A 60,948-nucleotide genomic window follows, 5' to 3' on the forward strand; every position below is an offset into this window, starting at 1 on the left:
CGTGTATTGGGCCTTGTTCAATAACCTTTTTTTTCAATGCCGTAATGTTTGTAAATAATCCTTCCCAATATGCAGTTAAAAGAATAGCAAATCAACAACATGTTTCATTTAAAGTGAAACTGGATGAGATTCTGTTCCGGAACAAATTTAGATTTTCATTCCAAATCCATTGACATTTGTAAAATTCCCGGCATGGAGTCAAACTTTTCACAATATTTTGTGTAGTAAAATCTATATATCTTGTTAGAGATTGCTACAAACTATTTAATGGTTTTGGAATAAATATATTTGTTTAGAGGCCTTGAATCAACCCCACTTCTCAAGACCATTAGCTTAAATCAATACGTTAACCCAGATTACTGTATATTTTATTAGGATATTGTCACTTATATTTGTTTTTGACGAGGTATAAATTACATTTTTTGCAAACTCTGGCATCTTCAAGTCTTATATTTTCACACTGATATTCTTTATTGTACTCTATCCCTATCAAATAAACAAATAAATAAATGTATGGTGGTTATTACGTTAACTGTTAAACGGTTCTCAGTCACAGTTCACAACTATTATAGTCCAGCAGTGGCTCAGTCAGGAGGGGCTTGGACCGGGAATAGTAGGTTCGCCGGTTCAAGTCCCCAAACAGACTTGAAATATGGAAAGTGGACTGCTACTTGGAGAGGTCCCAGTTCACCTCCTAGGCCCTGCTGTGGTGCCCTTGAGCAAGGCACTGGACACCTCCAATACCCACTCCCCGGGCACTGCACAATAGCTGCCCACTGCTCCTAGTACTAGGATGGGTTAAATGCAGAGGACAAATATCCCTGTGTGTGCTCTGCTGTGTGCATGTATGTGACAATAAAGAGGGTTACATCCTCCGATTCGAATTATTTGGGAAAAGTTACAATGGCGCAAGTTAGCTATGATTTGTAAGTAATTCTGATAAAGTTGATAATAAGTTATAGAATTTGGTGGAACAGAGGCTAGCACGAAGGAATGAAAGTAAAAAACGATTTTCCAATCCTGTGTGACAGCTTTATTCAGGACGAGCCATAAATAAGACAAAGAGAAGTAATTAGAATTATTCAGAAGGATCAACAGACATAGATTTAATGTGGGTTGCTATAGAACCTCCAGCAGGCTCTCGCTCCAGAGGGACAGCACCAAACTGCGCTTTTCCTCTGCTGTGGGCAGCTGCAGCTGATCCACAGCCAGCTGCTCCGCCCGCTGCAGCTGCAGCAGCGCCTGCAGGTGGGACAGAGGGAACTGCAGGCCCTGCACACACACAGACAACACATCACATACTCATCAAGGACCATGCATTGCCAGTAGAGTACCATAGGTTCAAGACAGGGTGAGCACAGAATGAGACAGTGTAACCCCCCCATTCCGAACCACTTTGCAAAGGCCCAATCACACTACCAGAGGCCTGTACTGTGAAACCAGTTCAACAGACAAAATGTCTTCTGGTTGCTAGTTAAGGGCAGGGTTAATGGTTGAACGTTCACACTCAAAATTAATCAGACAAAATAGGCACCTCATGGGAGAGAATTGTCTGGAAACTTGAGAAAGAAAAATAATTTCACATCATTTTCATTTTCTGCATAAAAGAGGACAAGGGTACAGTAGGATCAGCAAATCACTGTCAATCAGTCAGAACATAGTAGCAAAAAAAAAAATGATACAGAAATGTAAAAAGAATGGAGTTTGTGTTAAACTCCCTGCAATGTTCAGTTATCCTTTAAAGGACTGAGCTTACCCTGGAGATGTCCTCCTCCTCCTCTTCGTCAGCACTTTCACCCATCATGTGATTCTCCCTCTGGTTCTTCAAAGAATGTAAGACAAAGACTACCATCTCTGTGGCCTCATCCTGAAACACGCACGCACGCACACACACACACACACACACACACACACACACACACACACACACACACACACACACACACACACACACACACACACACACACACACACACACACACACACACACACACACACACACACACACACACACACACACACACACACACACACACACACACACACACACACACACACACACACACACACACACACACACACACACACACACACACACACACACACACACACACACACACACACACACACACACACACAGCTGAGCATGTCACTGGGTTCAATCTGTTCCGTTATCAGAATGTCAGACTGCTGATGGATCTACCGTTCTTTCCTGGCTGGGCTCCACTGTTATAACCATGTGGTCTTTATGCTTCAGACATACTGTGTCCTCCAGGGCAGGAATCCTTCCAGCTGTGACACACACACATTCACAAAACAGTAATTCTATAAAAGCGCAGTATATAGTCCACTGTTTATTACAGTTGTCAAATGAATTACTTCATTGCAATTCATAAATTATTTACAAAGTAACACTTTAAAATGTAATGCAGATTAACGTTGTGTTTGTGTGATTAAATACCTTTACCTATGACTCTGTTCCCTGGCATACTCCTTAAAATCCACCAGTGCCAGATTAAAGGAGCCATATTATGCAAGTTTTCAGGTTCATATTTGTATTTATTGTCTCTGATGTGACATGTCTCCATGCTTTAATGTTCAAAAAGCTATTTCTTTCTCTCATACTGCCTGTGCTGCCCGTCTTTTTACCCTCTGTCTGAAACCAGAGCCCAGTGTCCTCTTATTGGTTACCTGTCCGGCTCTGTTGTTATTGATCAACCGCATAGAGATGACCCGCCCTTTAGCTTATCACGTTAAGTGTGTTGGAGCACTAGCTAATAGGAGGGCGAGTGCTACGACACTATGTTAAGGAAGTAAACGAGTCATTTCATGCCTTTGCAGACCATTTTCATGCACAAAAACCTATATAAACACACTACAGGTAAGGGAAAAACCTGAAAAGCATAATGTCCAAGAACACTGCTTAAAGTGTGTTATAAAGTCGTCTTTTAAATTGTCAATGTGAAGTGTCTTGTACTTATTGTGATTATAAATATTGTAATAACTGCATGTTGCTGTGTGTTAAGCCATTAGACATTAACTTGATTTATTTAATCATTTCTTTGAATCAGTGTATGAATCAGTGTATGATGTTATTCATCTTATACATTTCTAGATTGAAGACATGAGCTCACATGGTGTCAGCAGGTGCTGCTGGCTGTGAGGGGGCAGTCTGTTCATGATGAAGTCTCTCTTCATGTGGGTGGAGCGGACTTCCTGCTTCCCTGTTTCTATTTCATCAGCCAGAGATCTGAGCAGAGAGGCCATCTGCCTGCTGGTGTCCAGACCGTCACCGTCACCCTGCAGACAGAACACAGTCAGCTGCTGGAGAAATGAATACATTTTCATATCAAGTGTGAAGCAGAAACTTGCAGTGCTTACAAATATTTCGTAGTTTTTGACAGGTCTATATCTGTGACCACCATCAAAAGCCATCAAAATGGCTGTATGTACAAATGTTTGCCAAAACAGCACTATTTCATGACAACACGACTCCCAAATCACAACATGTTGCCCTGATTTGCACACCAAGCTGCTCCGGTCCCACAGCTACAAACTCCACGAGAGAGAGAGCTTGTTTGGAGACTTGATATCAACACACAGGGGCAAGCCCGATACATGGGCAGGCTTCCCACTATAAAAGCACTGCGACTTTTATTTACGACTGTATCATTGTATTTGATATGATAACACAGATAGTAAAAATACAATCACCCGCCTACCAGAACATGACTCTGCAGTGCCAGCAGTTGTCAACACTGCCGCTGAATATAGACCACAGTAATTACCAGGGATTTGACTTTATTGCTGTATTTCACAAAACATCATAATGTATAAAAATAAGGCTTTCAACTTTAATGCTCACATTTAATCTGGAAAGTAATTTAATGACAATACTAAGTTTGTCCCTAAATTGCTCCTGTAATTCCAGCAAGGTCGTTTACCAAAATTTGCAAAAAAGATGTAGATCTACATGTACTGCAATGACTGGACACCACTGCACATCAGTAATAACCATCACTACCTCAGTGTAACGGCACACCTGATCCATGACAAATGTTGTGCACAGGTTCTTTAGGTGTGGAGAAAGGAGTGTGAGATAGCAGACAGAGTCTCCACTGCAGGAACAGATAGAGGTCGTAGTAGGACAACAGTACAAATAATATGCACTGTGTAGCACACATCATACAGAGGGGAATACCAGCAGGGAGAGCCACAGACTGTCCATGCTTTAGCTAACTGTGGGAAATTGTTGGACTGCATGCCAATAATCATAATAAAACATTTTATTTATCAAGCGCTTTAGCCGGTGCTCAAAGACACTTCAATTCAGAAATGATGTTATAATAAAGTAAAAAACCCTCTCACTTCTCTTACCAGCTTATCAGGCATTTATTTATCACACGTGTAGTTGTTTTATCTGCCCCCTAAAATAAGTACTTGAATAATCATAATTAATCACAGATTAATATTGTGATTAACACGATAACATTTTGCTTTGTTCTCCAGTGATAAAAATATATATGTCAATCAATCTGAGAGGGAAAGAATATATGAATCTTACTTTTGAGTCTGTAAATCTTTGGCTAACTGGGGTTTATGGCAGACGATAGGTCGTACCAACCTTGTCAGCCAAACAAAGTCTACTTTGTAGTTGTGTCACACTAATCCAAACAAGCAGTTTTACCAGTATGAATCTTCTGGGCATGCCTTCTCTCATGCTGACTTCCCTCTTGCTGTGGTCAGACAACACGCTGGGAAATACATCCAGCAGCAGATCTCCCCATGACCTGAGGAAAGGACAGCGAGAAGGGAGAAGAAAGGTATTTTCAGCTGCATCAAAGAGGGAGAAATACACAAGTTTTTCTTAACCGAGATGGCAAAGCTGTTTTATTTTTGTCTTTATAAAAACGTGCGTAGGCTTGACTATTTGCATATTTTTAGGCTTTTTCTACTGTTTTACTTATATAATTACAGTGATGTGTGTTGGCTTCTGATCACTGACAAACACAGGTCACCTACATCAACACTGTGCCGACACCAGTGGTGGAATGTAACCAAGTACAGCAACTCAAGTACTGTACTTAAGTCAAATTTGAGGTATTTGTACTTGAGTATTTTCACATTATGCTACTAAATACTTTGCTTCCCTTCATTTTGTAGGAATCTTTTTTAGTTTTAACATTTGTTTTGCAGCATTATTCACTAACTTCTTTTTTTATTGAATTAAAACAAAATATAAATCAATGTATGTTAAGTTATGAGATAGTATTTAACAAAAAACCCAGCTATATATACAATTATTCAAATGGGCTGCAACTTTACAAGCTGTATTAAATCATCATTAGATACAATAATTTAATAGATAGAATTCTCAAATCAGCCAATTAAATAATGAGTACTCTAACTTTTGTAAATATTTTGATGATAATCATTTTGTACTTTTACTGGATTATGATTCTGAATGTTGGACGTTTACTAGTAACACAGTATTTTAAAGTAAATACTAGTTTTAGTGCTACTTCCACCTCTGATTGACACGATGTTAGAAAAGGAGCGCTCATACATTCTCTGGTAGGTGCTGAGGGTTAGGTGGGTGGAGTGCTCCACCCCCGCTGGTGTGCTGGCCTGATGGATGGTTCCTCTGGGGAAGTACAGAAGATCTCCTGCCTGGGGAGGGAGAACACGACATTGAGTCACATGTGACTCTGTTTATACAGCAAAACACATACTGTAAGGGAAGGAACATTTCTCCCAAACAGTCTGTGCCTAGCTTTTATCTATGCTTATGTGCTTTTGAGTCTTTTTTGTGTTGTATTAATTTGCTTCTAACTGTGCATATATGCTTTAATATGTGCTCTAATTGCGCTGTTGTTTTTGTGCTTATGGGATCCTGTATGTTTTCTTTTAATGTCATCAAGGGAACCAAGGGACTGCAGATTCAAATTAAAATCCGGCACCTTTACATAATGGACTCGTGCTAATAAATGTGCATTGTGCCTTTTCAAATAAGAAAACATAGATGTATATAACTTTACCTTCATTGTAATTTCATGTGTGGGGCTGCCGATCCTCTCTTCTGACTCCACGCTGTACTCTGCTGCCAGAGGAACAGTGGGATTGTAGAGGAGCCAGCGTTTCTGTCCTTCCAGCTGCAGAATAAAAACCTGGACAAAGAAGAGCCCATCAGTTTATGTTCAGGGAAAATGCATGATAGCCAGACGTTGCATGCTGTTCCTATTCACACATTTAATGTCATGATCTGACATTTAACCAATTCATTGCTTATGTTAGTGTGAGTAGAACTAGCACAATAATTGTAAACATTACATTAATGCAAACAATATCTTATTTTTATTTATTTCATTACCAAACATTGATATCTGACAAATTCTTTTTTGATTAGATAAAAATCTGTGATACTTTAGCTCTTGGAAGCTGTGATTAAGGGGTTTAGTAAAAAAATATTTTGAGGAATAAGGATTGCTTTTTGTTTTTACAAGCTGGCTTTTTGCTGCTGAATTCAATGTTTGTACCTCAACGTCATCATAGTGAGATGGAAGGCCCTGGGACTCCTGGGGTGTGATGTAGACGTTAGAGCCCACCAGGCCTCCGAAAAAACACTCCAGCTTCTCCTGAATCCTCCACAACTCGTCCTGAAAACACACAGGAAGAATAAATGAGGGCCGCTGCTGACAGGCAATCACTCCACTGTCTGATCTGACACTTCAGATCCACATCTATATCTGACATAAACTCCAAACACATCTCATCTAATATTCCACAAGAAGGTGCTGCTGTGGTGGTTTCAATCCATCTGAAATGATTACAGTTGGTTGCTTCATGCAGCGTTAAGAAATTAGTTCCTTATTGATGGACTAACAAGTAGCATCTTTAAGGGCTGCACAAGACATAAAGCCATGACTTCCTCTCTGCTAGAAGCCGCTCACCTTGAACCTCTGCGGCTGGTGAAACTGGATTGTGGCCTTATTCTGAACAAAGCTCTTGTGGAGAACGCTGCTCTTAACCTGCCCCTGCTTGTTGAGATCTTTTTTCTTGCCGTTGATGCAGCGAACCACGTTGACGTCCGTGTAGTATTCCAGGTTGTGGGAACAGAGGCTCTTCAGGTCAGAGAGCTGGAACAGAGACTGGTAGTAGGAGGCTGTGGCAGGGTCAGTCCTCTGCAAGTGGAGGGGCTTCTTCTCCCAGTAATCCCTGAAGAACTGCTCTGTCCCCATGGGCTGGATGAGGCTCTCAAAAAGGCAGCTGGGGCTGTCGAAGCTCAGAGGGGACGGGGTGATGCTGTGCTCCACCCTGCTCTGTTTAGGGAGCAGCTCATCCTCACTGCTCCGTCTCTTCACCGTCTTCTCTTTGCTCCTCTTTGGCATTTTACTCTGAAACAAGATTCAAAGAATATCATGAATGAGATGACCTCACTGCCTTCACACTTTTAATTACATTTTAACATTTTAGATAACTGCAACGTGCACACTGTTCAAAATGTATATTGCATCTTGTGTTTATATTCACCAGTAGCAGAGTATTAAACACTTTTTTTGTGCATTTTACATATACTCTATAGATATATATCGTTCTGCTGTTGAGATGTATGTATTACTGTTTACTTTTTTCTTTTACCGTTTCAATTTTTTAATTTCATTTTTAACTCATGTTCAATGACTTGTTAACATGCTGCTGTGACAAAACTATTTTCCAATTTTGGATTCATAAAACATAATGTAATCTAACTAAATGAATAGTGACCATAAAACGTGTGATCGGGAGCAGGAAAAGGCAAAAAAACAAGCCTCTGGTCATAAATACTTTAAAGTGCATGAAACAAGTTAAACAACATTGATGTTATATGGAGGACTACTGGAGCACATAACCACAATTCACAACCTCACATATTGTGGTATGTCTCACTTCAACGGTAACAACATTATGGCTAATCATGGATTCAGAATATGAATGGCTATAGGTATTATGTTTCAGATTTTATTTAGGGCTGATTTGGCCTGACACTGTGAATGTGATGCGATGCTTGTTACACATTTGCAGAGGTGGAAGTACTCACATCTTGTTCTTGAGTTAAAGTACCAGAGTGTAGGGATATTATGTAACAAGTTAAAGCATCAAAATATACTTAAAGTACCAAAGTACTCAGTATGCAGATTGGTCCATTTTAGAATAATATATAAAGTATGATACGTTTCGATTATAATTATTGATGCATTAAAGTGTTATCAAAGCTGGTAAAGGTTTTAATGGCTTTGTATACTGCAGGGTGGACTGTTATTTTAGTCCCGGTGTAAACAAAGTCTTATTTAAGTGATGATTGTATTTCAGATCATTAATCTAAGTCTGTAAAGTAACTAAAGCTACAAAATAAATGTTGTGGAGTAGAAGTACACGTATCTCAAAATTGTACTTAAGTATAGAACTTTAATAGAGTGCAGCACGATCAAGCAGCAATTCTTAATAAAGGATATTAATTTCTTACGACACTCATCAAAGTAGGTGCATAACCAGCCTACAGACATTAATAATACATGTGAACATCATGTAAACTTTAGCTCGTCTGTCAGCATGAATGAAGCCGACATTGAAGGTGTTGTTGGTAATATAAGTTCGCCCTATAAACCAACAAACATGTACATCAATGTTACTTCTTAAGCAGAAACTGACCGTTTGTTTGTGAGGTTAGACTTTAACAACGCTCACCTCTTCTGCAGCACAGGGCCCACGTGAACCGAGCTGTGTTTCATTAAATATGTCCGACTGGAAACTCCTTCCAGCATAGGCTCAGTGGGTCAGTGTGGGTAGTGTGACGGTAGGGGACGCCGCTGAGAGGGTGGTACTACGCATAAGTGGTAATGTGATTTATATACAGACTGACGTGGTTACTGTATGTGTTCAGCTTGTGTTATTCAAACAGACCTGAATGGCTTGAATTTCAGATCATGTTCTATCAAATAAAAATCAGTAGTTATGAAAAACATTCATTTGCAATTGTGTTGCGTTTTTTTCACTTGTATCTTGATTATAATTGATTTTATTTTTCATTACATTTGATAGAATAAAAAAAGAATACCAGTAGCACTTTAATTCATTAATATGATCCAACGAAAGTAAAGGGCACATATTAACCATATATGCTTTTTATATTGCTTTTAATTGGGATGAAGTAAACATCTGTTGAGCATTTTAACATAAAATAGTTTGATTCTGTTTAATTAGAAACCCAAAAATGCAGCTGGTCCACCAGACCCACGAACACTGGATGAATAACAAAAATATGAACACCACACAAGGGTTAAACTCCGGGAGAATAGGCCCCTCTTTTTGAATATGTAATGATTTCACTTGCCCGCTAGACAGAGGTGTTTAGCTGAGTATAGTCTGGGCACCAAAAGTGTATAGTACTATGGAGAAAAGTATCTTCTATAATGGCAGAGGACCAGGATCATTTTACTAATAATTCAGACAGCCTACATCTCTAACCCTCTTTATTTACCATCACTCAAAGATTGTTTTACATTGTAATAAAATAAAGGGCAGTGTGTGGGGAGTACTGACATTGAGGGCCACACAATCCTAGGCAATAAAGATTTATATGAAGCACTTCCAACTAGCTGACAAACACACATCAATAATTATTATCCAGTAATCAAAAATATACAATACTGAAATGGGCCATTATGCAAAAGAAATACTTTTACTTTTGCTACCTCAATTATATTTTGATGCCAATAATTTCGTACTTCTACTTTAGTAATGAATGAATGCAGTACTTTTACTTGTGACAGAATATTAATAATTTAGTATCGCTACTTAAATCTGAGTACTTCTTCCATCACTGCTTTTACCCAATAGCTATGTAAGGTCCATAGGTAAAACTACAGAAGAAGTCCTGTGATTTGTGTAACCGTACTATAGCCTGTATGAAATGGTATTTGCTTTCACAAGTGGTTGAATATATTACCTTCTATTGTATTAGAGCTGTGAAATGGGTTTTTTACCATAAATGCTGTAAAACAAATGAGCCAGCACCCAAACATACACGGTTAACCTGTAATCATGTGTGCAATGATGACATTACAGCACTTGTACACCACAAACATATACTTATATTAACCTTTTCAACAGAAAGACAGACATATGCAGGTTCTCCACCAGAGGGCACCATGACAACACAAATAAATGGTAATATTATGAGAACCTTTGTTTTTGTCTCACCATTGAGCCACTTGGCATCAAATTTGACACACTGATCCTGGACAAAAAGTAGAAATACATAGCAAATGGGGTGATTTTTGAAATATGTATGGGTGAGTTTATATGAAAGAAAAGACAGTAATTTTACTTTTCCCTGAGACAAGCTGCACAAAACAAAACAAAAACACGATCCCAGTTAAGCGTCCCTCCAAATTCTGTCTGTCTGTCTGTCTGTCTGTCTGTCTGTCTGTCTGTCTGTCTGTCTGTCTGTCTGTCTGTCTGTCTGTCTGTCTGTCTGTCTGTCTGTCTGCCTGTCTGTCTGTTCTGTTAACAGGGAATTTAACAAAAACATTTTCTCCAGCTGTATGCTGAATAATGTACTGTAATCAGAAAAAAAGGACAATAATATCTAACTTTTATCCTCCCAATACATATAGATATCTAACTTTTGGCCACATACTTTAGGCTTTGTACACCATGGGAAAAAAAGACAACTTTGGTGAACATGCTGGTGGGGCGTTAAGTCTGGAGATGGTAGAGAATATCTCTTTAAGCAGTTGCTATACTGTTAGGATTATATGACCTTTTTCTTTGTGTCAGAGTCCTTAATTCATTGTCCTAGATGTATTTGTTCATCAGTCACTATATTTAAAACAAGAAGAAAGCACTAAACATTCCACTTATCACTAAGAGGACCTCTCTTACATACACTGAAAAACTGAAACGTTGCCGTTAATTAAGTATATTATGTCAAAAAAAAGAACATAAACATAACTGTGGGAAATTTGTTGACATAATACACTTAATTAAAGTCAACGTGTGGTGCAGAGATACCCATGTTGTGCCAGGAGGTTAGCAGTTACAATGAACATCAGGTGTTTTTTGTACTTTTATTGTAAATAAGGTATCAAAGTGCATAAAATAACGGTTGATAAAAACATAAAGATGCAAGGGGAAGAACACCGAAAGATCCCCGACAAACATCCAAATGTCTTCCTTTCATTTTGCAAGTGTCCCAAGCAAGTGAGTGTCCCTGCTGTAGTGTGTGGTCCATTGAATTGAAAGAAATTGAGAGGTGTTTTGATTGGTTTACCCACTAAACTGCTCCCTCCAAATATATAGCAGGAATGTAGAGTTGTGACATCCAAAACAACAAGAAACAAACAGTGCTGCTTCTCCTTATTGAGAGAAGGTGTAAAAGTGCACAGTGTGTCCTGGGGAGAGATTTTCCCTCCACAGCTGGAGCAATGTTCATCCATCAACACTGACAGCCATGCAGAAAGTGATAGCCAGACTATTACAGCCAATGCAAATAAATGGACTGATTACTCTCTTATGAAAGCTGCCTTCAGGAGCGAGAGGAACATTTTTCCTCCGCTCTATAGGCGTGATTAACGAAACTGTAAAGTGTAAGTTAAACGTAAAGACAGACAGTGACTGATTGCAGAATATAATTATTAAATAAACGTTTTCATCGTAATGGGCGACAACAAATATTTTATTCTTGATATACAGAATTGTGGGGCATTGAATAGTAAGTTCTGGGTTCTATAAAAACTATTGTTAAAATGTATAGATTAAATAGGATGTATAAAATACATTTTATGTGCTGTTTGAATGTATATAAGCACTGATATTTAGTTGAGAAATGTGTTATGTGAACACTGAACTTTATATGTAAGAAACATAAAAACCGTTCACATGGTGCACTGCAAATTTCAAAACATGATGTTTTTCAAGGAAATGTACATAGAGAAGCAGAAAAAAACATTACAAATTGAACTCAAAACCTGAATGGAGCAATCCATTGTGTTCTGACAGAGAATCATGTCCTCAGACTTAGCAAAGGCATAGAGCTGATACTGTACACCCAACTAGATTTGATATCAATAATTATTCAAGCATAAAAAATGTATTTACTCAGAGTGGTGCACTTTCTGAAAAAACACCCAAAATTCCAGCCAGTCCGAGATAAATGCTTTCCAAAATGTTAAAGTTAAAATCCTGAATTTGAAAAACAGGAAGTAAAAACATTTCAATCCTGTTAGGAGACCACAGAGAGCTGCACTACAGCAGAGTCTTTACATGCAATCTCTCACACAAACATGTGAACATAGCCTTTATCGCCACTCCTCAGAGCCAACCTCCTGGTTACAAGCACCCGACCTGGGACAGAGCCTTTTCCATCGCTGCCCCCTCCCTCCCCAACACATCTGTCACTGCACCTTCATTCAAATCATAATTCAAAACTCATCTTTTCAGAACTGCTTTTAATCTGTGATAATGTTGTGTTTTATATATTTTGAGTGTGTTGTTTATACCTTAAAAAGTGCTTTATATATAAAATGTATTATTATTATTTCTATTTGGATAATATCCATCAGATATTTTATTTCCTTGATTTTACTTTAGATAATAATGCTAAATGTTGAATGTGTACTGTACCACCTATTTCAATGTGCTTTGGTAATACAGTTTGTGTGTGTGTGTGTGTGTGTGTGTGTGTGTGTGTGTGTGTGTGTGTGTATGTGTGTGTGTGTGTGTACGTGTGCATGCGTGCGTGCGCGCGTGCGTGTGAGAGAGAGAGAAAGAGAGAGTGAGTGAGACACAGAGAGAGAGAGAGAGAGAGAGAGAGAGACAGAGAGAGGGAGAGAGAGAGAGAGAGGGAGAGCGAGAGAGAGAGAGAGAGTATCTGAGGGTGTTTCAGTATAACCCATCTAACATCTAGTGTCAGTGCATGAGTCTCTGCGCAATGTCCGGAGAGCAACGGATTCATCTGGTGGATGAATACATGATGGAGAAGTGACGGCACAGTGGACGTGGCGTTCAGCTTTCTGCACATTGGTGTGTTATGAACAGGTGAAGCTGGGAACCGATCTTTAAGAATGGTTCTAACCCATGCTCTTAATTCTCTGTCCAGAGTGCGCTGAGCGGCGACGCGCATATAGTCCGGTCTGCTCTCTGGATTCTGCTAAAATTTTGTATCTTGAGGAGCACTTTTCCATCCGTCAGTATGAACTGTGGCTTGTTTGTTACATGAGTCTTAACAGCTCCGTGGAGACTTACTTGTATGCAAGAATATTTTATCTGAAACTTCCGGAGATGAAGGAAAAGTGCAAGAACGCGGCGAAGACGCGCAGAGAGAAGGAGAACGGAGAGTTCTATGAGCTGGCAAAGCTGCTGCCTCTGCCCGCCGCCATCACCTCCCAGCTGGACAAGGCCTCCATCATCCGGCTGACCAGCAGCTACCTCAAGATGCGGGCCGTGTTCCCCGACGGTAGGAACAACCGGAGAGATAGGGTTATTATTATACTGATTATTATTATCACTGTATCAACAGGGGTCTTTGACATTTCAGATAACGGAAAGAATCACAAACAATACAGCAAATTAGATACAACATGTTTTCCCTATAATAAACACTCAATAGTCAACTGAAAGTATCAAAAAAAATTACCGACCTTCGCCATTTGTGAGGGTATTATGAAAAACAAACAGAATGATTATTTAATTATTTCCATTTTAATTGCGTACATTGTATACACAACTCTAAACTTCAAATACATAACTAAATGTATTTATTTTCATTAAAAATATAGCTGTTCGTTATGGTTTACATCTGGAATTCCGTGTGTCTTTTAACTTCTAATATCAAAGAGTTTTTACACTGTGTCTCTTAAGTGCTTAACATCAAAATGGGGATGAAAACATACTCCCTTGCTTTATCAATAAATAATTGACTAATGCGTTACATATAGCTTATTAACAAAATACCATGTTAAAGTTAACCAAATACCCGCAATAATAAGAAAGAAACATCAGGATATCCACGCTGTCCTTGTTAGTAGATTCCAAAGTAAGTAATTTATTAACAATTTATATTGTCGCCAATGATATCCAACAAGCGTTTTTGTGACAGGTGCCTATTGCCTACTTAATAAATAAAGTTAAATCAAGTTTTAAATACAAAGTTAGTAGGCTACGTAAAAAAATAAAAAAGCTGAAATCATTTGCTTATCGTTTTCACAAAGATAACTTGCTAAAAAAATTGGAAACCTTTTAACCACATCTTTCTGAGGGATATAATACTCAATTAAACGTTTTAGTTGCTGCCTTTTGCTTATTATGAGTGTACTCTACGCCGCAGAATCAGACTGAGTCCTCCTCGCAGGGAAAGTGAAAGTTTGCTCCTTCACTCAATCATAATCTCGGGCTGTTACACCAATTCTGTTAATGAAGGTGCCTTCGAAGTGTTGGTTTTATTTCCCCTCTGATTAAAAGCTGATGTCTACTTTAGCCGCCTCACTCATTCATCAAGGTGAATTATTTCATTAGGCCGCATAGAGCCGCAGTGGGGCAGGTTAGAGGGCAGGAAAACATAGTCCTTCCTCTCTGTCATCACTCATAAAGTCAGAGTGAACACACGGGCCCCTGTGGCCGGGCCACCTCAGAGAGGAGCCGTCAGCAGGACCTGCTCCCCGGGCCAGCTCGGAGACACCGGCCTGCACTCCTCCGTGAGCCGGGAAATATAACGATCATAGAGCCAGGGATCCCGGAAGGCATGGATCCATTTGTGGTGAATTATTTTGTAGCCGTATAATCCCCATAAAACCCCATAATGCAGAGCGGAGGGACACGGGATAGGCTGTAAAACAAACCAAGACGCACTTCATTTACTGCGTTATGACTTAACCATCTGCAGCAAATATGCAGCATAATATCCTACTGCTATTTGACAATGAAGTACTTAAACCAGGGGACAGCAGTATCCTACAGGCATAAAGCAGGTGATCATACGAAGTATCTTTCATTATTTGGTTTATTTTTGAATGCAGCAAGCGAAAATCGGATCCACCGGAGCACAGAAGGCTACTTGTTGAGCTTTAACTCCGCTGCAGAGACATTTCGTTGCTATTTGATAAACATGCTTCCACAAAGAAATACAACAATAAATCCCCCCACCCGCTTTAAACGACGCGCTTAATAAAAACATATTAAATAAGAAATATGGACTGAACGGCGACAAAGTAAAGGGCCTTCAGTTTCTCAGTCTTTGCATATTTAGTATATTATTTGATATTGTTCACTCTGACTTTATGAGTGATTTCATTCCTTTGGTATTAGTGTTGGTATTTTTTTATTTTATTTTTTATTTTATTAATTTTGTAAAGAGTTATTATGGGAAGAAGAACATCAGTCATAGCCTACAGCAAACGATGTGTGCCTACCAATTTGAAGTAGCTCAAGAAATATTATCAAGATACGATTATTTTAAAGACTAAAATATTAATTTGGGTTAACTAATTTAATTATTTTTCAAACTTACACAGCAATGAACATTTGTTAAGGACAGAATAGTGCAATTGTGGGTGATTCTTTTGGGGGCAAACGTATATTAACATAAATCAAAGTTTCAAACAAGAACATTTGATAATACTTTACTAATGATAATGTAATTCTCAGAGAGGAAAATATAAGTATTTACTTAAACACTTTGTTATATCAAAGTACAGTTGCTATGAATATTACTACCTCTCCATTTTTTACTTTTGCAGACAAAGATTTTACATAATAGAATATTTTTGGGGTTATATGGATTTATGTTAACTATTTATATTATGTTATATGTAATACATGCAAATTATATTTCATGCAGTATAAATTAAACATCCATTCAATGAATAAGTCAGACCTGAACCTGCCACAATTTAACAAAATGCACAGTAAAGAATGAGCAAGAAATAGCTGGGCCGTCATCTGTCTCAATACTGACGTTGGTAACTAAAGAGTTTGGATTAGCAGTGTCACTGACTGGAAAGAGGCAGAAAGGTTGGCTGGTTTGCATTTTAGACAGTTGTATCCATGGCCAACTAAGCCTGACAAGCAAGCTAACAAGCATACCTGACCAAGAAAATATTGGTGTGGTCAATAAGCAGGTCAAATCAACCAAATTATGAAAATACATGAATTACTTCTAGTGGTATCGCTGAATGCACATAGTTTTGTGCTCAGTCAAATACATTGGAGGTGAATGGGTCATTTGTGGAACTTTCATTTAAAAAGTCTCTGCAGAGGCCATCACAACAGAAACAGGCAAGATGCTTGTTGGCCTGAATCTCTACAATTGAGTTAGCATGATTCAAGTCACAATTGCAAAAATTTGTGGGAAATATAGCAGGTTAGAATATGCAAGAATGTTCCTGTTCCTGTTTCAGTATTTTCCTGAGTTAAATTTGACTTCTGAGAATAGCCTGCAGGCGGATTACTTTACTTTCTGGCTTATTGTTCTCATATCGTCCTTTTTTCATACAATCTTCTGACTTGGATTATACATCATGCATCAATGTGAAATGGCTGGGAACTGGGATTGATTGATTTTTATTCTGATAATATCTTACTATGCGACTGCGATCTCTACCAATCAGAGGGTCAGTGGTTTGATCAACATGTCCAAATATCCTTGGGCCAGATACTTAACCCCAAAATGCTCCTGTAGGCATGTCGACATTACTGAATGTCAGTCGCTTTGGATAAAAGCATCTGCAGATTAACGTGTAATTATATAAATGTAAAATCTTATAATTTAAAATGTGCAACCTGGTACCACACGCTCTTAAAGGATACGTGTCGTTTATACTTAAATATTTCAGTGGGACTGTGGAAATCTTATTGAGTTAGCACAGTGGAAGTTGGAATAATAAGGGTCAAAGTAAAAAAAAATATATATATATTTTAAACCTTGTGAAAATGATAGCAGTGCTCACAGGGCCGCCCTCTTTGCCCTAAATGTGCACAATGTCAAACTTGCATGTTCATTGTGAATCCAAGTGAGTGTGTCTTTATCTCCACACTCGTGCATGATACATGGAGTGTGAGTGTTTGTCTCCCTGACTGTCTCTCGTGTGTGTCTCTCTCCGTAGGTCTGGGCGATGGATGGGGTCAGACCTCAAGGTTCAGTCCTCTGGACAGCATGGCTAAAGAGCTGGGCTCTCACCTTTTACAAGTCAGTACAGGAAAAACCACACTGCACTGCTCTGACACACACCGCTATAGTTACTCTTCTGTGGGATGCTATGATGTGCTGCATGAAGCTGCCGCTAAATACTGAGAGATATTGCTGTATGCGTGTAAGCTGTGCTGTTTAAATGTTGCTTTGCTGCTCTATGTAATGCTACGTTAGAGTGGGGTTCAGCAAGCAGTGCTCAGAGTGCACTCTTTGTTCTGTGTTCTTTAAGATTTTGGTCACTTCAGTTACTAAAGATTCAAGTTCATTTAAAAATCACATTCACTTTCATTTTATTCATGGCCTTGAGGTGTTATTTAACTGCAGATAGTTATTCTGACCATAGATAGTTTCAGCATGTTCAGAAAGGCTTTAAAAGAGACATCACCTACATTTTTCAAGACACATGAGCTCTCTAATTTTGACCTATCAAGTGCAGGACAAAATTCTCCTCTATATTTTTGAAAAGGCTACAGACAGGCTTTACTTTTGCAAAGTTTCTGCTCATACTTGATTCTTATCCAACCATCTATTTGAACTGCATTATTTATGAATATATAATTACATGGATAATTACAGTTACTTATTGAAATACAAATATATATATATATATATATATATATACATACCTTATAACTTGTAGGTACTTTATGTGTAATTATAAGTGTCAAGCACAATGGGCCTGCTATAATATGTGCGGCTTTTGAGCTACAGTATGTGCGGTAGTGAAGGCGGAAAGTGCTCAAGAGTTCAATTTACACTCAAAAATCAGGGCAAGTATCGACCAAATTGTTGATCATTTGTGCACATTAAATAATATTACAGTGTTGTTTGTATGCTGGATGTACAAAGTTAAAGATTTGCAAAAAAAAGATTTGTCTTCAAATTTAGAAATGTTGTTCGGGTTTGAATACATTAGATTGGACACCATGAAAAACTGGTTCACAGGGACACTTCTTATCTGAAGGCAAGTGCTTTGATGGGAAGTCTCAAATAATACATTCTTGCACACATTTTGTGCCCTTAAATGCTGTATTTTTTACAATAATAATTGTTTAACACTTCATTTTTAAAGCGAATTTCCAACAAGTTGCTAGGTGTTTTCCTATAAACACAGATCATATTTAAAAACGGTTCAATTAAAATGTTAATTGCCTGTATTTCTGGTTTAAAATAGTTGAATTAATCTGACTCGTCATTTTTGTGTTTGTACCAATTTTCAATTTGTTATTGAGAAGATCTTTTAGCAAATTTAGACAGAATTTTTGTTGTTATGTCACTATGCATTACAAACAGAAAGCATGTTTCCTGCAGTTTGAGTTAACAGCGTGCAGGACAGATGGGAGGGAAGGCAAATGAGCAGCTATTCTAACGAGTAAAATTGCTACCGCAGAATGGCTACATGAGACCAAATATGTATAAGGCTTGGCTTACATCATACAGAATATTATTTTTTGGCACAGAAGTGTAACAATTAAAATTGTTACCATTACTCATTTGTGATTGACAGTAGTTACCTTGTTTCCGCTTCCTCAGACTCTGGATGGCTTTGTGTTTGTTGTTGCCTCTGACGGCAAAATCATGTACATCTCTGAAACAGCATCGGTCCACCTTGGCTTGTCCCAGGTAAGACCCTCTGACCTGAATTTCATAAGACAAAAAAGAATGTGAATGTAACATATAACAAGCAACGGTCAAACACATTTTTCATGAAGCAGAAATTGAATTTAATATTATTTGTTCATGGATTCAATACATTTCTATTTTATGTTTTGATTTTGGAAAGTTAGTTATATAGTTGCTCACTACACAACATTTCCGAACACCAGCTGGAAATATGTGTGTTGCAGGTGGAGCTAACAGGAAACAGTATATTTGAGTACATCCACCCATCAGACCATGATGAGATGACAGCAGTGCTGGGTCTCTGCCAGCCCCCCCATCATCACTTCTCTCCAGGTACTAAAACATCCTCATGCTCCAGGCTCTTGTGCACATGGTGTGGTATATCCTGTCCGTTTGTCTGAAACTCGGACAAGACTCGCTGACCTACCCTAACCCTAACCCTATCTCTGACTATTCAAAGTCAATGTCTTAATTCTGACCAATTTTTTGCAAATCCCGGGTTACCTTTGAGACGAAACCACATCAACAACAGATAAAGAGGGAAAGCCTGGAGATCTACAGGACGTATTTATTAGTAATTTTCTTAGCAACCATTCATGTGATCACACTTGGTGGTGATATTGCTCAGGACCCGAGGGATGCAGTGAAGGGTATTGGATAAGCGGTTCTTGGAATAGCAGAACCAGAGGCGGAGCAATCGGCCTGTTTAGAACAGGAACTGCACCTGCACTGTATATTTTCATATGTATCTCAACAGCACAGAGAACCATTATTTGAAACATGCATATATTAGAGACAGACCAACACTTTAAAGTACCTTGAAGTGATCCCTGTCAGGTTTTTTCCATGGTGCTGGAGAATTTTTGGAAATGATTATTTTGCTAAGGAGAGGCGATACAGACTTTATCCATGTGTCATTTAAGTGAAGTAGTTTTCAAAAGCATCACATTTGTGCTTATAGCTTCCATTGTACCTCAATCAACAGTTTTTTTAGACTAATGGGCCTGCAAAATAAATACTTTTCCATGTGTTAGCATCACAAATGTTTCAGAACGTGTCTCCCGGTATTACAGATGACATTCTGAGCTGGAGGTATTTATAGCTTTTCATTTGGGTTAGGCTTGGGTTTGCAACTTACTGCACTGGTAGAGCTTACTGCGGTTAGGGGCACACTTGATATACATCGGTAAAAACTTATAGGCAAAGATTTAGATGATTTTAGGAAAAAATAAATGTAACTGGTGAAGAAAATCCCTGGGATATTGTATTGTGAAAATACAATATACTTCAACATGTGAGTAATGCCTCTGTTTTGTGTGTTTGTGTGACAGAGTATGAACTAGAGCGCTCCTTCTTCTTGAGGATGAAGTGTGTTCTTGCTAAACGGAATGCAGGACTGACATGTGGAGGATATAAGGTAGGTGCAGCCCCTGCATTGTTGCAGTCACTTTTGGTTATTTGAGGGTCTGTAAGGGATTCCATTTAAAATGAGTGCATTAACAATTCATTGGTCAGAAGGTGGCTACGTTGAGGAATATTCATTAAATAAAACTAGAGCTGCGGTCGGATGTTTATCCAAGCACTGCAATAAATAGAGACCCTTGTAATCCTTAGAAACACATCTGTGTGATTTATCATGCAACAGGTGAAAGAGCAGGCAGAGGCTAAAAAGACAGATACAGCATTGAAGGGAAATAGAGAAATGTTGGCTTGTTTAAATTACATATTCATGTCAAACTGGTAGAAAAGTGGATGCATGGTTGTGTGTGCTCATTATTTGTTATATGCTGGTGTTTTGTAAAGCTGTTAAACTAATGTTATCTTTCAATATGGGTTACGTTAACACTATATTATAAAATGTGGCTGTAGCGGAGCTGCCCTGGCTGGTATCAGAAACTAAATAAAACTAAATAAATGTACAAATCTGTGGCTGTATTTAAATGTGTATTCGATATATTAGAAGTTCTCCTCTAACATGACCACTGTTTCTTCATGAAGAACATGTCTATCATGTTCTATCATAAAACTAAGTATTCTTTGCTGACAAAATGCTACTATCGTCTCAAGCATCAGAACAGTCCTGTTTTTACTGCAATATTTAGAAAATAGAGACAGATCAATGCATTCACTACCAATTGGGTGTTAGCACATCCTCTAAAGGAGTGCCGTTACAGAAAGAAAACAATGGAACAAAAAGAGCCAGCTGGGTTAGCAGTTAGTGGCTGCAAAAATGGCCTGATATGTGACTTTTTGAGTTGGAAAGTCCGGTTAAGAGGGCTGTGCTGCTGCCAGCAATAAGTTGTATTTTGGCATCTGAGTAACACATGTTTAAATAAACAAAGAATATTTTCCATTTGTTCACTTAAATTGTGAACATTGTTAGATTACATGGCAGTAGCTGCAATCGAGTTCAGGGTCAACTGGCAGCTGAAGTTGCATAAGTAATATGGCCACAAACAAAAAACGGTTTGCTCTTGAACATTGGTTTAGAAAGTAAAAGGATACACTCTTTCTGACCCTCTGAATTCCTTTAATGACACTGATGTCATGTTGTGGTTTCCCAGGTCATCCACTGCAGCGGCTACCTGAAAGTGCGTCAGTACATGATGGACATGGCGCTGTATGAATCCAGTTATCAGACTGTGGGTCTGGTGGCAGTCGGTCACTCCCTGCCCCCCAGTGGTATCACAGAGATCAAACTGCACAGCAACATGTTCATGTTCCGGGCCAGCCTAGACCTTAAACTCATTTTCTTGGACACAAGGTAGGAGAGACGCTTTACTGAGCAGTTGTAAAGAAAGATGAAAGCCATGATATTGTGATTTCCTGCTGGTCCCTGTATCGATCATAAGAACCGTCACATATAATCAGTATCAAAAACAAACAACAACCTTTACCCTAACCCTAACCCCCTACATCACATGCATAATATAACATGTTCTAAAAATATAAAATATCTACACAATATGAAATAGTTATCTGTTTTAAACAATTTGGACTGCTAGATTGTTTAATTGAACTCATTGTGATTATGTCCTCTCCCCTATGTGCTGGAGCCAGGGTGGCAGAGCTGACAGGATATGAGCCCCAGGACCTGATAGAGAAGACGCTCTACCACCACATCCATGCCTGTGACGTTTTCCATCTGCGCTATGCTCACCATATATGTGAGTCATCCAAAATGCTTAGTCCGACTTGGGAGGGAGGGTAAGGCTTAGTTTAGTTACAAATCAACAATGAATGAATACATAGTGTAATGTATCAGAAAAACAGCCAGCAAACCCATATGACTCCTAGGCAAAAGATACAATTCCACATGGGGATGTGGCTCAGGAGATAGAGCAAGTCATCCATTAAAAGGGCATAAAGGATAGTGTGGGAGATTTAGGGCTTGCAGACAGGGCTTTTTAAGATGGCTGAAGGTAAATTAATCACATTTACCTTCAGCCCCTACAATTTGGGACCCAATGGAATGGTGACTGACCCTTCTCCGTCTTTGAACCAGGTTAAACAGGCCTTGAGCTGCCTCTCTTCCTGGATTAGAATGATTAAATCTCTCTTGAGTTTGGTGGTTAACAGCTTCTCCGAGGCCCAGACCGGAGATTCTCTCTCTCATCCACCAGTGGCCTAGTCCCTGCCTCTACCAGTAAGCTGGGAGATGATGTAGGCAACCTTGGATCACTTAGATTGGCAGACGAGTTCCTATAGCTACAGGACTGCTTTGATCAAAACAGAGAGATGTGGTTAGGCTGCAGTGTGTAAAAAGCTGTAATTTTTTGTTCTGTAACAGTTGGCCTGCATAATCTTTTAGGTCTTCCAGGTCTTTAGTGACCAGTTTGAATGAGGGCTTTTGCTCTACTCAGATAGCCATAACATAAAATTCAGTTCTCTGATGTCTCGCATATATTGTAGAAAAAACAGGAAGGTTTTTGCAATGATGAAACATGCCTGGAATAAAAAATAGAGCTTCAGGGGTTTGTAGACATTTCTGTTGCACAATTGGTATACATAAACAGACCAGTCTATAGTATAGTATATTCGCTGATCTGTTTTTGTGATGTGTGCACCTACAGTTAATTTACAAAAACAAATAATCAGATTTTGCAGGTCAGACTTTAGTTTTAAATTGAAATGGTTGCATCTCTAAAGTTCCCCATGTAAACTGATGTCAAAGTTATCTCACAGCTTGTTTCTGCTGCCCACAGGTGTCTAAAGTTACTCAATGACTGTTGCACAATGCTAGTTTATAAAAAGAGGCCCTTCCTGTGTGATTCTAAGGCACCGATGTCAGATTTGACAATGTTTCTATTTAATTCTGATCTCTGTGTTTCCTGTAGTGCTGGTTAAGGGTCAGGTCACCACCAAGTACTACCGCATGTTATCAAAGCATGGAGGCTGGGTGTGGGTGCAGAGCTACGCCACCATCGTCCACAACAGCCGCTCCTCCAGACCTCACTGTATAGTCAGTGTCAACTACGTCCTCACGTGAGTAGATGCCTTCCACCTCTTATTTTCTTATATAAAGTACAAAAGTATAGGCATCAAAAAATACTTCAAGTACAAATAGTAGAAGTACTAATTTCCTGGTATGGCCAATATCAGATTTAAAGCATTTTTTGTGTACATTTTTTTACTAGTATTAATATCAATGTTGCATTTGGTGAAAGTTGGGATTATTCAAAGGACTTGATATACTGCTGGGTAGCTGAACCTATAATAATATAATAATAATGATTTTTTCAGTTAATTAAATGTCTGGATTTTAACTGCAAAGCAGCTGGTAACAAAATATCTTTTTTTAATTTAGTGGTAAAAAGTAAAAACTTGCCTCAAAATTCTACTTATACAGTACTTGAGTAAACATACATAGTTACATTCCACCACTGAAAGACTATCTGTTTCCACACAGTGAAATTGAAGGCAAGGAGCTGCAGTTATCTGAAGACCAGAGCCGAGCCACTAAGCCTTGTGTCAGCCTATCCTCCCCTCAGGACCCCCGCAAACACCTCCGAACCAAAGCAGTCAAGATGAAGCCCAAAGTAAGAGCAGCTCCCTATCCTGAGGCGGGACTTCCTGTCGGCCTACTGAGTAAACAAAAGGTGAAGGAAAATGATTTGAGCCTCCTCTTAAAGAAAAATCATCCGTGCATGTAATTCAGATGTTGAGTGTGTAACCATGTTTATGGGTAGCAGGAGGCTGCTAGCCTCTTCCAGCCAGAGCGCTCCAACTGCTCCTTACAGAGGGGGGTGTGGAAGGAGAGATCCCAGTACCCACTGAACCCCTGCAGGGAGAAGAGCTCCAGCTTGAGCCCTGAAGCCGGCCAGGTGCCCTGCGGTCCCCCTTACAACCTGTCCCTGCACTACCCCTACAGTCCCCAGAGCCCGCTGCCTCGCTCCGGCCACCCCTCTCAGCACATCATCGGCTCGCTGCACAGCAGAGGCTCTGTGGGGTGGAACATCAGCAGCCCCCCCGCACCCAATAGATACACAGGTACATGTTTCATCCAACTAAGTTTAAGTTATAACAATGAACTTTTGATGGATTTTGACTATTCTGCCTACATCTGGAGCAGATGATCAATATTACTTGAGTTGAGATTCTTTTGGAGATGCATTCAGACCTAGACATCCCTTCTATTTTATTATTGTTTAACATGTGTGTTATGCACATAGAAGATCCAAGTATTGCGAGGCAGTGCTTGATTTTCTAACTGAATGCTGGCTCTGTATCGATGTAAGGCCCCAACAAAGAGAATAATACTGTATGTATTGCCAGTTTGAACATATTTTGGACATTTATACGAGTATCGGTTCCAGTGGTATGAAGTGACTAAGTACATTTACTCAACTACTGTACTTTTGAGCTATTTGCACTTTATTTTATGTTACTTTTCACTTCTACTCCACTACAATTTATAGATAAATAATGTACTTTTACTCAACAACATATGTGAAGTTCCTTGAGATACTTTTCAGATATAAGATATAGATCAGATAAACACTTTAGTTACACCTGGATTAAACTCACATGCTAGCCAGCAGTAAAAAAAAAAGTAAAGTTCAACCTTTACAACCTTGATAAACACATTAATGCATCAATAATTATAATCAAAACATATTACATATATTATTCTGAAATGTGCCAATCTGCATAATGATCACTTTTACTTTTGGTACTTAAATTATATTTTGATGCTAATACTTTTGTACTTTTACTTGAGTAACATTCTGAATGCAGGACTTTTACTTGTAACTGAGTATTCCTACACTCTGGTCCTTCTACTTTTACTTAGGTACAAGATCTAAGTACTTCTCCCACCTTTGATTGTTTCCTTCCCTAGGCCCCGGGATGGCAGCTGACCGCAGGTTCCCTGATGACATCTATCCGGATTGTTCCACAAACTCACATTCTACCAGCAGGTTGAAGGAAGAGCCCTACGAACATTACACACTCATCCACAGCGAGGTGTCTGACGTTTGTTCCCACCCCCGTCATCATGGCACCAAAGACAGTAAAGCTTCAAACCAGGCGCTCCAACATGAGGGAGCTTCAGGTGACCGGGGCCACGCCTGTCCCCTGCTCAGTGGCGTGGTGCTGGGTAAAGGTGAGCAGGGTTTGCAGATGGTGCTGGAGCAGAGGAGGAGGCTGTGTATGATGGAAGCTCCCTACGGCCCCCCAGCTGCAGGATACCCATACCCTTCTGACGGAGCTGCTCCTCTGCAGCACAGGTCTGCAGAAGAGGACAGGAGGACATTGGTGGGAGGGGCCCAGGCTCCATACATGTCTCTGAACTTCCATAAAGTGTTGGGTAAACACGGCTCTCTTACAACACTGAGTCATCTAGCAGACGCTCACAGCTCCGGCTCATCCCCGGAGAGCCACAGAGAGATCCCACATTACATCGGCACATCCGTGATCATCACCAACGAGAGGTGACCCAGGACAGATATCAGGACTGTAAAGCTGTAGCTCTGACTCAAATACCCAGGGTCCATTACCTTTCACACACTGGAAAAACTGAAACGTTGACTTTAATTAAATGTATTATGTCAAAAGATTTCACATGACTCTATGAGGTTAGTTAAAAGCAATCATATTAAGTTTGAATAAAAAAAATAATTGGGTTCAATTTAACATTTTTGCTTTCAAATGACCTAATAGTTATGTGAAATTATTGACATAAATTATTAAAGTAGTTTTTCAGTGTAAGCATGTTGCACATCTGCAGGATAGTTCTACACACCTAAGGACATTGCAGCTTTTTTTCCTTCATTTGTGTCTGTCATATATGAGATGAACTTGAACATTTTCTATACACTGAGAAACTGTAACGTCGACTTTAATTAAATGTATTATTTCAACAGATATCACATAACTGTATTAGTATAGGTTAGTTTAAAGCAAACATATTAAGTTGAACCAAATCATTTGTGTTTAAACTTAATATTATTGCTTTCAACCAACCTAAAACACTTATGTGTAATCTGTTGACACAATACACTTAATTAAAGTCAGCGTTTCAGTTTTTTCAGTGCAGAATATACAGTATATGCAATACAGTGTTTTCAGGACTTTTTAAATTTTATTATTAGTCAACTCAACCCAAACCTAGGATCCAAACATTGTAAACGCTTGAACCTAATTTTTTTCTCAAAGAAATGTTTGGTTTAAATATTCATAAATGGAAATGGCTCTTCTCACTTGGTAGTGAACATCTAGAAAGTGTTAGTGATGAGTCAGCGTGAATAAGAAGACCTTTCACAGAATGTGACTATCAGCAATGTTGTAAGTAAAAAAATATGTTTTAATAAAAAATGTTTCAAAGTGATGCTAAGCATACATCAATGAACTAAAACGCTAATAAAAATTAAATTAATCTTTTTTGGCAAACAGAAACAGATTAGCATATTTGATGCCGCCACAGCAGAGCAGCAACAAGCCTTCTACAGCTTTTATTTAAGAGTGAAATAATTAAGGCTCTATTTATTCAACATTATATATTTATTGCATAACTTAAATTACCTATCAAGCATAAACACACTCTTAATACAGTGCAATATATGGGCAGCCTAGTCTGTTTAGTATAATGTGAGCCTGAAGGCATTACACATTGATGTCTGTCATCAATAAAACATGTTTATTTTAAGCAAAAACTATGGTTTACTATAACTCTGTTTGGTAGGTTATGATCACACGCATTAAGCATTGGAAATTCTTTAGCTGACTCAAGGAGTTCATGCTTATTAATAATAAAGTGCCAATACAGATACATTTTTTTATCTTTTCAGAAAGGAAGGACCAATACGTACTAAATATTGGTATTATTGTATTGTGTGATAAAAAAAAGACCAACTTGACATTTCTTTTGAAAGTGATGTGGTAAAGAATAATGTTCCAAGAGATTGGTCCACAGGCTGTGTCCTCTGCCTAATGTGCTTCTATCAAATAGTGACCTAAACACATAATTATACATTAGATATATTGTTTTTGTCATAATTGTCAATTAATTTGTATTTTTGTTATGACTGGGGTCAAGTTGCTCAGATTTTAATAAAACCTTTTTCATTAACCAACAGACTTTCCGGTTGTTCCCAATCAACAGACTGGGTCTTAATTAGACGATTGATTGAAAAATGACGATGTCAATCTGTGTCCTAATGAAAGAATGAATCATCTAAAATCCTCACTAATTACAGCTTTGTGTTTTATCGCTAAATCTGGAATCACATGAACTGACATGCTTACTGTACATTATGCTGACTCAGTCACTTTGAGGTCAATTTAATAAAGTGAATAATCCAGAGTAAATGGACTTTCTTTTGGTATTTCATTCATGGCATGAAAACACTTACTGCAGAACATCCTATGACCGTGATGACTTCCACATCGGAGTGCCGTTTCTGAGATACAGGGGGAGGAAGAGCAGGAAGACGAGGAGAAGGACGGATGTTTCCATGAAGCACGGCTACATCCAGCTCCAGCAACTTGCATGCTTCCTTTGACGTTTTCACTTCATCTGGGGAGGATGGTGCTGAGGACAAATGATGTGTCCTTAAGTGGCTGTGAGACACACGCAAGCACGCACACACATTTCCTCCTCTGCAGTTGTTTTGCCTGTAACAGAGGCCTCTACAGTCTAGTGGTGAAGTTGCCTACTTGGTGACTCAACCCCACACAACATTTTACCGTTGAGATGATAAATGGGATGTGCTTTTCCAGTCTTTACAGACACTAAAAGCTGTTTTACATATACAGGTAATTCACACACTCATGCAGAAGCTGCCACATGGTGCCATCAGCTTAGCCTAACAGTCACACACACCACACAACATGCCTATCTGGAGCATTTTGGGGTCAGGTATCTTCCCCAAGGATTCATTGTCATGTTTTCTGCAGGAGTCAGGGATCCAACAATAGGTGGACAACCGCTCAACCTCCTTAGCCTCTCCCAGTACACGCCAACACTTTTGTCAACACAAAATAAACAAATTGCAATGAATTTTTTATTGAAAGCCATCAACGGACTTTTATTTTGCAGGTACACCTGTAAAATCTATTGTAATCCAATTGAATAACTCGGCCACAAAGGGTACCTTTACAAGGATGATACCGTTTATTCATTTTTCAAATCAGTGAAACTTATCGGAATGTTACATCTTTGCTAACATCTTATATCAGCTGTTTGTATTTTCATGGAAGATTTAGCCAGAATTTTGATTTAACTTTGTATTACAGGTCAAAGTAGCTCTTTCTCTACAGAACCATGAGGATATAGACAGGAATTGCTTTTTTATGCCTTTTAATCTGGATTTTGCAGAGCGCTTTGACCAGGTAAGTGAAGTGAAGCTGCTTAGTATAAAAACAAGAACAACATATTTCTGTGGAAATATTTATTTTTCTGCAGCAAAAGCTGAAACGATCACTGTTCTTTTGCAAGTGTGAAACCAGGTTAGTTTTTCAGACGAGGGGTGCAAGTTGTAAAACAATGGTTTGAACTGGTGGTCCCAAAACAGAATAAAATCTTAACGAAACTGATGTTTGTGCTAGTGAACAATCACTGATGCAGATATTACTTGTGTCATTCATGTAGCTGCCATTAACCCTCTCACATCACCGTGTGTCTTCCAACAACTTAACCATCGGCTAACCGATAGCCGCACTGTAAACCAGGAACATATTAAGTGATTAACCAATTAGAAAACATGGATACATTAATATAGTTACATGAGCTTTTCTGTCAGATCGGTTCAGCATGTTGACAGAAACCATGGTTCTGTACTCTGTTGAATTTGGTCCTAATGCTGCTTGATGACCACCAGGTTCTTCAGCATGTCGAAAGAGTTCCCATCAGGCTCTACTGACACCACACCCTGCTCCTTGTTGTGCACCTGGAGGAAGCCGTTGTGGTCGAGACCCACCACCTCCGCCTCCACCCCGTCCTCGTTCCACAGGCGCACCCGAGTCCCGCTGAGGGCGGAGCACAGAGACATTCAGTGTTCTGCTTCAGGGTGTTTTCACAAGGGAAACAAAGATCTCACAACTCTAGAGCTGTTTTGTTCTCTTCATAGGCCAAGAGTGAGATAAGGCTGGGACTCTCCCCATAGACTCATAACTTTCTACACACTGATTCTGATTTCTTTGCATTTAAAGTGAAATACAATACAAAATGTATGTGGTCCTTTTTGATTCATGCTTTAACTGTCATAATAACATTAAAATGTTACAAGAGAAATAATTACACTTTTTGTTTCAAGTTAAATGGAAGAATCAATGAAGATGAATGAATTTTCCATGCCAGATTAAATGACAACATCAAAATCTAAGTGAGAAAGTGTCATGCATGTCATTTCATTTCTAAAGGCAAAGCATTGTCATTAGTTTCCATAAGGAGTTGAGGGGCTTTTTATTTTTTGCCTCGATGGAGTCATACTGTCCATACAACAATGAAACACCATCCACTGTCCAGTTAATGTAATTGAGGTAGCTATAGCAGCTGCAGAGGGCAATATATACAGTGAGAGGGTGAGAAATTGAAAACACTTCAAGGAGCGACAGACACATTTTTTTAGCTTTTTAATTAACATTGAAGAAAATCATAACTGCACAATGTAATGTGTAAAGAACAATGATAGTCAGTTTAGGAGAGCTGATCAGCCTTGGACTGCACCTGCTAAACACTTTTTGTATCTTGGTTACGTTAAAAATGCTAAATGAACCAGTCATGATTCTTCCTTAACGACTTGTGGTATACAGTGCTTTAACATAATCTTTTATCGGCTCGGCTTTCTAAGAACCTTGACTGAGGTCGAACCAAAAAATGACATGGGGCTATTCCACAACTTTTCCTAAACAAGGCAGAAATTAAATGTAAAAACACAGTGGGGGTGTGTGCAGTACTCACCTATGCAGCCATCTCTTGTAGTAGGTGGGCAGGACGGCGTCGGGGCCACCCTGTTGAAAGCTGCAGATGAGGGCCTCTAGGAAGCTGACGCTGCGAGCGATGAGCTGAGCGCAGCAGAGGGTAGGCAGGCTGCAGCCGTGCTGAGTGTTGTACTGCTGGATCAGGTCGTTGATGCACACTGTGGGGTTACTATTGGTCACGTTGAACCCACAACCTGTAGGGCACATCAGGTTCAAAAATACATTACTATGAAATTCGGTACTAATAAGACACTGTTACAAAATACAATATTTTTACTTTTGGTGACTTTTTGTCCCGGCCCTTGGTTTCATAGAAAAAGTAGGTTTTAGGTGACGGAACACTGAATGTGAAAAAGAGCTGCTGAGTTAGTTGAATCTTTAAAAGGAAGGGTTGATGTAGATAAGAGTGAAAAAGTAAAATGTCAGTTAAAGCCTGCACACTCATTAGCTTTGATTAAGTGTTATTACCTATGAGCAGATGAAACGTTGATCCTATTACTGTGGAGGTCACCAGAACCCCCCCAAGCTTCATGAGGTTACCGTAGTAGATGTCATTTGGCCACTTCACCCTCAGGTCTATGTCCTGATGAAGATTAAAACATGTTCAACATCATCAATTATCAACAGAACACATTTTCCTGTAACACTCAATGCACTACTACTTACTTTTACTGCTCTTCCAATACAATTGTATACCTTTCAACAACATACTTTTTTAATGTCTGGGATGTATTTAGATTCAAATGACAGATGTGCTGTCAGATAATATGTTACTGTTGATGAAGCGGTGTTAGTGAAAGGCAAATGTTGATACCTGGTATCCAGGAAGTGTGCGAACAGCTTCTACCACCGCCAGAGCGACCAGATGCTGCAGGAAGGGAATCCTCTGCCCGAGCCTCGAGCTCATCTCCACCTGCATAGACAGGGTGAACATGGCGCACCCTGGAGGGCTGAGCCAGGCGTTCCTGCCCCGACCTGCAGCAGCAAACACAGGACAGAGGACACTAAGGTACCAAACACCAAAACACAATTCTGACAAACAACATTAAATTTAAGTAAAAGTTGTGTGAGGATGTCTGCAGCACTGACCTCTGCCCTGGCTCTGTCGACCAGCTACCGCTATCAAACCCACATCCTTTGGTATGTGCAGAGTCAAACTGAAGGAAGACAAGAATGAACAACACAGAAATGTTAACATTTCCTTTAAAGTGACTGAAATGGACTCCTACTTTAGCCTTGTTTGTTACTGTAGATCTATTGAAAACATTCAAATATTGACAGTTACTGACCTTCACCAAATAGGTTTTTCTCCATTTCTTGGAGAAGTGTGTGAAACATTTTAGAACATTTACAAAGCAGGTCTCGCCATCGAATTGACAAGTACTGTATACACTTGTCACAGCTAAAACTCAAACCATGATTATGTCATTAGGAGCAGTGTCAACCCCAGGTTCAGATAGGACCAGCATCGAATGTTCCAGCCAGGCAAAGGAGGAAGCCAAGGAAGACATACACCAAGTACTAAACACTAATCCTGTGTGACACTGTGCTCAATATCAGCTAAGCCTCAAACCATTGGCCCGGTGAAGGGTACCTGAAACTGCCATCTGACAAACACATGGGAATAGAAAATCAAAAAACCTAAATTCAATTCAGGTTGAAAAATCAGTTGTCTCAAATTGTCATTAAACATGTACTGGAATGGTTATTCTATTACTCCATTAGTTGATGGATAGAGCTTTTTTTCCCCAGCTTTTCTGATATTGGAAAGATGTTAGTTGTACAAAAAAAAATCGTTTGAGGATATTTCCATTGTGCTTAGTAGCATTTTAAAGACCAGTCGAAGCATAAAGAAATCTGCAGATCAATCGATAATAAAATAGGAATAAGTTGCAGCCATAAAAGGTTTAACACTCTTTTCAAACCACAAAAAGAAACATTTAATCCCATTATTTTTCAAACATCAACATTTGGAAACCACTCTAAACTTCTCATGTTTCTTAATAACTATCATGCGAGTTACAGTTTTAAGTTCAGTTGTATTGCCATGACCACCTTGCAATGTTATCAATCAGCATTTCATTAACGCTCATTGGAGACTTGGAGACCAGAAACTGAAGAAAACATGTTTGCACATTCTCTCATCTCCAAATGCAATTAAAGCTGATCCAGTGACCCCATGCAACTGCCCTCTATTGGCCAGTGAACAAAGACTGTGGAGCTGCTAAAGCAAGCGAGCAGGGCCTTTCTGCTATTGTCATGCAAAGTTGGTCAGTGGTAAATCAGCTTAAGCACACACAGAGACCCAACTCTGGCCAGATAGAGCTTTGTAACGGACTTCTCTAAGAACTGTTTATCAAAGGGATGGATGGATAGCTCAATCTAGACTCTGAGCTCAGGGAATTCTGGTGAGACAGGCTTGTTACTACGGACTAAATTAGCCACGAGCCCTCGTAAGCCTCTGTACAGATGATAAGTATTGCTGGTTATGAAAAGCATGACAGGACAGGTCTTCTATACATACTTTGATGCCTTTCCTTGTTGAAGATATAACATTGAACGAGATAGGAGTCAAAAATCCAGCTCTGAAGCTCGTAGGCTTCGGCCATCTGAGTAACACAAAGTTAATATCTTCCAAAGTTGCAGCCTTTTTATTACAAAGATTTACTGTCCTTTTTGCAGCTCAACAGGGAAATATTCCAAGTAAGGCATGACGGAATTTTATACAAAAGATATTTAGCTCAAAGTAACCAATAGCCCTACTATGCAAGCAGGGTTATTAATGGATCCAAGAGTCTCCAAAAGTCCAACAGGAGCCAGAGCCTTCAGCTACCAAGCTCCACTTCTTCCAACTTGTAGTTTGTGTTCAGGAGGCAGACATCCTCTCATCATTTAAGAGCAGGCTTAACTCTTCTTTTTTTAATAAAGCATATAGTTAGGGCTGGCTCAGGCTTCCTTGGACCATCCAGAGGCAATTCTAGACTGTCTCATAGAATAGACCTTGAACTCTCTTCCCCTACCATTTTCTGTGTGTACTCCTTTCCCATAAATGCATGTTACTAACTCAGCATCTAGGACATCATCCCAGGGGTTTTTATGTCTCTCACTCAGAACAGTATTAAAAGTTACCTCTAGGTCATGTCATGGCTCTGCCTGTTGCCGTGGTGCCGCCTGACTGATGTTATCATTCTTTTGGAGTCACCTGGAAGATTGTCAACAACCTCCTGGATCCTTCTTTTTATATACTTTCTCATTATAGTTTGTAATTTGGATTATGTATGTTTTTCATTTATTATGTATTTGTTTTGTAACATGACAGCTATTGTAACACTGTACGATCTCTCCTTTGTTACTCTCCCCGAGGTTTCTAACATCATTTCCATGTAAATTGAGTAATTTCTTTCGGAGTTTTTCCTTGTGTGATGGGTTTCCACAGACAAACGTGTAATTTCCCCAAAATTGGGCTCTATAAATAAAATTTGATTGAATGTTTTTAAAGTAAGCCTCTTTGTTGTATTAACTCAGATTGCTTTAAAGAAAGGGATCTTTTAATAGCCAATGGGAACAGAAGGGATGACTCTAAGCACAATTTGTTCGTATGTTCATGTGCACCTGACTATGTTTTCAATCAGCCTTGATAAATGTGAACCTATCCTTTAAGTTCACCTGTGGAGTGTTATTTTGTAACAACTCTATTTGCAAATCCTTTAATCTATGCAAATATGTCAGCCAGACGTGTATGGCTGCTAGCAAAGGAAAACATGTGGGGGGGAAGTAAAAGAAAAAAGCCCATAGCTTGAGGAATTTGTTAGCTTTACTGAAGCTGATTACAGTGGACGTTTTGTATAGCGCTTCTGCAGCCAAGTAACTGCCAACATGTGCTCACTAATGAAAGAAAAAAAGATTTTAAAAACAAAACCCCGGGTCTCTGCTGTCAAAAACACATCTTTAGTCTCAGATGGAGGAAGTCGTTGTGAAAAAAAGTCTATTACATATGCAAGACAAGAAAAAAGGGGGAAATGTATTTGAATGAATTATGTTGAAGTAGAAATCTTTTTATCATAATATCAAATATTTCAATATGATTTAATAAACACACACTATAGGCGAACTAGGCCCAGCGCTTACTGTGAGATCTTAATATACAGCAGATTAGCTGGAGCATGACCCTGGTGAGGGTGAGGCTGGTTAGGAGGTTGCCATTCCCTGCTGAGGTTGTAACTGGGGGATGCTGCTGTTTGGCAGGACCACCGAGAATCAGCCTGATCCGTGACTGACAGCTCTCTGCCATCAATCAACCCCCGTGGAGACCAAGACCAGGGGCCCAGCTGGCTCTACGGAGTCCTCAAGCTTCAGAAATGAGCTTTAAATAGGAATAGCCAGGCCTACCAAGAACAGTGAGTCCACCTCTGAAGACCTCTTCTACTGGCTGAACAAAGAACGGAGCTGGGACTACATTTGGAAATGTACCCCGTGCAATAGAATGGAAAAAACATACATGCTATTCACGTATACGGAGAATACAAAGGAAACTCCAAAATATCCAAGTGTGGACTGCATTTAATATAGCCCTTTTCCAGTTTATGCAACCCCTCAAAAGGGCTTATCATTAACGAGTCAGCACTCAGCAAATCACACACACACACTCACACACCATTGGCCATGCCATCAGGAGCAATTCAGGGCTAAGTATATTGCCCAAGGACACGCCGATATGTTGACTCCAGGGGCTAGGCATCAAACCACTAAACTTCTGATCTACATCCTGAGCCACAGCTGCCCTTTCAATCACTAATAAGTAAAGCAATAACACATAATACACATCTTGTCTCTTAACACTGTGATGCTAACACACTAATGGTGGGTCTTTAATAAGGGAGGAGGAGTGCTGTGGTTTTGTGTCTTAATGTGTTCATGTGTACTTTTCTGATCTCTATGTTGGCCAGCTCAAGGCTGCAACACGGGTAGATAACTGCTTTTCTCTAAAGGTAATCTTATCTGAAAGTAAATCTACTGAATGTTACTGAGAACACCACAAGCTTGGAGGCAAGAGTAAATGTATGATATCATTTACAGCTCTGGCAAAAATTAAGAGACCATATTTTTTAAGTTTTATACTATAAACTACTGACAACATTTCTCCGTGTTGGAATTCAACAGACACTGGAATGGCTGCCATACATATAGAGATTTAAGAGAAAATATAAAGGGTTCCTTCTTTCACTCTTCTCTAAGCTGGACACTGATGGAGTGTTTAAGGACATGTGGTCGGACAGTAAAGGAAGCAGTCTGTTCGTGGTTTCAGATGGCTGTTAACAAATCATATGTGTTCGCATTCACATGCAATCAATCCCAAAACCAAAATAAGACTCAAAAGCTAGTTGAAATATAAAAAAGTGAAAAAACAAAGAGGCAGATCTTTAGATTAATATTTTCTTATCCCATTCAAAGACCTATGACAAGAATGAACGTACCTTCTAACAGGTATCGTCTGTGTATCTGTGTGCCATAGAGCTGCATTATTGTCGAGATCTGAAACACTGCTGTAATGGGTTACATGTTCCATCATTGTCATGGACACGCACACAATTCCATTTTGACTCAATATTTAATACAGCAACCTGAGCCCACAAATACACTGGCATGGTGCCTTGTTTAGAACATTGCTTAACCTATAAAGATGAACTATATTTGTGTTTTTTTTTTTATTTACATCAAAGAGCTACTGCATTATAACCTGAGAGCAACAGAAAAGTCAGTAAAGTCTGAGAGAAAGACCAACACAAACGCAGTTTAAACAAAACTCTTGAAAATGTTCGTGCAAACAGAGTAGGGGAACAACATCAAGCAAACATGAAACAGGGACCTTTTTGCATCCTATATAGAAAAAAGAAAAAGGCAGGGCATTTGAGAAAGAAGATGATCAAAAGCCACCCAGACAGGGAAAGTGTGGACCCTCTGTGGTGTTACTCTCACTACTGAGATCTATTTCATCTCCTCAGATCACTCTGTGACTATTGTCATCTACTCATTCCAACAAGACCAGAACAAAGACTTACAAAGTAGCATATTTGACGGATAGAAAGAGGAGGCATTGTCCCAAGAGGAAGAGCATGGGCCTCTAAATCCCTGCTCAGGACTCTTTGTTTTAGGGGGCAGCTAAGCCACAGGGGTCACAGTCCAAGGTACAGCAGGTCAGGAGGATAAACGCCCACCAGCAGAGTCATCTGAGAGAGGTGGAGGAGGACCTGTGATCATAAGCTACAGGCATGTCAGCGTCTTTCTCACACACAGAAACAAGACTAATGACACCAGACACAAAGAGAAAAGAGGGGGGGGTCTGCAAATCCTCGGTTACATGGATCTTATCAAACAAACCTAGTAGAGATACTTTCCAGCAGCACCTGTTTCTTTGACAAAAAATGGCAAGTGATAAGACTAGAATCCAATAGAGGTTAAATTAAACACATTCTATGACAACATGTCCTAACAAATCTAACTAATTAAATGGTTGGATTTTATGTGGTGGGTTAAGATATAATTTTTCTGAAAGCCATTTATCTTCGGAACTATTCCCCCCCAAAAAACCTCTCACTTCCCAGATTAAAATATCTCAGATTAAAAGATTATTTCTGCCATCGATGCTCATTTTTGAAACAGGATTTGCCGTGCATAAGCGTGTTTGCATTGATCATTCAGCGGCATCAAAGGGATGATCAATAAGAGAGGACAAACTAATCTGTAAATGTGATTAATTGAGCTAATCCTGTTTACTGAGGGACAGCAGAAATTATCATTTCCAAATAGCACTATTGGAAGTGATCAATGAGAGAGGGCTGCTCCATTACCACAGGGCAGCTGAGGCACCGATGGATGACCTTGCTCTGCTGACGGCCTGTCTGGGCTCGGCCGGCCTGGTCTGGCAGAGGTTCTGGACAGCAAAACACAATCATCCATTAGACTGAAAATAAACTTAAAAATGTGTTGGGCCAAAGGAAATCTTCCTTATATTGAATTCCTGCAGCCTACATCACAGCCATTTATAGATGCCATAGTGGTCATGAGCAGAAAACGTGTTATGGTCTGCGCTGACAGTATGTAAATGTGTTAATACTGACTGCTGATGACACAAGTTTAACTTCTGCCAACAAATTTGGAGGTACATTTCATCATATTGTGAAATAACTACAGAAGAAGAGCTGGTGAAGCTCAGAATAGGAAAGGGAGATATTTGACTATCATGACTATGAATTATCATATTTGTTTTAAACACCACAGAAGACATTATTAACAGCAATTGCACCTACTGACCAACAACACATAACAGGAGCTACAAGGGGCAGGATGTCTATTTTAATGCAAATGAATTTTAAAGCAACAAAAGATGCAAAAACCTTCTAGGCTACAGAAAAACCTAATTCTACGAGCCTGGCTTGCTTCATGTATCATAAGACAATTGAAATGCTGGTTATTAATTGTTAAAGAGTTATACGTCAACTCAAACATTATAAATGACATGAATTTCAAATCAATAAACTGATACATAAAGATATGACAAAGAGCCCAGAGAAACAACCACAACCTAAATCATCATCACAACAAAAAGTACCAGTGAATCTACTAGTGCAGAGCCACCAAACATGTTCAAACATACAAACATCCTGCTAGCTTTGGCCCTAAGCACAAAGCCAAGCCAGAAGTTCAGAAGTAGCTGTGAACATCTTCGAGAAACTACATTTAAATGTATTTAAGAGTGCAGTTAATGCTAGGAGTAGGAAAATACAGTTTCAGGTTTTTTCTTCTATGACATAAAATATGCATTTAATGCCCCACCTGTGAATGTCTGAAGCTTCTTTGTGCTTCATTTTGTCACTTTAGTGGTTGGTAACAAGTGACAAAATGAGACTACTGAATGTCATCACTCCAAGCATTACATGAAGTCATGTGACTGTGATTTAGTTAGTTTGTATTATCTTTTTACTTCTGGTGACTGCATTTCTTCAAAAATCCTAAAAGTGATGTTAATACGTAGAGATTTCTTTTTTGCATTTTGTTGTTGGAGCCCTTGCAATGCTTACTTCTGGGTCGGCCTACAAAACAATGTCATTGATTTATTTTATTTTTCAGTCATTACAACACTTGTATTTCCCCCTTTTAACACCATCACTCTGCAACTGTAGAGGTCAGGTGAGACAAATGCTCACCTTCTTATACCGTTTATTCACTTAATATTTACAAAGACAACAACTAATGTAGTTAAAAACTATTTAAGTCAGTAAAAATTGTTGACATTGAAATTTGTTGTTAAGAGGGTTTGTATAGATGATATGGTAGTTTCCATCATACTAATGCAGTCTCTGCACACATTGAAGTGCTTTCAGAATCAGAATCAGAATTCTGGCAGGTTGCTGTGGTCTTTCGGAGCTGAAATGAAAACCTGCAGCTCTGGACCCTGCATGGGACTTCATGACCTTTCCCCATCACAACTCCAGAGTATAACATACCTTCCACAGGACATAAAAACTTCAAGTCAAACACTGCACCATATGTTCCCCAGAATAAGAAATGGGGACGTTTAGGCATCTGCTTACAATCTTTTATAATTGCAGGTGGAGCATGCAAGGTCAATTGGGCCAATTTGATTTTTATGGTCAAACCTATTGCCATAGTTATGAGGAATCCATTTTCCCTGCACCAAACCCCCATGCATGTTCTGTGGTTTGTATTTTTCACAGGAAACAGGACACTAATTCCATACAGTGTCAGTTTGGATATTGGATTGCCTGTCAAAACAAACAGAGCCTGCCAGGACTTTTGCCCTACAACTGGAACAGCTTTAAGTAGAAGAAGGGTGTTTTCTATTCCGAATGAAGGTGTTACACTGCAGTGACTGTAGGCTGTTTACGTGACTCTAAGACACAGCAACTGTGACATTATGACAGTGTTTGAAAAAACTGGGTAAATGCCAAAAACATCTTCCGAATGTGCAGACAGCATGGAAAACAGAATTTGTCCGAGAAGGAAAAATAATCAGAATCACATTTACATCCATCGGGCTTCTCTTCCTTTATCCATCAGGGAAAAATAAAAGGGGGAAAAGAATACAAAAGTAAAAGTGGGCCCTTGGGTTTTCATGTCTGAGCCTGAAGCTCTTACAAGAAAAAGTCAACAAGTAGGAAGTGTGTTGCTCCAGGCGCAGGGATCAAGTTCAGCAGAGCAGGAAAAGAATCATTATGCTCTCTGAGCAGCCAAGTGATGTTAGAAAACCCCTAACGTCTCTTATGCTGGCTTTTTCACAAATAAACACTTCAACACTTAACCAAACACCAACAGCTTGCTAACAATCACACACACTCACACCAACAGGGATGAAAGTAATAGCTCATAAATCAATTCTTGGATTTGTAATTAGATTAGCCTAGATTAGCCTAATTGAAAGAGTTTAACATTTTTAACAAATCAAGAGTCTCAGCAAGCATTTGATCATGACTTTCATTTTTAAACAGTTTTGGATATTTGCTGCAAACATGTTGAGACATTTTGGTACAAAATGAAATGCGTTTTGATACCTTAGATGATATATATGTATATATATTTAGAAATTTGAGAAAAGAATAGGAATATCATTTCAAACCTTTTTATGAGATGTGTAACAAAAGGCCTTCTCAGTACTGCGTAAACGAACCATATTAGAATAACAGGAAACAGAATGAAACATAGATGCAAATGTTAAAAGTAGCTAAAAGATGTAGTTAGAAATGTAACCATAATGGGTCTCTTTTTAGTTTTCAGTTTCTTAAGTTATATTAGTGGTTGTGGTACAGGTTTAATCTAGCATTTCTCTGTTTTATGCTAAGCTAAGCTAGCTAGTGGCTAGCTTCTTTTAAAATGGACAGGTGGTATCAATCTTCTTGTTTAACTCTTCACAGATAATTTGATAGCCAATAAGAGCACTGCCCAATAATGCAAAACTTTCTCTAAATAATATATTAAAACATTTTAGACAACACTGAAACACTCTCACTGCAATGTGTACCTTTCACTAGATGTTTTCCTGGTGACAGGGACATGTGCGTCTGAAGGGCTGCTGAGTGTGAAACTGCTCACTAAAAGCATTGAGATTCCAGCTGGGTGTGACCTTGTGAGAACACTGTCCTGTGTCTCAGGACTGGCTATTATTAGCCGCTCCCTGCCAAACAAAGCATTAATACCCTGGACAAACACTCCGTCTGCCAGCCATTGAGCCTCAGCTTCAAGCCTCAGCACTCAAGTGACTGAACCTGAGTTTCATCAGCTCCTCAATCTCAGCCAGCACTGACCTGAAGGCACTTCTCTTCAAACCAATTCCCTCTCTGCCTATTAGCCCTCACAATCCTTTATTTATCCTCCAGATAGAAGAAAGCCACAGTCATTGTCATCTCAAAGGACTCTAATAACGGACTCATCTGAATTCATCATCTGTTTGACTATTTGCTTATTTGATTAACAATTTAATCCTTTTTTAAATGAGATGCTATTTATTTTAAGCCAAGTGTCTCACCTGTGTAAGCACTGACACCTTCATTGAACTGTTTTTTGCATTGTTCACAATTGTCTTTTAAGTTATCCATTTGATTTGAATCTAGCATACATTTATAGTGAACAATGGTGTATGTGATGAATTGTTTTGTATATTTTGTATTACTTACATCCTCTGATATATAATGTGTATATTCAAATTGTGACATGCAAACTGCAGATGAATTCATCCTCTTACTACTCGTGGTGACTGGAAACAAAGCAACCTTTTTAGACTCAAACCGCATTTTCCATTCCAACAGTGAAAATTGTTACAACATGAGAATAAGAGAAATCCCATGTTGAGTCCTGTGGTGCTGCTACTGGGGTACATGATTTTCTTCCACTTTGAATTAAATTAAATTGTATCAAAAGGCTGAGCATCTGGCCCTTTCTGAACAGCCATGTTCAATTTGAAATTTATCTAATAACATTGTTGTCACCTTTACTGGTATATAGGAACACCTCTATAACCAGCAGAAAATACTTTCTCGATCTCAATCTGGCATAAAGATGATTATTCACGCATTTAGGTCTTCCTGTTCAAATTTGTCACCAGCCTTAACAAAACATCTCTGAAGTGGTTCAAAAATTCTGTTCACCTTCTTTTGGCTTGTCATAAAAAGGGTTTCATGCAAAACCATTCTTCATTTAATTTCAATGTCTCTCCATCCAATTCAGAATTCAATTTAAGGTTCTTGTGATAACATACAGGGCTCTGAATGGTCAGGCACCTGCCTAAATGTGAGGTCACTGCAGCCCTATGTCAGCAGCAGGTCTCTGAGGTTGTCTGATCAGGGTCGGTTTGTTGTTCCTTGCCTCAGGCATAAATGTCAAAGAAAAGCTTTGGCTCCTAAACTTTGGAACCCTAACCTTTTTGAATGAAGATCTTTGACACCTTGTACACTTTTTTAAAAATCAGCTCAGACCCCTTCAGACTTTTCCTTAGTATACTTATATTTCATGCTGTTTTTTCTCTAAGCCTATGTTTTGTGTCTTTTGCATAATTTCTGTTTAATTGTGGTAGTTTGAACACTGCTACAGAAAGTAGCTTTACTAAGATACATCTTCAGATTTGAGACAGATTTAAATTGAATTACAATCAGGTGAGAAAATAATTACACTTTACAAGGTATACGCCAGCAAATTAAAATTACAAATCAATGAAGTTGGGGAACTTGCAAGATACGAAGAAGAAATAGGTGTTGAAATTGCAGCAGGAGAGGCACAGACATCCTGTCTTTGGTCCCTAATATTAATCACACTTCCATAACAGTCGATCCTGCAATGCAGGGTTTGTGCAAGTTATTATTTTTAAAAATCGTGCCCCTTTTACTTCGATAGTATTGTGGTTAGTATGTGTCCACACTGACACACAGAGAAAAAAAGTTTTACTGCCAAATGGTGTAAAACCAAAGAATAAGTCACCAATCAAAAAGTAAATGCAATTCACTCTGTTAATTCCCACTAGCATTCCTATAATACTCTTTCAAAGTGTCAATTCTACCAGAAAGATGGATTGCCTCCAACATATTCAGTATCAAACTGAATACTTACTTAGAAATGCTTGAAGAAATAAAACAGACATTCCTTAATAATAACATTAATCAAGGCCGCTCCAGAGGGACATCTGGAAACTCAAACATTAGCAGTGAAATCAAACTGTGGCAACAAGTTTGGGGTTGTATGGCCTGCTCATTCACCCGGCATTAGTTTTTGTATAACCTTAATGACAACACTGTCTGTTCCAATCAGCTCAGTGCTGCTCCACAATCCATTTTTCAAACTTTATGACAGTTTTAATTGCTCCCACCTGCTGCCAGATCGACCCGCTCAACAGCCACTTTTACTCACATGTGGGTGCAGACAAAGAAGTCTATTAGGTCCAAGTTGCCTTTGCTGCAGTGAGGTCACTTAGGCATTAAATTAGTTCCAGCCTGCCTAACCTCCCAGCACTCACACGCACGCACATGCATGCATACTATGGCTGCTCGCAATTCAATAGCAACATCTTCACCCCAGCATCCACCTGTAGGAGGTGAGTCTACCTACACCAAGAAGGAAGTTTGTTTTGTCACCCTAATGTCAAACATTTGTTATGATGAAATAGAGCATCATGCAGTTTGAAATTGAGGCTCAAATGTAATAAAAAAAGAGAAAAAATTGTCCTAGAATGGAGCCCTGTGGCACCCACACATGGATAATGCTAAAGGAAGTAAAGATATCAACAGATACTGTTGAAACAATATGAAGACAACCACTGGAGAGCTGACCCTGAGATACCAACTAATTGTTTCAAGCTTTATTATTATTATTATTATTATTATTATTATTATTATAATAATAATAATAATAATAATAATAATAATAATAATAATAATAATATGATCTACTGTTTCAAAAGCAACCCACTAAGGTAAAGCAAAACCAGCACCAGGCACTCACCTGCATCAGCGTTAACCAGGATATAATATGTAACTTGATTTTATGTTTTCAGGGTAATTTACTGATATTGATGAATCAAATTTCCATTCAAAAAGTAGTGGCTGAATTTTAAACATGAAAATCTCTTTGACAACAGTTACTCTGTACAGTTAACTGTAGAGATACACAGAGCAACCTGACCCATGCACAGAGAAAAAATCACATGCCAGACGTTTGGCCCAGAGTAAGGATGTTATATCTCTAAGCTATTAGTTGTATTCTTTCATATAGCTTTTTTGTATACCTTACCTTTCTGTTTAACCTCTTTTAAAACAAACTCTTTTACACTGATGCATTATGGGGAGAGCCAAGCCAACCCTGTCGGAAGTCACTCATTGATTAATCAAATCACATTATCAGAATCAGAGTTGTAAGTTAGATCTCTTCAAGGCCATTTTCATTTCAAAGAAGATTTCTGGGTTTTAAAAAGAACCAAAAGACATTAACACGAAGCAGTAAACGCGTAGGTGTGGAGATAATATTAAAGTGGAAGTGGAATTTACAAACTCTTAAAAACTGAAGACCTAAGGCACTTTGATAATGTTTTTTAAGTAATTGTGTTAAGTAATGCAACTCAAATATGTGTTCCTGGCATAAATAGTCAACTTGGAACAGCCACACAAAATGGTTACAGTATGTCTTTTCTGAAAGAGGAGGCTAATGCTAAGGTCAACGCATTGATGATTACCATAGCTAGTCCTAGTGTGTGACAACCAATGATACAAATACAGCTTACATTTACACACATTTTCTTCTGGGTGACAATAAACCTGTAACTGTGACCCATTGAAAACCTATGGTGTCCTTACCACACAACAGTGGGCGATATGCATACGCTTTTTTGAAGTCCATTAAGCATCTGTGAGCACATGATGCCATAAATATCATCGGAACATTGGGTTCTTTGATTATAGTCATAACTACTGCAAGTAGGCAGAAATAGTTTATTAAACTAGCTGCAGGGTTCTGTGCTTTCAGGCGCTGTTTAACAGCTGGGTAGCCTGTGCAAATGTTGTATGTCTTTAGGTCACTAAGCTACAGTTGTGAGTGTGAGAAAACGTTGCTACCAGACTCAGTGTAAGTTTCCAACATTAAACAGGCTCAGAGGAACATGTGTTACCCTTGTAACAGGTCCATGGTGGACGTGGCGACCTCGGCGTACAGCAGGGTGTGTCCCAGCAGGCTGCTCTTCAGGTTCTTGCTGTATGTCTCCATACTGAACTGAGGCCAGCTCTGGGACTCTGAAGAGTTGGTTACGAGGGCCAGAGAGCCATCAGGCAGCGAAGGAGCATCCTGGAGCTCAGAGCAGGACACCATCTTTAGGGAGGCGTTGGATGATTTGAGGAGACCCTTCTGGTCTGCATGTGTCTGCAGCCATTTCACAAAGCTGGCCTTGGCCTCCTGTGAGCAGAGGCAGAAATAAAATCAGGTATTTAAAGTAAGTAAGTAAAGTAAGTAAATAAATGAGAGTTCGAAAGGCCATCGTGCCAAACATTAGCCGCAGTCAGTTCAGCTTAGCGGTGGTGATGAGCAGCCATGTGACAGTGATGTGGTCCGTGTACACCCTAAAATTACTTTTTTTATTTCTGGAGTTTGCATTTATCTACCAGAAATCTTAAAAGTGGTGTTAATATGTGTACATTATTCTGCTAAACAAAACATTTAAGTATCATCAACTTGTGCCAGAACTCTAATTTTCTGCACTATTTAAAAAGATTGTCACCCTCAGTCTGAAACAAGAGCCCAGTCTGCTCTGATTAGTTAGCTGGCCAGCTCTGTTGTCATTGGTCAACCACTTAGAGAGGCCCACCCCTTAGACTATGACGTACAATGGGTTGGAGCGATGGCCAAAAGAAATGTGAGTGTTACATATTGATGTCACTACGTAACGGAAGTAAGCAAAGGAGTCCAATGGAGGCGTTTCAGGCAATGGGGAGTGTGTGGAATTTGGAGACTTTAGCCTTTGGAGACCATTTACATGCACAAATACCTATACAACACACTACTAGTAGAGTAAAATGCCAAAAGGGTGTCTTTAATAGTTTGTGGACAATATGAAGGTCTTTGGCACAGAGGAATGCAATATTTACAAAAAATAAACAAAGCGTTGGATAAAAATATTATTTTTTGATTTTCACCAGCACTGCCAGTAGCATTATTTTAAATGTGTGCTACCACTTGAATATGATTGTTACCTGCATAACTCAGCCCAAATAATCATGTTGCAGACACCTACTGTATTTAACTGGGCTTTCATATCAGGCACCATCTCTCATTCCAAGCTTGTAGAGACCTTTCTGATTTTGCAAGATATGAGTTTGAATGTATTTGATGGAAGTTCCGTTAGAAATAAATGTGCTGGATGAGTTCATCAGTGTGTGTGTGTGTGTGCACGCATGTATGGCTAATCAATGTCATGGTGTAATTAGGCAGAAGGCCCAGTGTGCTCTGTTCCAGTCACTTCACATTTATCAGGTTTCTCTCCTGTGTCCTTACACACACTACACATGTTGTCTTAATGTTTACTATCTTCTTTCTATGGTGAATATAGTATATTGTTATGGCCTACCTTTACTCTCTTATTAGACTTTACCCAACTGGTATAAACTCCTATGCAAGTGATGTAATAATGCAAAGAAATCTGAAATACTGTAGAACATAAACACAAGTTGATGTTATTTAATTTAATTTGACATTAACAAGAAGTCATCCTCCCAAGACATAACAGGATATGGTTTGCACGGTATGATAGTTTAGATGAGCCATGGACTCGCATCAAACCCTGTCAAATGATTGGCTGAGCATGACTGTAAAACATCTTTATAAGTGGATAACATGACATGGATTGTCTGACTTAACTTACTCTAGGCGCCATTGTCCATCCAAATATCTTTATTTGTAATGACAACAAAGATAAGGCTAAATATTAAAGACCTTTTTTTTTTTGTTTATGAAATCCAGCAGTTTTGTTCCTTGGGCGGCACGTGCCATGTCAGAACTTCATCAGCAGCACAAACAGTGGTCAGGTGGACTCAGAGTTAGTTCTCATCTAAGTTATAGACAATAATAATTGGTCTTGAATGACCAAAAAAGTAGAATTTCAAAAAGACTAAAACAGTAAAGACAGTTTTCCTTGACTTAAAAGAGACAAGAATCTCTAGGATATCACTTATCTACTAAGTATCAGGTTGTATAAATAAGATTAAACAGTACAACTTTACAATGAGACAATTGGAGACAAGAAAATATCGTTGGATTAAATTAAGTTGATATAAAACCAATGTCTCAAGTTTCACATCTGAAGCAATATTTCTCAAAAAGACAGGTGAATAGACCCACACAAGGCACCATCTAAAGACAACGGATTTCACACGTGCTTTTCCTGAAAGTCAAAGTGTAACTCAATGGAGAACTGTATAAATTGAACACAACTAAAAATTCAATACTCCATAAAGTATTCCTGCCCATAGATTTGTAAGGCAGCTGTTCTCAATTTGTGGGATGACCAACTAGTGGGCCGCAGAGGTACTGCCAAATTGTAAGATTAAAATCTGAATGTATTTATTTTTGGTGGTATTCATACAAAACTACTTATTATTATTGTTATATCTTAATGTGCTTGATAATTGAGCTAAATAAAATATCAATCAATATTCCAACAATTCTAGATATGGAATTAATTATATATATTGAAGAATAATATGTTAATCTGTAAAGCTGGAAAGAATGAGAACACACACACACACACACACACACACACACACACACACACACACACACACACACACACACACACACACACACACACACACACACACACACACACACACACACACACACACACACACACACACACACACACACACACACACACACACACACACACACACATGGTACATTCTAATGAAAAAAATATCCAAATGAGAGTCAGGTATCTTTTGATAATTGAAGTATTATTGTAGTTAACCTACTTATAATAATAGCTGAAACTGCCTACCAAAGAACAATGGGAAGAGATAATATATCTCAATCCAAACAACAGAGAAACTGACACATTGCTACAAGAATTACAGTTTGATGAAAATAGTGGGAAATAGATGTTGAATCAGGAATCAAACCAGCCACAAATACACAGAGCGCTGGCTTAGCTTATACAAATGAACTAATGAGAATGTTACTCCAAACTGTATTGAGCTTTTTATTATCATTCTTAATATTTTATTTGTATGAATAGTGGCAATGTATTTTTTTTTTGGTGCAATTACATTAACATCTGCAAGGCTGCACATCACCACCGCTAAGCTGAAGAAGTAGTAAACGTTTAGTAGTCTCATATAGCAACTATTTAGCAACCGCTGTTTTAATGTCACATAGAAGCTTCGGAAACTCACCAGTGGGATATTTACTGAGGTATTTTAAGTAGTAGAACAAATCTATTCAGCTTGTACTAACCACAGATTTAAATTTAGGACTCATTTCTGCAACGCTCTTTACAACGACAGTTTAAGTGTGTGCTCTTTGCTTGGGTGGGGGTAGGGGTTAATGGACGCTTTAAGGTAAGATAGAGAATGGTGGAGATTTTCATTGGTCCCATTACATTAATGACAGCACAGCCTGATAACCACTGCCGGGCCTAATGGTAGGCCAACACATAACATGTACACTGGTCTCTATAGCAATGCTCAAACACATTTTACTGCCTGAAGATTACAGTAACCAAAGAAAATAACAGTCCATCCACTCCAACAAGCGTTGACACACATTAAGCCTCTGCATTAACTTGTGAATCCTATAATAGGAAAACAAAAAAATAAATGGGGATGTTTGGCAAATCCATTTCAATCCTGATTCTATTTAACTGGAGAAGCCACTTCATTTCCAGAGAGAGGGAAATGGGGATTTACCAGCTCATGGCTGAGAACAGGAACACCCACTGAGCAGTGATGGAAGTCAGCCGCGCGGATCACCAGCACACTGAACACATTAGTGTGTGTTTGAGACGGCTTTCATCACCTGCAGAGAGTCCTGCTACTAGCAGAGTGTCAGCCCTACAGCTGCTGCGGGATCCAGCACTGTGGGTGTCAGCCCGGTAACATACTGCTGGAAACTACACAACTGACATGTTTTCTTAAAAAGAGAAAACTTTTAAATGGCAGAGGTGACATGTGTGCATATTGTGTCCGTAAACGGTGCCGTTTGAATTACTCGTGGATATTTTATAGGATCTAATTCGCCTGATATAAATACACATTAGTTTGTGCAAGTCAGCAATAATATCATATTATTATTAATACACCATTGTATATATTGTTATCAACATATTCAATATTGTAGTAAAGTGTGCACATTTTCACTCCGACTTCTTATATAAATATTTGTATTTTAGTTTATTTTTAGTTATCTTTTCTCCGGCATTTTACTCTCACTTTACTTTTTAAGCTTATATAGATATCTTTATTTAATTTGATATATTTGTTGAAAATTCTTACTGTAACTTCTCATGTTGATACAAATATTTGTAATCTTCATTTTTTTATTATCTATTTCCTATATTTGTTTAATTCTAAAATTAGAGTGATTGTTAAACCTAATTTTCCCCAAAATCAAAACATTTTTCTAAATCCTATCTGATGTAAAGAAGCTTTAGTTGTCCGATAATATGGCAACATGGGACACACAGTCCGTCTGTCTGTTGCATCTAGTATTAAGTAAGTATTTAAATATTTTGTGGATTATTTGAAATCATTTAGTCTACTAAGTGTTGAAAAAGTGATTATATTTTTTAGGTCCAGAATGTCTTAGAGCCCAACTTTGTCTACCGAACTTTACAAAACCAACAAAAATTAATTTGGCTATTATAAAGATTCAAGAAAAAAAGAAAAGCCTACAGAGATTAGATTTCAGGGCTTGAGATACATAAATGTTCTAAATCCAATACCAGAATATTACTCATATTTCACACATGAATAGGGACTCTGTAAACTTCTATTTATTCTGGTAAAGAATTCCTAACCTGCTGAGAGCAAGTAGTAATTCCTGACAACATCACCGTGCACCGTGCTTTAGCCACTCAAGATTATAATATTGAGGGACAAAATGAAGCCGCCAACTTTAGGTCTAGTTAAAAAGCTATGTGTAGTGTAACGCACTCAGAGCAGAGACATGTTGAGGACACGGCTACCAGCTCCCCTCAAATCAATCTGGAAACAATTCTACAGCCCCAAATTACCATAAGCCTGCTTCTTGTTGGGACACGGCCGGGAAGTGGCTGGGGCAGCGGGGTCAAAGGTCACACAGCAATCCAAATACACAACAATAAAGAAAAAAGCACTACAATACTACTTCTACCTATACTATCGTTATACTATTTTGTTTTGTAAGGTTTTTCTAAGGAGGAATGGGATGCCTCACTTCAGTGACGCCGACGGGGCCATGTGACAAGAGATGCTTGATACCTGCTATAGGGCAACCTGGAGCTCCACCTCCCCCTAGTGGTCCTTCTGCAGCACATGTATCATTAAAAACTATTGCTGATAACCTCTCCATTTTATAATCTTATCTAAGTTAAACAATATATGATACCAACTCACTTTAAATTAAAAAATGTTTTAAATAATAATAAACTTTTTTGAGCTTCTTATAAATGAGAGAGGCACTTTCTTTAATTTTACATGTATGCAAGTGTGAAATAGACTGAAGTTATCCTGAACCAAGACCAGCTCCCGCAAAGTTCTTCTGGTTGCCTGCGTCCTACCTGCCAACATACATCTCGGAATGGCTTTTCCGTAAATACAGGCCAGCATTTAAAACAAAAATATCTGCTACGTAGTTTCTGCCAAATCAGTTTTGTTAGGAAAGCATCGCAAATTTAAAGATGTGTCTTTTCTATTTAAAGACACAAGAGAGGTCTATAAAATATCTTCATAGGCATTGTCTTGAGATAAAGTGAACTTGTAAAGTGAAAGGTTTTCCTGAGCTAGCCGCGGTCGGTCCCTGTGACAGCTGATCAAAGACTGATTCGCGGCCCTCTGGTTTGTGCTGGCCCTCTGTGCAGACCTGATGTTAGCCTGCTGCATATATGCTCATATATTTGCATACATTTAGAAAGCAAAAGTGTTTCCACGTGTGAAGCATGCAGGGCAACTGTGCTGCCGCTCATACAATTAACTTTAATAAAAACAATCTGGTGCTCACTTTGTCCGTGTGTGTGTGTGTGTGTGTTTGAGTGTGTATATAAATAAATGTCTGGATGAATGGTTAGATGATGGATGAATAGATATTTGTTCGCAAGGAGGGCTGAGAATGTGAGTAAGAAGGTAAAAATAACAAAACATTTTGTGGATTTTATACATTCTTTTGAAAAATAATATACTTTGAACAAATCAGAAAAGCTCTTATCCGTGCACTCCCACTAATGCCTATATCCTGATTTGAAAATAGTCCAGGAGAAACTCGTACAAATGGATTACATTAATGATGCCAAGTATTATTCATCAACAATTCAAATCATCAGAGTTAAGGAATATTTTACGAACAGATCACAATGATCCCCAATTATAAAATTGAACATTATTACAGTTATTCATACATTTTTCTAGAATAAAAAACCAGACTGATTAAATAGGGTTATACGTGTTTTTCTCTCTTTTTAAAAAAAAAAAATATATTAGTATGAATATTGTATATTAGTTGGAATAAAAAATTAAAAGAAGTGTCAGCTTCACTGGTGTCACTCTGACCTCATCTAACCCAGCGCCCTGTGAAGTCGACAGATGATCACTGCGGGTCTTACCTGAGACGTAGCCAGCAGGTGGACTGGGCTCGGGGGGGGAGTCTGGCTGAGCTCACAGCTGAGGCCCAGAGAGGTGAGGATCTCTGTCAGGACTTCATACCGCAGAGCATTGCTGACTTTCAGCTCATCAAAACCTTCGGGTTTTAAATTCTGGGAGTCAGGAGCAATTTCCAGATGGGCCTGCAGACAGGAAGTAAGAAATGACCAATTTAGCAATGCCAAATACAAGCATACATTTGATCTCTATGCACTTGCAGTTTAGTCATTTCCTCACAATGTATTTAAAAGTTAGCGCTCACACCACTCCAAAAAAGTGTCTCCCCAGACAGCTTAATTAAACATTCCCCAATTAAAACTAAATATTCCAGTGTTGCTCTGAGCAGCTTTCCAAAGAACTCAGACTCACATTAATATTGACCAACTGCTTACATGTAGTACGAGTACTCATTATTGTCTCTTGTAACAGGCTTGTGAACGCAGCCTTGCCTGAGCTAATGGTATTTGTGACAGGGCCTGAACAGGTACCCGGATGCTGTCCTCGTCCGGACTGGAGATTTTGACAAAGCGAGTTGTGCCAAACTTCTCTCACACACTACAGCCAAATTCCAAACTGACCCCAACACTCTCCCTCTTTCTCTTTCTTTCAGGGGGAGGGTGTAAATAAATAAAAACTATTTTGTACACATAAAGGTTTCCAGATTAATCGTGAGCATTAATGACGTAAGCGCTCATTTCTTTTTTACTTTTTTTTTTCCCCCCTCCCAGGTCCTTACCTGACAAAGGACAGCTTCTCCACCATCTCCTCCGTGGGTTACCCTGACAACAACCATATCCCTCTGATGAGGGACGTTTCCTTTCAGCTCCCCCCACAGCTCCACCTCCCCTCCTCCCTGAGTGTCCCTGATGTAAACCTTCCCACTGGCCAGCACGCTGAGCTGCAGCTCCGTGCTGTCCTCCCGGGTGAAGCTCAGCCGGCTCACCTGCCCTCGCTGCCTCTCCCGGACCTCCAGACAAAGGCCTGCGGGGCACAGAGTGGAAGCCAGCCCCAACACCCGGCCCCCCTTGCTCAGGTAGGTGAGAAAACAGGTCTGAAGTTGGGGAGTGAGAGTTTCTTCCTCCGCCAGGACCAGGAGCCTGGTGTTCTCTAGCCAGGGGTCGCTCAGAGCCTGTTGTGGTTGGAGGGGATATATTATATTGTTTTCCATGTCTATACACTCCGATAACAGCTGGCGGACAGCTTCATAGCGCTTTTGGCAACCCCCCGTGTACAGCAGGACATTTGGAGGTTTGCTCTTACAGTCACTCAGCCTGGAAAATCCTCCATCGGGCTCCACATCATCCAGAGTCTCATCTCCACTCCCCAGCCCCCCTGAGTCATCATCAGGAAGGTCTGGAATGTTCTCAGCTGAGGCGTATTTGACAGAGAGGATGGTGCTGTTCTCCAGCTCCAAACACTCATGGCAGCTGGACAGGTGGAGGTGGTGTTTGTGGCCCTCCATATGGTGGTGATTCCCTAAGGAGCGGTCCTCCTGGTCACAGACAACTCCCAGATCCTTGCTGCTGTGGAGCGGCTCCGACCCTCGTCGCTCCTCTAGCCTCCTCTTCACCTCAGGGGTTAGGAGAAGACTACCTTTGGGGCACTGGAGGAGCTGGTGGTCTGACGGGGGGCGACGCTCAGCAACACCCCCTCCAGTGTGGGTGAAGAGGGAGATCGCAGTCTTTGGGCACTGCTTCTCCAACAGTTCACTGAGAGTGGATTCTTGGAGGAGGACAGCTGTGGGAAGGTCACAAATATGTCAGTGCAATCTGGTGACTCATATGGTGACTTATATTTATGTTAACAAGACCTTAGCATATAGATAATATTAATTGGGTAATTAGGTGTGCATATTGTACTCGCACTTTACCACACATCATTTAAGACATACTTTATTAATCCCTGAAGGTGGTGTGATCGGGACTTGAACCAGGGACCCTTTGGTTCCCAAGTCCTACAGTCCCTACAGAGTGAGTTACTGCTGCTCCATTTAAATGTAATTAAAACACATTAATAGTAGGTCAATTATTTATAGTGTGATCTAACTTATTCTGCATATTTTTATATTGTCTACTCTAAGATACTAATCTAACATTATATAAATGTTAGATTAGTATTAGTATAGTTTTGGCCAATACACTAACATGTTAACTACATGTGGTCTTCTATCGACACATCCAGCAGCTCTGATTTGCAGTCTTGATGAATTAAAAGCGATTTCATTATTTTATTAAATCATCTTTACAAAGTAGAACATGCCAAACAAAGGAAATATGCATTGCAAAATAAATGAGCACACAAGTCAGATGTTCTGAGTTGGTGATATGGAAATACAATGGAGTAAAGACACAATATGTACAGGGTTTAAATTATTATCATTACGGGCTGCCTTCTTAGTTTGAAAATGTTAATACTCTAACAACAATATGTAAGTAACCCTGTGCAATATATAATTTTACTACATTTATCTAGCTTCTACCACATTAAATTATTTTATAAATATTGCTGCTGCTTTTCTAACCGAATGAGTACTTTGTAAATTGTAATAACTGTTTATTTCAAATATTGTGTGCCTACCCTTTATCAAATGTTATTTTGTTGTGTCTATATTTACTTTTGCCATTAAAATGTATATTTACCCCCTGTGGGACGAATAAAGGAATTCTGATTGTGATAAAGTGTAAATGTGAAATATAACTGATGCTACATACGGATTATCTTTGAAGGCTTAAGCCCATTGTCCAGCTGAAGGCGGTCTTCAATAAAAGCCACTCCTAGCCGACTGAAGTTATCCACACTGGCCTGAGCCACCGCTCTGAAGGGCTGCCCAGGGCTACAGGCCAGAGGACGGCAGTAGTCAGACCACTTCAGCACCTACACACACATAGACAAACACACAGACACACATATTAGTTTTTAGCTGAAACTCATACGTATCGTTTCATTGGAATGGATGCATTTAAGTAGTATTATCATGAAGCACCATGAAGGCGTAAAAACAAATATATATACAGTGGGGCAAAAAAGTATTTAGTCAGCCACCAATTGTGCAAGTTCTCCCATTTAAAAAGATGACAGAGGCCTGTAATTTTTATCATAGGTATACCTCAACTATGAGAGACAGAATGAGAAAAAAAAATCCAGAAAATCACATTGTAGGATTTTTAATGAATTTATTTCAAATTATTGTGGAAAATAAGTATTTGGTCAATAACAAAAGTTCATCTCAATACTTTGTTATATACCCTTTGTTGGCAATGACAGAGGTCAAACGTTTTCTGTAAGTCTTCACAAGGTTTCCACACACTGTTGCTGGTATTTTGGCCCATTCCTCCATGCAGATCTCCTCTAAAGCAGTGATGTTTTGGGGCTGTCGCTGGGCAACACGGACTTTCAACTCCCTCCAAAGATTTTCTATGGGGTTGAGATCTGGAGACTGGCTAGGCCACTCCAGGACCTTGAAATGCTTCTTACGGAGCCACTCCTTCGTTGCCCTGGCGGTGTGTTTGGGATCATTGTCATGCTGAAAGACCCAGCCACGCTTCATCTTCAGTGCCCTTGCTGATGGAAGGAGGTTTTCACTCAAAATCTCACGATACATGGCCCTATTCATTCTTTCCTTTACACGGATCAGTCGTCCTGGTCCCTTTGCAGAAAAACAGCCCCAAAGCATGATGTTTCCACCCCCATGCTTAACAGTAGGTATGGTGTTCTTTGGATGCAACTCTGCATTCTTTCTCCTCCAAACACGACAAGTTGAGTTTTTACCAAAAACTTCTATTTTGGTTTCATCTGACCATATGACATTCTCCCAATCCTCTTCTGGATCATCCAAATGCCCTCTAGCAAATTTCAGACAGGCCTGGACATGTACTGGCTTAAGCGGGGGGACACGTCTGGAACTGCAGGATTTAAGTCCCTGGCGGCGTAGTGTGTTACTGATGGTAGCCTCTGTTACTTTGGTCCCAGCTCTCTGCAGGTCATTCACTAGGTCCCCCCGTGTGGTTCTGGGATTTTTGCTCACTGTACTTGTGATCATTTTGACCCCACGGGGTGAGATCTTGCGTGGAGCCCCAGATGGAGGGAGATTAGCTGGGGTCTTGTATGTCTTCCATTTTCTAATAATTGCTCCCACAGTTGATTTCTTCACACCAAGCTGCTTACCTATTGCAGATTCAGTTTTCCCAGCCTGGTGCAGGTCTACAATTTTGTCTCTGGTCTCCTTTGACAGCTCTTTGGTCTTGGCCATAGTGGAGTTTGGAGTATGACTGTTTGAGGTTGTGGACAGGTGTCTTTTATACTGATAACGAGTTCAAAAAGGTGCCATTAATACAGGTAACGAGTGGAGGACAGAGGAGCCTCTTAAAGAAGAAGTTACAGGTCTGTGAGAGCCAGAAATCTTGCTTGTTTGTAGGTGACCAAATACTTATTTTACTGAGGAATTTACCAATTAATTCTTTAAAAATCCTACAATGTGATTTCCTGGATTTTCTTTTCTCATTCTGTCTCTCATAGTTGAAGTGTACCTATGATAAAAATTACAGGCCTCTCTCATCTTTTTAAATGGGAGAACTTGCACAATTGGTGGCTGACTAAATACTTTTTTGCCCCACTGTATATACACAGATTAAAACAGCAGGCAGCCACCTGAAGGCTTGGAGTGTTAAGTCTGAGTTAAAAATGCAATGTGACATGGGTAAATCAAAGCAAACACAAACAACACAGGACAAAAGCAACATTCAATCAGTGTTTGGTGGAAAATAATGGACAGATGAGGAGAAAGAGAGAAGGTGAGAAAGAGAAAAATATAGGCGTTACGAAGCGCATTAAAAAGAGAAAAGCCTTGCGGGAAATTGCAAAACATGCTGCGAAATGAGATGCTCAAATGCAAAGGACATGGTCTATGGTTTATAAAACATGTTAAAACCAACCCGACATGCTAGGAGAGCCACTTTCATCATGTCATAACAACACGAATACCCCTTACTAGTTCGTACTTGGGTTTCAAACCAATACATAACATCACTTCATCATGCTCTGTCCAAAACAAAAATATCTGCCACTTGCATAAAAGGGAACAGATAGATCGATGTTGCAGTACACATGTCCTGTTGTATGTGTGAAAGTAAAATGTCAAATGAAGTGCTGAATGCAGAATTAGTCAAATGTAGTTAAATCTTTGAAATCTTGAGATTAAAACTACTAAGTAAGCTAACATAGTCTCTGATATTGCTGCTTAAGCACATCATTTTGTGATCTGTTACTGTTGAATCTGAAACACCGTAAAAATATTGGAAGTTTTTAGCTACTGGGAGACAACATCACTCACAATAAATCCCTTTTAGCGTTAGCGTCTCCAAGCACCAGCACGTCGTTTTTGTGTTTTTTTACAACTATAAATGGACAACAAATGTATATAAAAACTAAAATGAAATGAAAATAAAAAAATAAAAATGGGAAGAGTAAATAATATCATTGGGTGTTGGGAAAATCAAAACATGTCTGCTTAAAGCCAGCTTTATTGATTTTATATGATTGTTTTTGGAATATAACAATGTGTGGTGCCTACTTTCTGATTGGATGTGTGAGGAGAATGGTAGCCCACTCTGTGTCCTGTTGCTTCTATGATGAATGAAATATTCTCTATGCGTGGACCACAAACCAGAGAAGAGCCCAACAGCACCGTCCATTTGCTGAGGTCATCACATGCCTGCAGACAATACAGACAGCACAGAAAAGAACAATACAAGGCTGTTACACATCCGTTAGTAGTTAGTAACACAAGTCATCAAAGGCTTTGAATTACATATAGTTGTGAAGAAACTGTGAGGCAGTGAAGTTAGAGTGACATGATGACAAACAAGCTGCATGCATTTTACATAACAAGACACAGGCAAACCATATTACCTCACCTCTGGCTAGGTAGAGTTTGAGTTTTTGTACTAAAACTCAACTCCACTTTTTAAGTATTGCATTTTAAATGTCTGAACACAATGCTGCTTCTGTAACAAAATAATTTCCCAAATTGGGATCAATAAAGTATCTATCTATCTATCTATCTATCTATCTATCTGCACATAAAGTTAAGAAAAATAGAAAATAAAACAAAAAAGTAAACTATATACATATTGACAGTGAAAGATATAGACTATCTTTCCAATACACACTATGAAGGGCCAACAACAGTTTAGTTCATTAGGGGATTTCTTTATGCCAATGGGTTTTATGTAAAAGTCAAGTTTTTTTTATCGCAGGACTTTTATAGATATCATCATATTTTATTTTTGTTTCCACTGACTTCAAATATCTGAGTGATTCCTGCTTCTGACGCTAAATGACCCATGAAAACAAGGTTGTGGGTCTGTGCCAGGCCCTGGATCAGTCACACACAGTGTTTACATCCTGTCATTCAGCACTAGATCTAGTATCCAACCTGAGGCTCCGTGACATAGACAGCCCGGTCCCCGAGCTGGAGGAAGACGTTGTCCTCGGGAGGAGGCGGGCTGGGCTGCTGTGGTGCGGCTGTGCGGGCTCCGGTCGGAGAAGCTGCTGAGGCCGGGCTGGTGCACAGTCTGAAGCCGAAGCTGAAGCTGCTGCTGTTCAGTCTGGACAGGCTGTTGCGGATGAGCACCGAGTAGCACTTGTTAAAGCGCACCCACAGATAGACGTAGCACAGCGTTATTAACATTTTATCCAGCGTTCACGAAAGGGTCCATGGTGGCCGTACTTCTCGCCATGTAACTTGACCTTGTTCACAGCAGACCAAACACTACTGTAGAACACGGTTGTCAAGCTAAATGCTAATGTATTCGTCCTATTTGAAGGCGGGTAGTAACAACAAGCGTTAAGTCTCGTTACCGCCCCCTATGCTGGAGTGTGGGAAGTTCTAATAAAGAGAATAAAATGGTGGCAGATTAGTCTTCCTTTAACCTTTTTGGACCAGTGGTCTAAAAGTACATTTATCAAGTGCTGTACGAAGTACAAAAAGTACAAAATGCTTGTGATTCAAACACATAGGCTACTTTATCCACATCATAGAGTCTGATCCACACTTGCAAAGAAGGCGCCTGTCGCTGTCTCTGTGCGGCATTGAGTAGCCGAAAGGCGGGAGAAAGGAGAGAGCAGTAAGCAGGGAGGAAATCAGACACCTAGCTACACACAACTGTTTGCCTGTGTAAGTCTTTTTCTCCTCAATATTCTTTATAGAGCTTGTGGTAAATAATACACTTTGAGCATTGGTTTAAAGTATCGTGAATTATTTTCTTTTTGTTCTGAAACTGTACATACACACAGTTAGCTAGCCTCTATTAGCAGTTTTGCTAACTTTTTGATTATTTTTTACCTTCAACATTTCATGTGTCGTCAAACATGACGGACTGTGTGGTCTTATTGAAGCCTTTGAGCTTATACTGTAGCGCCAATACTCAATAGTACTTCATATACAGTGGGTAAAATAAGTATTGAACACGTCACAATTGTTCTCAGTAAATATATTTCTAAAGGCACTATTGACATGAAATGTTCATCAGGTGTCGGGAACAACTCATGCAATACACACATGCAAAGAAATAAAACCATAGATGTCCATAAATTAAGTTATGTGTATTAAAATGGAATGACACAGGGAAAAAGTATTGAACACATGAAGAAAGGGAGGTGCAAAAAGGCATGGAAAGCCAAGACACCCGCTGAAATCTGTCAGTAATTAGAAAGCAATCCTGCCCCTTGTCAGTGCGAATTAATATCAGCTGGTTCAGTCCAAACTGATGGCCTATAAAAAGGTCTCTCATTACCAAGGTGTCACACAAGAAAGATCTCATGATGGGTAAAAGCAAAGAGCTCTCTCAAGACCTTCGCAACCTTATTGTTGCAATGCTGATGGCATTGGTTACAGAACGATTTCTAAACTGCTGAATGTTCCAGTGAGCACTGTTGGGGCCATAATCCAGAAGTGGAAAGAACATAATTTCACCATAAACCAGCCACGACCAGGTGCTCCTCGCAAGATTTCTGACAGAGGAGTGAAAATAATTATCAGAAGAGTTGTCCAAGAGCCAAGGACCACTTGTGGAGAACTTCAGAAACACCTGGAATTAGCAGGTACAATTGTTTAAAAGAAAATAATAAGTAATGCACTCAACCGCCCTGGCCTGTATGCATGCTCACCACGCAACAATCCATTGCTGAAGAAAAAGCATGTTGAAGCTTGTTGAAAGTTTGCTGCACAACATTTAGACAAGCCTGTGAAATTCTGGGAGAATTGATCTGGTCAGATGAGTCCAAAATTGAACTCTTTGGATACCATAAAAGACACCATCGTTGGAGGTCAAATGGCGCTGCACATCACCCCAGAAACACCATACCAACAGTGAAGTTTGGAGGTGGGAACATCAGGGTGTGGGGCGGTTTTTCAGCATACAGCACAGGCAAACTTCATATAATTGAAGGAAGGATGAAGGGAAAAATGTACAGAGACATTCTTGATAAAAATCTGCTGCCATCTACCAGGACGATGAAGATGAAATGAGGGTGGACATTTCAGCAAGACAATGATCCCAAACACACAGCCAAGGAAACTCTCAATTGGTTTCAGAGAAAGAAAATAAAGCTGCTAGAATGGCCCAGCCAATCACCTGACTTGAATCCAATAGAAAATCTGTGGAAAACACTAAAGATCAGAGTTCACAGAAGAGGCCCATGGAACTTTCAAGACTTGAAGACTGTGTGGAACAATGGGCCAAATCACACCTGAGCAGTGCATGCGACTAGTTTCTCCATACAGGAGGCGTCTTGAAGCTGTCATTACCAACAAAGGCTTTTGTACGAAGTATTAAATACATTTCAGTAAGCGTGTTCAATACTTTTTCCCTATGTCATTCCATTTCAATACACATAACTTAATTTATGGACATCTATGGTTTGATTTCTTTGCTTGTGTGGATTGCATGGGTTGTTACCGACATCTGATGAAACGTTCATGTCAATAGCACCTTTAGAAATATATTTACTGAGAAAAATGGTGACTTAGTCAATACTTATTTTACCCACTGTACTTAACATTTTGATTATAAGAGGGCAAGCTGATGGCAAAATTGTGATTTCTGGAATTAAATTCAATGAGGGCAGAACATGGGGTTAAGTTGCTTATAATGACAGTGGGGGAAACATTAATTTTCGAAAGTCCTTGTTGTAAGTGTTATGTAATATTACAAATTATAATATGACTGTTATTGCTGATGAATTAGCTGATTAGGTGAAGTTAATCCTCACAACACTGATATATTGCATAACATGTTGCCTAAGTTTAGCTTATGTTCTAAGAAGTACAACAAGTTGGGTACATAAGTAAATTATAATAGAAAATACTCAAGGAAATAGAAAGTACCTCAAAATGTACTTAAGTTTCAAGGTTTCAAGGTTTTATTGGTCCTATGCACAGCATATACAACGTATATGTTGGCAATGAAAATCTTATGTCCCATGCTCCTCCAACAACTCAACATACATGGTGCAAATAAGATAAATAAAATAGTGCAAAAAGAGAGAAGAATATTTACAATAACAACAATAAAGATTTAAGGATGTGAAATACTTAAACCTGAAAATATTTAAATACTTTACACTGTTGAATGAGGAGGTATGGACAGATGCATATATTACGTATAACAGATGTATATGGCAGATATGTATAATATATAGATATGTGTACTATAAACAGATATGTATAATATATAGATATGTGTACTATAAACAGATATTTATGGCAGATGTGTATAACATATAGCCTATATATATATATGAGTCTGGTGG

The 60,948-nt window shown here is 39.2% G+C and overlaps 3 protein-coding genes across 5 annotated transcripts; 1 reads left to right on the forward strand and 2 right to left on the reverse strand.

The window, feature by feature from the left end:
- Nucleotides 1-1,026: 1,026 nt before the first annotated feature.
- Nucleotides 1,027-8,845, reverse strand: riox2 (ribosomal oxygenase 2). 2 transcript variants are annotated; one of them, XM_063894473.1, is made up of 10 exons: nt 8,725-8,845; nt 6,951-7,394; nt 6,537-6,656; nt 6,039-6,167; nt 5,567-5,670; nt 4,688-4,790; nt 3,135-3,300; nt 2,204-2,292; nt 1,757-1,867; nt 1,027-1,272 (listed from the first exon to the last, which is right to left on the reverse strand). In XM_063894473.1, the coding sequence occupies exons 2-10, from the start codon at nt 7,386-7,388 to the stop codon at nt 1,120-1,122; spliced, it is 1,413 nt and encodes a 470-aa protein (XP_063750543.1). In that variant the 5' UTR covers nt 7,389-7,394; nt 8,725-8,845; the 3' UTR covers nt 1,027-1,119. The 2 variants fall into 2 exon arrangements, with proteins under 2 accessions (XP_063750543.1, XP_063750544.1); XM_063894474.1 differs by having other exon boundaries at nt 8,689-8,804.
- A 4,460-nt stretch (nt 8,846-13,305) lies between these two features.
- On the forward strand, nt 13,306-25,783 carry sim2 (SIM bHLH transcription factor 2). The gene is made up of 11 exons (XM_063895994.1): nt 13,306-13,495; nt 17,139-17,221; nt 18,758-18,847; nt 19,072-19,180; nt 20,179-20,264; nt 21,412-21,611; nt 21,908-22,014; nt 23,185-23,332; nt 23,757-23,910; nt 24,037-24,337; nt 25,188-25,783. The coding sequence occupies exons 1-11, from the start codon at nt 13,321-13,323 to the stop codon at nt 25,781-25,783; spliced, it is 2,049 nt and encodes a 682-aa protein (XP_063752064.1). The 5' UTR covers nt 13,306-13,320.
- A 2,937-nt stretch (nt 25,784-28,720) lies between these two features.
- hlcs (holocarboxylase synthetase (biotin-(proprionyl-CoA-carboxylase (ATP-hydrolysing)) ligase)) lies at nt 28,721-57,956 on the reverse strand. Of its 2 annotated transcripts, XM_063896147.1 has the most exons (11): nt 57,572-57,956; nt 56,708-56,848; nt 53,850-54,012; nt 51,875-52,875; nt 51,102-51,281; nt 44,430-44,710; nt 31,358-31,425; nt 31,083-31,243; nt 30,737-30,851; nt 30,249-30,462; nt 28,721-29,314 (listed from the first exon to the last, which is right to left on the reverse strand). In XM_063896147.1, exons 1-11 carry the CDS (start codon nt 57,824-57,826, stop codon nt 29,143-29,145), a joined length of 2,751 nt encoding a protein of 916 aa, XP_063752217.1. In that variant the 5' UTR covers nt 57,827-57,956; the 3' UTR covers nt 28,721-29,142. The 2 variants fall into 2 exon arrangements, with proteins under 2 accessions (XP_063752217.1, XP_063752218.1); XM_063896148.1 differs by lacking the exon at nt 56,708-56,848.
- Between the last annotated feature and the right edge of the window lie 2,992 nt (nt 57,957-60,948).

This window comes from Eleginops maclovinus, chromosome 11, assembly GCF_036324505.1.
Source record: "Eleginops maclovinus isolate JMC-PN-2008 ecotype Puerto Natales chromosome 11, JC_Emac_rtc_rv5, whole genome shotgun sequence".
Lineage (NCBI taxonomy): Eukaryota > Metazoa > Chordata > Actinopteri > Perciformes > Eleginopidae > Eleginops > Eleginops maclovinus.

Excerpts from the sequence above, each read along its gene's own strand:
- riox2 (XM_063894473.1), bottom strand. The coding sequence starts at position 7,388 with ATGCCAAAGAGGAGCAAAGAGAAGACGGTGAAGAGACGGAGCAGTGAG. Across the intron at positions 2,293-3,134 it reads GCAGCACCTGCTGACACCAT|CTGGAAGGATTCCTGCCCTG; the intron begins GTGAGCTCATGT and ends TGTGTGTCACAG. Across the intron at positions 1,868-2,203 it reads AGCCCAGCCAGGAAAGAACG|GATGAGGCCACAGAGATGGT; the intron begins GTAGATCCATCA and ends TGCGTGTTTCAG.
- hlcs (XM_063896147.1), bottom strand. The coding sequence starts at position 57,826 with ATGTTAATAACGCTGTGCTACGTCTATCTGTGGGTGCGCTTTAACAAG. Across the intron at positions 52,876-53,849 it reads TAAGCCTTCAAAGATAATCC|CTGTCCTCCTCCAAGAATCC; the intron begins GTATGTAGCATC and ends ACCTTCCCACAG. Across the intron at positions 51,282-51,874 it reads GAGAAGCTGTCCTTTGTCAG|GCCCATCTGGAAATTGCTCC; the intron begins GTAAGGACCTGG and ends TCCTGTCTGCAG.
- sim2 (XM_063895994.1), top strand. The coding sequence starts at position 13,321 with ATGAAGGAAAAGTGCAAGAACGCGGCGAAGACGCGCAGAGAGAAGGAG. Across the intron at positions 13,496-17,138 it reads GCGGGCCGTGTTCCCCGACG|GTCTGGGCGATGGATGGGGT; the intron begins GTAGGAACAACC and ends CTCTCTCCGTAG. Across the intron at positions 23,911-24,036 it reads GAGCAGCTCCCTATCCTGAG|CAGGAGGCTGCTAGCCTCTT; the intron begins GCGGGACTTCCT and ends GTTTATGGGTAG.